This window comes from Gossypium hirsutum, chromosome A03 (assembly GCF_007990345.1).
Source record: "Gossypium hirsutum isolate 1008001.06 chromosome A03, Gossypium_hirsutum_v2.1, whole genome shotgun sequence".
Taxonomy (NCBI): Eukaryota; Viridiplantae; Streptophyta; class Magnoliopsida; order Malvales; family Malvaceae; genus Gossypium; species Gossypium hirsutum.
Window position 1 is genome coordinate 66,668,923 of NC_053426.1, and position 72,089 is coordinate 66,741,011.

Genomic DNA, 72,089 nt, shown 5'->3' on the forward strand with positions numbered 1-72,089 from the left:
CCCTTCTTCTTTACATTACTCCCCTATTTTCTTCACAACCATCCTCTTTCTTCATTTTTCATTCTCTTTTCTTTCCTTTTCTATTATTTCTTCCACCTCTTCTCCCTTTCCTCCTTTCTCCTTTCTTGTTCTCCTCCCCCTTCGACCACCATGCCGCACAACTCCGCCGACCCCACCACTCTCAGTTTTCTCTCTTGCACCTCTAACCTTTTTTTACTCATTTATTTTGTTTTATTTGTTGACTATTCTTACCTATATTTCTTTATCACTAGTGTATATCATTTTTATCTGACTAATTTATTACTATTAATACTTTACTGTCACTTGTGATTCTTGCTTAGTTTCAATTTTTATTGATTTTCTGCTTAAGAACGTTTTGGACATTTGCTATATGCTGCATAGTTTTTTCTTTTTCAGGTCATTTGCATTGATTGAGTTAATTCGTATCTTGCTTATACATATTTAGTACTCCAATAGTTAGTTCTCCACTAGTCATTACGATTCTACTTCTCTCGTCTGCTTGATTATGTTGCATTTAGATGTTTGTTCTTATTCATTTGGTTGCGATGTTGATACCAGTCATGTAATTACTTCCGCAGATACCATGATGAACACTAGAGGCAAGAAAGCTGTCATCCTCACCTCTAAAAAGCAAAAAGGAACGGCATCCTCCTTGGGTTCCACCACCGAGATATGACATTCATTCCTCTAATTTACACCAGGGCCCCAGGAGGAATTATTTTAGATCCTACGTGCCCGACCCCTTGGTGTGGGGCATTGTATTGATTGGCCCGCACTAGAGTAGGTCCACTTAGCTGATTTGGTTCGGGCGCTCCATACAACCGCACTGTGGAACTGCTTCTTTGATATCATCGAGCTGACATATTTGAAGTTCACATTGGAACTTGGCTCGACTTTCCAGTTATAGACAGTGATGGCGGAGTACGACGACCCAGGAATAGTTCAATTACGCCTTGGCGGTCTAGTACGTCAGTTGAGTGTCCCAGAATTTTGAGCTGCCTTGGGACTCTATACCGACGAGTTTATGGAGGCCGACAATTTCCCCCACCTCTACCTCCACATCCATCATTCACCTTCATCGTGTTGGATAGACCTCATGCCTGCTACAGTGATTTATTATCCTATTCGTTCCAAGGCATCAGCTCTAGCTCCAGCTCTGCGCTATCTCCACGCCCTTTTGGCACACACATTAAAGGGGAGGCGAGAGAGCACTGGCGTCGTCAACACTTACGACGCATACTTCCTGTGGAGCATGACGCAGGGGCATATTTTTTATCTCGCATACTTCATCGCCCTTGCCTTCCGTCATCAAACTGAGCGACACCGAAAGGGACTCATCAGCACCGAGCTATATGTGACTCGACTAGCCCGGTACTTTGGGCTTCTAAACACATCGGTGCAATCCTCATCACTAACATTCATCGGCTAGATGTCTCCACAGGGCATCCAAAGTATGCTGTATATGCGAATGATTGAGCGTCGTCGTGGGTTCGACCCTCCTCAGTACCGACTTGCAAGAGCTACCTATGAGGATGACGCCGAGGATATTCCTGACCACCACCGAGTCACCGGCCAGTTCATGCGGCTGCTTCATTAGCTGAAGTTTCTGATCACCTTCATTGCTTTGAGAAATATTGCACTTAGTGATTCGAGAGCATCGAGGCGACTCTACAACAAATTTGCCAACATTTTCACATATCGCCTCCAGCACCACCACCTCACGATCTAGCTATCGACAAGGACTTTTGAGTCCATTTAATTTTCAATTTGTTTTTCTTTTCATTTTTTTTATTTTAGCATTTCTTTTTGTCTTTATTTATCATTTTCTTAAAAGACTTTTATTAGTATAATTTGAATTTTCTTTTATCTTGTTATTTCATTTTTACTAATCGAAACAACCCTATCGCTATAAATCCCCTAAACATTACTGATGCCATTGCAGTTTTACAAGGTTCAGTCAATAGGTGCTACTCAGGAATAAACAAACAATCCTCCATGATTTCCATGTCCTGCTCGACCACTACCATAGCCACCACGACACCGACCACCACGATAACCTCTTCGCTGGGCACTGTGATTGTGGAACCCAACCTCTACCACCACCTTCACCTCTGTCTACATGTCACATACACATCACTTTTAATGTCTCTAAACCCATTTCTGCTCTTTCAAGGATTACATCCACAAATCTAGGGCAGTTTCGCTTCTCTCCCTCTCTTCTGATATTATGATTATATTACTATTATCTATCTTTGTACATTGAGGAAAATGTACATCTTAAGTGTGGGGAGGTTATTTATGTGATTATCAGAAAATCCCTGAATTTTTATCTTGTTCTCAAATAATTTTCTCTTATCATTATTAGAGTGAATTCGGATTGATTTGTGATTTTGACTGATATGTTTTGAATTAAATCATAGGTAACCGTGCATTGATTGTTTAAACTTTAAGACATTAGGGGATCAAGCATGACAAATTAAAATTTTTTGAGAATTAAAATTGTTAGGTTGTCTCCCTGAATTGAGGTATTATCTTAAAGTTTTGAATTTACAAGATTGACATCAAATGTCCATAATTTTTGTGAGATTTTGAGCCCTTTAGAGCATATATCTTTCTTGCTCACTGATTTTATTGGTTATGAGTGCGTCAAGATTGATTTGTTATTCTAGAACTTGCATCAATTATACATGTCGAGACCATATCTTGAATTTGATATACTAAAATGATAAAGGCACTTAAGTTTTAACCCATTTACCCCATAAAGAGCCTACCCACATAATTGACCCCTAGTGAACCCCTCTGAGCCTTAACTATTATTTCTTTATTTTCCCCTTAATACTAACCCACAACTTAACCCTTTTTGATTTATTGAGAATTTATTCTTTCTCATTGACTCCTTTTTATAGAGATTTGATTTGATTAGTTACCTAACAATGTTCGTTCATTCCAGTTGCTAAATTAGCTCTTATTATGCACTTTCCATTTAAATACTTGTTCTTATTCTTAAAAAAATGTATATTGATATTCATTCAAATTACATATTTTTCTAAAGAGCTTGGATAACTTAAAGTTGTTTTATTGAGAAAAAGCTCACATCATTAGTTTCAGATAGTTCGAATTCTAGTATTATTTATTTATTTATTCAGCAATTAGCTTCATTTGTCTAAGTTTGGTAATCTATTAAATTAATCTCGATTCTAACCCTCTTTGGCAGCCTTTATCCACACCTTTAACCCAAGCTCTATTACAACCCTATTAAAGACCTTCTGATTTGTGTACCATTTCATTATAGTGGTGGAGATTTTATTTTCATGCAAGCCTATGGTAATACCTTTTCATGTTTGACTATTGAGTGCTTAGTTATTGAACCTTAAACACTTTGAGTTATTCGAGTGAATCATTAGTGAGGATGTCAACCTTGTTAAATTAGAATTAAAGGTGATTACTTAAATAAAGGGGGATACCTATGATTTTATGATTGAAATGCTCAATTTGGATTGTTTGAAACTTTAATGTTCTTTTAGTTAAGCTCTTAACGTATGAGTACGTATGGATTATTTCGAACATTATTAATGAGAATTATAAGTTGACAAGAATTTATTTTAATTGTGAGTTGAGGATTTTGCTTCAGGACAAGCAAATGCTTAAGTGTGGAGATATTTCATAAAACATAATATATACATATTTTTATCTCATGCTTGGCATATTTTTGAACAATTTATCCTAAGATTCATTGAATTCGATGCTCCTAATCCTTTAAATGCATATTTTATACTTAAATGAGCACAGGGAGGCGGAAAGAGCAAGAAACGAGCCAAAAACGGACAAAATGGGCTGAATTCAGCGTGGCACATGGCTTAGGCACTTCCGACACACGAGTATACCACATGCCCGTGTGTCATGGCCATGTCGACGCTAAACCAAGTCAGAATTGCACACGGCCTGAGCACCTTCACACGAGCGTTACACACGGCTGTGTGCCTGTCGAGCCTAAGTCTAATTCTACTCGAAAAAGGCCAATTTTGGGCTAATTTAGTAATTACAAAGTCTATTTAAAGACCCTAGAAGAGGATTAAAAGGAACACAAAGAGTAGAATGTAGAAAACACTCAAGGTCAGCCATCGAAATCATCCCGAAAGCAGGATGTCCTTCAAGACTGAAGATCTCCATTCAATTTCTATCAAAGTTTTTAGGTTTCTTTATGTTTTATTGTCTTCCCAATTTTGAGATGTTTCCCTCTATTGTTATGAACTAAATTTCCTAAATACCTAAGGGAGATGAAACCTAAGACGAACCTTATTACTATTTGAATTATATGATAAATACTTGTTCTTATTCTTAATTATGAAATTAACCCTTGCTTTAATATTCCAGGATATTAATTCAGGTTTTTGATGTGCTTATTCAGTGGAGCAAAAGTCCCTATTTAAGAGTAGATCACCCATAATTAAGTGGAGTTGCATGTAATCCTAGAGATAGGATGACATAAATCTGCCGGATTAGAGTCAAATCTAATAAAGGAATCCATAGATCGAGTTAATGTGACAATAGGGGTTTTAATTAGAAAGAGATTTCAATTAATCAACCTAGAGTCAGTTGTTTTTAGTCTCGAGAGAGATATTAACATAAATTAGGGATTTTTACGGATTAAGTCGAGTGAATACATTGTCAAATTCAAGGGTAATAAGTGAAGCCTAGGTGGATTCTTCCTTGGGTATTGTCTTCTCCATTGGTTTTCTAGAAAGTATTTTCCAACTTAAATCTTTATTGTAATCTTAGGTAATTAGATAATTAGTTTTAAATAAAACATTCTCTTAATTTTTAGGCTAGATAGTAAAAGGATAGTAATTACTAGTACTTTTAGTCCTCGTGGATACGATATTTCCGATCTCACCATGACTATACTGCTGTTCTATAGGTGCGCTTGCCTTAGTCAAATTTTTAGTTAGTTTTACGGCCATCAATTCCATTTACAATTTTAACCTTTTAATTTTAATATAAAATCATTATAATCTAAGGTCATTACCATCCACCACTCATAACTTTGGTCTAATTGCGTTATAAATGCCTCCACTTATAAAGACAACAACAATTAAGCACTTTCACATTTAACCACCAACTTTTCGTTTTACGCGGTTAAGTCATTTTATTTAATCGGACTCTCAAATGATCAAATTAAATCACGAAAATTTCAAATATATTAATTCACACATAATAAACACAGAAAATAATTTTTAAATATTTTTCTGACTCAGATTCGTGATCTTGAAACCACTATTCTGATTAGGGTCTAAATCGGGCTGTTACAACGAGCTTGTTATTGATTATCATCTGGGAAAAGCAAATGTTGTTGCTGATGCTTTGAGTCAGAAATCATTGTTTGTATTGCGTGCAATGCATACTCATTTAGTTCTGTCTAATGATGGTTTAATATTAGCCGAATTGAAAGTGAGATCGTTATTTATTCAACATATTTACGAAGTTCAGAAAGTTGATAATGAGATTATAGCAAAACAAGATCAATGTGATTTGGATTCTGAATCTGAATATCGAATTGATAGTAATGATTGTTTGAGATTCTGAGATCATATTTGTGTTCCAAGAAATTCAAAGTTGATTCAGAAGATTTTGAACGAAGCTTATAGCAGTCGTTTATCAGTACATCCGGGTAGTACGAAAATGTATAATGATCTGAAACAACATTAATGGTGTTTTGGAATGAAAAGAGGTATCTTCGACTTTCTTCCAAAATGTTTGATCTGTTAGCAAGTTGAAGCTGAACATCAGGTGCCATCTGGTTTGTTACAATCGATTATGATTCCAGAGTGGAAATGGGATAGAATAACGATATATTTTGTTTCAGGTTTGCCCTATCTCCAAGAAAGAAAGATGCGATTTGGGTTGTGGTTGATCGATTAACGAAATCAGCTCATTTTGTTCATGTACGATTTGACTACTCACTTGATAAATTAGCTGAGTTATAGATTTCTGAAATTGTGAGATTGCACTAGGTGCCACGGTCTATTGTGTCAGATAGAGATCCGAGATTCACTTTGAGATTTTGGAAGAAACTGCAAGATGCTTTAGGTACAAAATTGTATTTTAGTACTGCTTTTCACCCGCAGACGGATGGTCAATCTGAGCGGATTATTCAGATGCTCAAGGATATGTTGAGATGTTGCATTCTAGAGTTTGAAGGTACGTGGGGACAGTATTTTGCATTGATTGAATTTGTTTATAATAATAGTTTTCAATCAAGCATTAAAATGGCACCGTACGAAGCCTTATATGGTAGAAAATGTCGTACACCTTTGTCTTGGACTGAGCTCAGCAAGAATAAGATTGACGAGAGTGATTTGATAAAAGAGATAGAATAGAAAGTAAAAACAATCCGAGATAGTCTAAAAGTAGCTTCCGATCGTCAAATATCATATGCAGATTTAAAACAAAAAGATATTGAATTTGAGATTGGCGACAAAGTGTTTTTGAAAGTATCTCCGTGGAAAAAAGTACTTCGGTTCGGTAGAAAGGTAAATTAAGTTCGAGGTTCATTGGATCATATGAAATCATAGAGCGTGTCGGGCCAGTTGCGTATAGATTGCTATTGTCATTTGAGCTAGAAAAGATCTACACTATATTTCATGTATTGATGCTTCGACGATATAGATCCGACCCATTGCATGTAGTTACTCCGTCCAAAATAGAAATTCAGTTTGATATGACTTATGAAGAAGATTCGATCCGTATCTTAGCTCGCAAGGTTAAACAACTACAAAATAAGAAAATTTCGTTAGTAAAATAATGTGGCATCGACACGGTGTTGAAGAGGCTACGTAGGAGTCCGAATATGCTATGAGACAGAAATATCCGAATATATTTAACGGTAAGATTTTTGGGGACAAAAAACCCTGAGTGGGGAAAGTTGTAACAGCCCAGTTTAAACCCTAGTCGAAATAGTGGTTTTGAGACCACAAATTAGAGTCAGAAAAATATTTTAATATTATTTTCCGTACTTATAATATGTGAATTGATGTCTGCGAAAATTCCGTGGTTTAATTTTATCGTTTGTGTGTCGAATTATGAAAAAGAACCTAATCGCGTAAAATGCAAAAGTTACATCCAAATTCTTGCACCAAACTTAAAATCCAAATACCAACCAATCCAAGCATTGAATTCAAGCAATTTATAACATTTAATCATGATATATTGTTACACGTATTCATGCTTAAATCTCACATTTTATAAGCATACTCATTTAATGTAATAGCCCGATTTCGACCCTAGTCGAAATAGTGATTTCAGGACCACAAATCTGAGTGAGAAAAATATTTTAATATTTTTTTTGCTTATAATATGTGAATTGATATATGTGAAAATTCAGTGATTTGATTTTATTGTTTGTGTATCAAATTATAAAAAAAGACCTAATCGCGTAAAATACAAAAGTTGTATTCTATATGTTAAAAGTGCCTATTTTCTATGGCTTTTTAATTGTGAGGTCCTTATGTTGTGAATAGACCATTTTAAGCTTGAATGGACCATTATGGGCATGTATTAATGAGTTTTCATGAATTAACATTACAATTAAAATTGGAAATTGATATTTATGTTAATATTAACAAAACAAAAGCCAAAATTCATGCATTATCTTCTTGGTTTGCAGAAATTGAAAGGAAAAGAAAGCATAAAAGCTTGTTTGGGTTCGACTATGGTTTTGGCTTAATTAAGGTATGTGTTTTTGATCGGTTTTTGATAATTTCTATGTTTTTGTAATTGTTGTCAAGTATTCTATCAAGCCCATGTCTTAATTTAAGAAATTGATGAAGATTTTCAGTTGAGCCATTGATGCTTTTGTGAGTTTTGTGTTGTTAATTGATGAAAAATGAAAGACATGTGTTAGATTAATATTTTTGTATTTGAATTCTTGATAAATTTGAGTAATTTGGGCTAAATTGTGAAAATGAGATTTTGAGGGACTAAAATGTGAAATAAATGAAAGATATGGGCATATATGGACTACATGAATATTCGTCCAAGTGTATGTATAAGGAAATTTTGTGTATTTTGTGATTTTATAAATGAAGGACTAAAGTGTCAAAATGTACAAATGTGAGGGCTAATTTGTAAAATTCCCTATTTATATGTTTTTGGATTGAATTGAATGATTTGGTGAATAAAGGAGTTAAATTTGAATGTGTATAGATCAAGAACCAAAGAAAACGAAATTAGATCGGGGAAAGTCAAAAGTAGTTGAATAGCCATTCGTTTCCATTCATTCCCGTACGAGGTAAGTCGATATACAAATAAATGTGTTTGAATTGAATTATTATTGCTTGTATCTTAATTAATAGTGATGAATGGCTATTGAGTTGAAAATGAGAAATCTAAGAAGGTTCTGATAATGTGACGACGTCCGAAAAGTCCAGTACAAACCATAGGAATAGTTAGGGTACATATGTAATGACATAGGATTCCGATGTGTGATTTCGAGTAAGACCACGCCTGGGACATTGGTATCGATTTGAGATTTACGTGTAAGATCATGTCTGGGACATCGATATCGTATTTGATTTCGTATAAGACCTTGTCTAGGATAGTGGCATCGATATTTGATTATGTAAGACCACATCTGGGATGTTGGCATTGTGCGAGCTTTCCGAGCTATCCGCGTATCCTATTTGATTTATTACGGTTCAACAGGCATTCCAAGAAACGAATGACTATGTGAATGTGTATCCAATTCAGGTACGTTTGAAATGTATATCATTTTTTGAGAATGAAAGGTAAGGATATGTACATTTGTGGACATATGATATATGTATGAATTATTATTATGAGAATGAGATGTGTTATATGCAAGTGAATTATGATCAAATGAGCTATATGAGACATATGCATATGTGATTGTATTTTTCCATGAGCTACATGAATGAATTGGTTTAGAATTGTGTTATGTGATAAGTTTATTTGTATATGGCTTACTATGCTTTTGAAAACTTACTTTGCGTGTTTTTCAATTGTTTTATATATTATCAAAGCTACCGGAAGCTCAGGGATTGTCGAGGATCATCACCACACTATCGAACTGTATTTTGGTACCTTTTGAAAATGTGAATATTGAAGTATTGCATGTATAGGCTAAAAGTATTTGAATATGATTTGTGAAGTGTATATCATGCCATGTGATATGGCTAGATTAAAGGTGCTATTTGGTTTGGTTTTTGGTATATAAGTTGTGTTAAGAAATGGTATGTTTTGAAGTGCATAATTGACCTAGTGAGAAATGGTCAATTTGGTAAGTTGGTTATTTGAATTAGTTATGGAAATGGTATGATTTTGATATGAAAAATGGATGTGAAAAATTGGGATAATGACTTGTATGAGTGAATGAGTTTGGTATGTGATTTTGGTATGTTTTGGTTTGGATGATAAGGATGATATTGGTTAATGATTATATGATATGAAGGATGTATGTTTTGTGATTGAAATTGGTTGAAATTATGGTGCAATTGTGCTTTGATTTTGGATTTGTAGGAATGACCATTACAGGTGGAAAAATTTGGCTTTGCAAATAGTCTATTTTTGTCCACACGGGCAGAGACATGGGTGTGTGTCTCAGCCGTGTGTGACACACGGTTATGTTACACAATCGTGTGTCCCCTGTGGTAGTCTTACAATTTAAAGTCAGTCTCAAGCATGGCCTAGACACACGAACGTGTCTGGTGGCCATGTGAGGCAGACAACCTTGACACATGTGCTTGTTTGGCCATTTCGACTGGTACACGGGCTAGACACACTGGCATGTGGTTAGTCGTGTGACCCAAGTCAGTTTCGACCACAGCCAAGGCACACGGGTATGTCTCCGGCCATGTAGTACAAGTTTGTATGTATGCCCTGTTTAGCCACGGCTTAGACACACGGGCGTGTTTAATGCTGTGTGAGGTACACGGCCTGATCACACAGACGTGTGACCTCTGTAACTTTGAAAATTTGTTAAGTTTCTAAGAAATTTTGTATGTGCTCGGTTTAGTCCCGGCCCTTTCCTAAAGCATGTTTAAGGTCTCTATGACCTAAGAAAGGGACTTTGAAATGATGTTTGACTATGATGCTATAATGTGTGGATAATATTTGTGAATTGATTATTAAATATTCCGATATGTCTGGTAATGCCTCATAACCCTAGTCTAGCAACGGATACGGGTTAGGGGTGTTACATTTAACCTTTCTCAATCAATCAATAATAAACACTTATTTTTATCTCCATAAAATAAACTTAAATACATATAAATAGACATTTACCAAAACATAATCATCACTAGCCATTCCAATGGCTAGATTACAATAATCATTTACATTCACATGCCAATATGATCAATATAACCTATACATGTCATTGTAACCATAATTGCTTTACCATATTGTATCGACGTGGGCCGATGGATAGTATGAGTGATCTCCGCCAAACTTTCAATCCAACGAGCTTTTGATTTACTATAAAATAGGTAAATAAAACTAAGTAACCATAAAATGCTTATTAAGTTCGTATAACATGGTACTTAACTTACCATTCATTCTATTTTAAGGTAACTATGTAAGACAAATTCATTCAATTTGACCTCAAGCCCTACACATTTCCTCATTGCCCATGCTAGTCATATATTCATAATAACATCAAAACATGTATGGGCTCAACAATAATCAAGTTTCCAAGCACATATGCTTTCCATAACATGTATTCATTTACATTACTATATCTCAAGTATATTTTCATATAACACATCTCGAATTTAGATTGTTTCATATCAAAACTTTACAGATTTTACTCAAAATGTCAATGTAACATGAATAGTAGTACACTCAAAGTGTACAAGTCTATAATCAAGGATGAACATATTCATCAAAAGAATCCCATGTACAAATATCATCATCTCATGTTTTCATATACCAATTGTCATGTAGCATCATTTTCATGGATTTCAGACAACTACGTGTAATAATTCATTTCTTATTCACGTCCTTGCATGCCAAGATTTTTACCCGTTGAATTTGTTCGGAACATCGATGGATACACATGTAGTACACCCACGGTGTACAAATTAGAATCTGTCAATTCATGTCCCGTGATACCTATAAGGTACTGTTTCTGAGAATACACTCTCGACCACACATATATACCACAGGATTACCAGTCTAGGCTCAATCCTTTTTATGATATATGCTTTAAGGAGCTTGATCTGGATTACCTGTCTGAGCTAAATCCAATCCATAACATATGCTCTAGAGGAATTATATCAGGATTACTTGTCCAGGCTAAATCCTTTCTATCAGGAGATCAATAGGATTACTCGTCCGAGCTAAATCCCATCAGCAACAAATGCAGGACCTCATTCATTTCAAGAAATCACATATCCATTGAATTTTCTATTTATTCAAACGAAATATAGCATCTTTCAAGCATTATCAAGCATGTGGTCAATCTCATTTATTTATGCATTTATGCAATTCAAATGTTCACATTCAACTCAAGCATAAAATTAACATTTTTATCATTCATCATTTGTCGGGCATTATAATTGATCGAGCACTTTCATTTTTCGGGCTTTAACGAGTATGTGATCATTTCACACATTTATAACATTTATACAATTCACTAACACAACATTTAATTCAAGCATAAAAACCTATACAATTTAGTTACACGAACTTACCTCGACAATGTTCATGTACATAAAGTCTACTAATCCAACATTTTTCTCTTTCCTTGTTCTAGCTCCGAATTGGGTCTATCCGGATCTATACGAGTAAATTTAACATCAATTACAATAGTTCACATTCAAGTGGACTTAATTTTCATCGTAGGTAAAAGTACCATTTTGGCCCAAACTTTTCCATAAATTCTCATTTCATCCCTAGGCTCGGAAAATAAATTTGTGCAATTTACTCCTATTCCAAGCCTAACCAAAATCCCATTACAAATGTAACACCCCAAACCCGGTCTAGACGTTATGACCGGATCCGACGTGCCACATCAAAAACGTTAAAAACATTTTTCCATTCTAAGTTCAGAAAATCGTACTTGATGTTCAAAGGATTAATTCATTAAGGGTTAAAGTGAATGGAAGCTGTGCACCAGGTAGGAAACTGGAAAAGAGGAGGTGAGTCCATTGAACTGCTTAAGTACCAAGCTCTTTCGGATCCAATCCTAGACATGCACACCGCCATTGCCACACTCTAACATCACGTATATTTTTAGGTTACCATTGTAATTATGTCTATTTTAGAATAAAACATATTAAAATTTGGAAAACGTTATCATAGCAAAAGCCTTGTTTGTAATCGTGTTACTTTGAAATCAGTTTATGTTTTTGGAAAACGAACCCTAGATCTAGCCTATTTTGATAGTTAATATAATTTAAGATCATCATGATAAGTTATAAATAAAAACCCAAAAAAATAATAATAAGCGGCCTTATTACATAACAAAACCCAAATCATCAAAGTAAAGAAAATTGAAGTCCAAATCACCAGAAGAAATCCATATTGCAGAACGAGTGGCCACTCCGAATCCCTCGTGGCTCCAACCCCACTATGGTTGGGGATTACCTACATGGATGAAAATAGGGGATGAGTTTGGGGAAACTCAGTGTGTAAAATTAACCCAACCATAGCCCATATCAGTTCAAATCACAGAAACAGAACAAATTGGCCTTAGCCCAAAACATAATACAGAATTAAGCCCATAGGCCCATAACAGATCAGATCAGATATTTCATGTACATGCAAAACCCAACACATAACCAACCACATACACCCCCTTACCAACCTTTCACCATGTGGGGAGACTACTCGACCCACCCAACCGCTACACGCCACAGAATTATGCAGCATGGCTGCCAGAACAAATAATGTGACAGAGTCACCAGATACAGATAATCGTGGCAGAACCACTAGAACAAATATATGTGGTAGAGCCACCAGATCAGATAATTGTGGCATAGCCACCAGGACGCTTCCTTCATAATATAACCCATGTCCCCATGCAACAAATATTCATTCATGGCATACATCATACAGATTTAAATCAACATGCTTTTCAGACAAAATTAACCCTAGGGGCATATTGGTCATTTACACCTAGGGGTATCATGGTAATTTTCCATACATAAGGGTATTGTAGTAATTTAGCTACTTTTAGGGTTTTCATGCATATCCTATCCATTTACGTACTATTAGAATACTTACCGCGCATACTTACCAAATTGAGCCCGTTGAAACATGAACCCGATTTTTGGCCCATTAAGCCCAAGTTATCAAAATGCACGAAATCGCACGTACTGCAGTTTATTACCTTCAGAATACCAATCATACAAACCCAACTATCTTACGAGCATTCGCACACTCGCAAATTCCCAAAATACAAACTTTCCGGCATTTTGGCTTTTCGGCTTTTGCCGATCTAGTCTATGAGAGGGTGTCAGTTACACACCTATTTTATGACGATTCGCTGACGAGATCCACGCACGAACTGCCTACAATTATAATACTACCACGTTAATCTTACTACCGAAATGAACTACATATTAACTTCTTACCATATTCGGCCAACAACACCTTAGGCCTTAGCGTTCCTACCTTTGCCGAAAATAGCGTCTCGATCCAGATCCGTTCGCTCCACTTGTCCAAGCCCTTGATCAACAGCCTCTTAATCACACTATTACCAAAATAATACTATTATCACAACCCCTTAGGGCTACAAGTCCAAAAAATGACAACCTCCCTAACCTTTTAGGAATTCCGGCTTTTCTTAAAATATGAAAGATAGACTAAGTTGGAAAGACTTACCACAGATTCTTTCAGTCAACATTCCCCTTAGTTCCTACTTGATTCTGATGCAGTTCTAAGCTCTCAAATGATAACAAAAGTCGAGCCTTCAGTGAACTCAGTATTCGGCTATGTCCCTAGGATAGTGTGGGAGTTTCGGCTTTTTGCAAAAGTGTAGAGAAAGATAAAATATGAGGGTTTTTACTTGTGGTATTGTCGACAGAAACCTGGGGTTTAGAGGTTGAGAGAATCGGCCAAAGATGATGAGAAAAATAAGAGATTTGGCTAGGGAAAAATCGGTACAAAAGGAGTCAAGTTTTCGGGATTTCGGGATTTGAGGCAATCGGCTATATTCTTAAAAATAATGGAAGGAAGGTGGTATAGAGTAGGGTGGCTGAAGGATTCGGCTAGGGGGAAAAGAAGAAGAAAAGAATAAGTGGATGGAGAGAAGAGAAAAAGAAAAGAAGAGGAGAATAGTCAGGAAATGGCACCACTTACCACTAATGCCGAATTTATACTGGAACTAACCCTAGCCGAAATTTGCCCCCCTTAAGCATCCCTTGGCCGGCCAAGTCTTGCTCTTCAAGAGTCCACCATTCGGCCAACACAGTTTACCCTAATTAGCTCCTAAATCCTCTCCCTGATCAGCTCCTAAATCCTCTCCCTTATCAGCTCCTAAATCTTCTCTAGACAGACTTTCACTTCAATTCCATTACTTACCTTTTCTGTACATAAAAATTAACATCATTAATTTGCTTACCTTGTGACTCGAACCTTAGCCCTCCTTGGTCATCCACACGCCACCTCTAAAGCCCCTAAGTGGCGTCACATTCCATCTTACCACAGGATTCCTTGTGTCCTCTTTTACCCAGTTAATACTTAAAAGCCCAGTTAACCAGAACCCTTTTTTCCCTATGGATTAAAATCACCTAAAATTACTAGATTTTAACCTAAGCTTGGGCCTTCTAGAGGCCCCCTATCATAATTAAACCTTCATCAAGCAGAAAGAACACAAAATTTTAAATTTTACCAATCATTCACAGAATTCCCGAAAATCGGGACGTTACAATTCTACCCTCCTTAAAGAAATTTCGTCTTCGAAATTTACCTGGTCCAAACAGATGAGGGTATTGCTGCTGCATCGCCTCTTTTGGCTCCCAAGTAGCTTCCTCTCTACCATGATTACGCCAAAGCACCTTCACTAAGGGGACAGATTTCCTTCTCAGAACCTTAACATCTCGATCCAATATTTGCACCGTCTCTTCCTCGAATGTCAAATCAGTTTGAACGTCAATTTCTGTGACTCGCACGAAATGAGCAGGATCAAAACGATAACGCCTTAACATGGAGACGTGAAAAACATCGTGAATCCTGTCTAGTTCTAGAGGCAATTCCAACTGATAAGCCACTGGCCCTACTCGCTTCAAAACCCGATAAGGCCCAATGAACCGCGGACTCAACTTGCCTTTCTTACCAAACCTCAATATCTTCTTCCAAGGAGAAACCTTTAAAAAGACCATATCCCCTACTGAGTACTCAATCTCCTTACGCTTCAAATCTGCATACGATTTTTTCTTATCAGATGCTTCTTTCAAACGGTCCCTAATTATTCTGACCTTAGCCTCAGTATCAGCCACCAATTCTGGTCCAAGAACTTGTCGCTCGCCTAGCTTCGTCCAACAACTAGGTGTACGACACCTTCGACCATACAGTGCTTCATACGGTGCCATTCGAATACTCGCCTGATAACTGTTATTGTACTCAAATTTTGCCAACGGTAAGTAGTCCTCCCAACTACCTCGAAAGTCAATCATGCATCCCCTTAACATGTCCTCCAGAATCTAAATGACCCTTTCCTACTGACCATCAGTTTGGGGATGGAAAGCCGTACTGAAGTTCAACTGCATCCCCAATGCCTCATGCAACTTTTTCCAAAACCGAGATGTGAATCTGGGATCCCGGTCAGAGATAATCGAAATTGGGACTTCATGAAGTCGCACAATCCCCGCCACATACAGTTTGGCTAACTTTTGAAGTGAAAAGTCGGTACGTACTGGTATGAAATGGGCCGATTTGGTCAACCTATCCACAATCACCCATACCGAGTCTTTCTTCGATGGTGTCAACAGCAACCCACTCACAAAGTCCATGGTTACCCTCTCCCACTTCCAAAGTGGTATCTTCACCGGCTGTAACAGTCCAGAAGGTAATTGATGCTCAGCTTTCACTTGTTGGCATGTCAGACATTTTTCTACAAACTCCATTACTTCTCGCTTAAGTCCAGGCCACCAGTACAATTCTCGCTAGTCGTGATACAACTTATTCCCTCCAGGATGCATGGCTCATAGTCCCCCATGAGCTTCCTTCAATATTGTCTGCCTTAGATCAAAGTCCTTTGGAACACAAATTCTTCCTCGGAAACACAGAACTCTATCACCATTTAAACTGAACTCAGAAGTTTCCCCTTCCTTAAGTTGTTGAAAACGAGCGACCAAAGACTCATCTTTCAACTGGTTTTCCTTAATCTGGTCCACCCAGGTTGGCCTTACTTGCAATTCAGCCAACAAACTTCCATCATCATACAAACTCAAACGAGCAAACATTGCTCTCAGATCAGATACGGTTCTACAACTCAAAGCATCGGCTACCACATTAGCCTTTCCTGGGTGATACTCGATTGAACAGTCATAATCCTTAAGCAACTCAATCCATCTCCTTTGCCTAAGGTTCAGCTCTTTCTGAGTCAACAAATACTTAAGACTCTTATGATCTGTGTATATAATACACCTTTCTCCGTACAAGTAATGTCTCCAAATCTTAAGTGCAAAGACTACTGCTACTAATTCAAAATCATGAGTAGGATAGTTCCCCTCGTGAGGCTTAAGCTGTCGTGACGCATATGCAACCACCTTACCCTCCTGCATTAACACGCAGCCCAAACCTACATGTGATGCGTCGCTGTACACAGTAAAATCCTTCCCAGACTCCAGCTGAATTAACACAGGTGCTTCAGTCAAAACTTTCTTCAACTTTTCAAAAGCTTCCTGCTGGGTCTCAGTCCATACAAATGGTACCCCTTTCCTTATGAGTTTAGTCAGAGGTGCAGCCAACACCGAAAAACCTTCCACAAACCTTCTGTAGTATCTTGCCAATCCTAGGAAACTCCATATCTCCGATACTGACCTAGGCGGCTTCCACTCCAAAACTGCTTCAATTTTTCGAGGATCCACCTTAATCCCCTCAGCAGAGACCACATGTCCTAAGAAAGTTACCTCCCTTAACCAGAATTCACACTTGCTGAACTTTGCATAAAGTTCATTCTCCCTTAACACTTGTAGCACTATACGGAGATGCTCATCATGCTTTGCTTCCGTTTTAGAATATACCAAAATATCGTCAATAAAGACGACTACGAATTGATCCAGAAATGGTTGAAACACCCGATTCATCAGATCCATAAATGTCGCAGGAGCGTTCGTCAGCCCAAGTGGCATAACCAGAAAATCGTAATAACCATACCGAGTCCTAAATGCCGTCTTATGGATATCTGTCTCCTTGACCGTTAACTGATGATATCCAGATCGAAGGTCGATCTTAGAAAATACAGAAGCCCCTCTAAGCTGGTCAAACAGCTCGTCAATCTTTGGCAGTGGATACTTATTCTTAATTGTCAGTTTGTTCAATTGGCGATAATCAATGCACATCCACATTGTACCATCCTTCTTCTTCACGAATAACACCGGTGCTCCCCATGGAGACACGCTTGGCCTAATAAAGCCCCTATCCAACAACTCTTGAATTTGTGCCTTTAGCACCACTAACTCCTTTAGTGCCATCCTATACGGTGCGATAGACACTGGCACCGTTCCAGGCAACAAGTCGATTCCAAACTCCACTTCTCAGTTTGGAGGTAATCCCGGAAGCTCCTCCGGAAAAACATCTTGAAACTCCTTTACGGTCCTAACCTATCCACTGTCAATCCCTTCTCTTCCGACTGGCTTACAAATGCCAAATAGGCCTCACAACCTTTTCGAATCCACTTTTCGGCCCTCAATGCCGACACCACATTAGACAAATAATCCCTTCGCCCACCTATCATCATAACCTCCTCACCCTCCGTGGTCCTTAACACCATTCGTTTTGCAGCACAATCCAAAGTCGCCCTATGCTTAACAAGCCAGTCCATTCCCCAAAATGAGGTCAAACTCTCCGAACGGTAACTCCATCAGATCTCCAGGAAAAACCTTGCCTTGAGTTTCTAAGGGTATATTCCTATACAGTTTGTTTACCCTAACCGAGTGACCCAAAGGACTTAACACAGATACCCCACTCACAATATTCTCAAAGTGCATACCCAACGACCCATATATGGCACATGAAACATAGGAATGAGTAGATCCAATATCCACTAAAGCAGTATATGGCATGCCAGAAACCAAGAACGTACTTTTTATGATGTCAGGTGCGTCGCCCTCCTCTCGACGACGAGCTACATACACCAAAGCTGGCTATCAAGCTTCAGCATTTCCGACACCCCTACCAGGTGCCCCTCGACCTTGGCCATTTCTGTTTCCACCCTTACCTTGTCCACGTCCTCTCGGTGGTTGTGGTCCACCTCTCATGGGTTGAACAACCCTCTGTACAGCAACCTGAGCCTGATCAGCTCTCTGTGGGCAATCCTTAACTCTATGCTCCAGAGATCCGCATCAGAAACAAGCATCGGAACGTTTCTTACACTCGCCCAAATGTACCTTACCATAGTCTCTACAGATTGGTGGTCTAACCATATTCATCGACACTGCTCGCACTGGTTCCTCTACTCTTGCTCTCTTAGTATTCTTATTAGCACCACCCGAGGGTCTTGAATCCCTCCAAAAACGGTTTTGATCCTTCTCCTGATTCTACTTTTCAGCCTGCTTAACCTCCTCTGCTATCTTTGCCTTCTCCACCAAGACCGCAAAGTCTCGCTTCCTCTGCGGAGCAATCAACACCCTCAGGTCATCCCTAAGACCATCCTCGAAGCGCACACTTCGCTCATATTCCGTAGCAACTATGCCCACGGCATACCGGCTCAACCTCAGAAACTCAGCCTCGTACTCGGCAACTGTCTTACCTCCTTGTACTAGATTCAAAATTTTCTTCCTGCGAGCGTCCACATAACTTGCCCCAACATACTTGCCTTTAAAGGTCGTCTTAAATAGTTCCCAAGTTACCCTTTCAGCTGGGGTTCCTTCTCTCACGGTGAGCCACCACTGGTAAGCCTCGTCCCGTAGCAACGATACGGCTCCCTTCAGTTTCTGCTCCACAGAGCAATCCAAGTCATCCATAATTCATTCTGTGGCCTCCAACCAATATTCTGCCACATTCAGGGAGATACCAGACACACCCCTAAAAATCTCCGCTCCGTTGGCCCGGAGTCATTCCGAAATGGACCCCCAAACTCCGTTGCCTGTACTTGCCCCGAAAACCCTTTCCAGAACATGAAGCATTGCCTGCGATAGGGCGTCATCCCCGACACTACGATCATGTGACTCTACTTCCGTTGCCGATGGTACCGGTGCATCTGCCGTCGGCATATGTCCTGAAGATGAAGATATCGCTCGAGCCCTTCCTCGGCCACGTCCACGGCCTCTTCCACGAGTGGATCTTGTACTCATATCGTATTATCTGTTTACGAATTTTATGCATTAACCCGGTATTCCAGTGATTATTACAGATGTTTTATGAATCAGACAGTATTTCAGAGATTGTTCTCGCAGAATCAAAGTCTAACTACAGTTTCAGTCTCTTATCAAATTTTCCTAGGGTTTTAGTATCATCCTATCTAGAGCATCCTAGCAGAGTTTCAGTACAGATAAATAATCCAGAAAAATATTCAGAGAAATTTGGAATGATACTTACAGGCTTGGGCCGGAGATTCGGAATGCCATCTTCAAAAGTCCAGATTTTAAAAACTGATTTTTTTTTTGAAAATCTTCGTTTTTGTAAACCCATTCCACAGCTGAGTTGTTGCAACTTCGCTCTAATACCACTAAATGTAACACCCCAAACCCGGCCTAGACGTTATGACCGGATCCGACTTGCCACATCAAAAACATTAAAAATATTTTTCCATTCTAAGTTCAGAAAATCGTACTTGATGTTCAAAGGATTAATTCATTAAGGGTTAAAGTGAATGGAAGCTGTGCACCAGGTAGGAAACCAGAAAAGAGGAGGTGAGTCCATCGAACTGCTTAAGTACCAAGCTCTTTCGGATCCAATCCTAGACATGCACACCGCCATTGCCACACTCTAACATCGCGTATATTTTTAGGTTACCATTGTAATTATGTCTATTTTATAATAAAACATATTAAAATTTGGAAAATGTTATCATAGCAGAAGCCTTGTTTGTAATCGTGTTACTTTGAAATCAGTTTATGTTTTTGGAAAACGAACCCTAGATCTAGCCCATTTTGATAGTTAATATAATTTAAGATCATCATGATAAGTTATAAATCAAAACCCAAAAAAATAATCATAAGCGGCCTTATTACATAACAAAACCCAAATCATCAAAGTAAAGAAAATTGAAATCCAAATCACCAGAAGAAATCCATATTGCAGAATGAGTGGCCACTCCGAATCCCTCGCGGCTCCAAGCCCACTATGGTTGGGGATTACCTACATGGATGAAAATAGGGGATGAGTTTGGGGAAACTCAGTGTGTAAAATTAACCCAACCATAGCCCATATCAGTTCAAACCACAGAAACAGAATAAATTGGCCTGAGCCCAAAACATAATACAGAATTAAGCCCATAGGCCCATAACAAATTAGATCAGATATTTCATGTACATGCAAAACCCAACACATAACCAACCACATACACCCCCTTACCAACCTTTCACCATGTGGGGAGACTACTCGACCCACCCAACCGCTACACGCCACAGAATTATGCAGCATGGCTGCCAGAACAAATAATGTGATAGAGTCACCAGATACAGATAATCGTGGCAGAACCACTAGAACAGATATATGTGGTAGAGCCACCAGATCAGATAATTGTGGCATAGCCACCAGGACGCTTCCTTCATAATATAACCCATGTCCCCATGCAACAAATATTCATGCATGGCATACATCATACAGATTTAAATCAACATGCTTTTCAGACAAAATTAACCCTAGGGGCATATTGGTCATTTACACCTAGGGGTATCATGGTAATTTTCCATACATAAGGGTATTGTAGTAATTTAGCTACTTTTAGGTTACGTTTGGTTGGAATTATTACAATACCCTATTCAATACATAAGGGCTGTAATTGAATAGAGCTGTAATGGAATAAAGTTGTAATAAGTAATTCAACTGTTTGGTTGAATGGAATGGAATAGAACTGTAATAGTATTCTTGTGTTTGGTTGAATGGAATGATGTTGTAATAGCATAAGGAAAAAAACTAAAATGACCAAAATACCCTTAGCAGAATTTTTTTTTAAATAGATGATTATTGTTATTGTTATTAAATTTTAATAAGATTATTATTGAAAATAATTTCATAAAAATAATAAATAGTTTAACCATATTTTAACATAATTATTATTAAATATAATTTAATAAAAAAATATAATTTAATAACATTCTTAATATAATTATTATTATATGAATTAAAAAATCAAAATATATAATACTATAAAAATATATATAATCTACTTTATTATTTTTAAACTGCAATACATATTTAATGTGTTAAAATATCATTACTGAAACAAATAATTTAATTATTCTATAATAAAAAAGTAATTAAATATTAGAAGTAATAAATAACTCATTGCTAAAAAAGTAATAAATAACTTGAAAATTATATTTCACATTCAAGCATAATATTCATATATTAACAAAAAGTTACATGATTTCATTAGTATATATGTCATAATCCATATGTTTTAAAATTTTACAACACCAAAAAGTTACATCATTGTAATGACATTCTATCATGTCATTATACCATCCAAATATTACAAACACAAAAAGTTATCAAAATATCAACACAACCATGATTTTTAATGGTCAGCAAGAAATCTTCTGACCCATTCCAATCGCACAGCAGAAGGTAAACTAAAAAAAATGAGCATTTGCGTTGGATGATCTGGAATTTTGCTCAATGCTCGATAGCGTTCATCCTCAGTTAAACCTTCCACTTCACATAATGTTGGATATAATTTCAGAGCACTTTCTTGAATGGTCATTTCTGACTTTTGTTGAATTACCACTTCGGATGCAATACTCTTACTGATTTCAAGGCCAACGGTCCGTATATTTTTCGCCAATAAAGCGGCAGCGTCATTAAATGAAGTAGAAAAATCACTTGCGTCAGAAATCTTTTTTTTCTTCTTTGAAAATGTAGAATCACCTTGGTTTCTAGCTAGTTGCGGTTCTAGTTGAGGTTGTGTAGCTGAAAGATCCATGTCATCTAAAGAAACATCAGCTTCGGATCCATGGAAATCGTTTCTTTCTTCATGAGAATTTGTAGCAGCTACATCTTCAACATTTATTTCTTCAATAATATCAGCAGCTGTTTGAGCATCTTTTCCAGTGGCTCGATCTTTTGCGTAAATGGCAGTAAGTTGGTCATAATAAGGGAAACTCCGATGTCTGAATTGAGTTGCTTCTTTATGACTCTATAAAAATTAGAAATTCATATTAGATATAAGTTTTGTTAAAATAAGATAATAAAGACTTGAAATAATTCTTACACTTATATATGAGTTCCAAACCGCATCTTCAGCAACAACAAGCTGCCTATGCTCATCCCAACCAAAGCCGCTATTGTTTTTTCCACTAAACATGTCATAAACGATTGACCAATCCCTTTTCAATGTCCTAATCCTCGATTCAAGATTAGGTTTAGCCTTCAACATGGCATTGGGTAAAACGTTTTCCATCATTTTTTCTAACTCATTTAAATAGCCGGCTTTGAATCCCGTATCCACATTAAAGGTTCCAGCATTATGCAAGTCGACCATACAAGCAACCAACGCAGCATCTTCTTCTGGAACCCATTTCCTTTTGGTTCCTCGAGAACTCTGGGAAGAAACACTTGATTGGGAAAAACCTGACATAACTATCTTAAGAAAAAACGCAAATAAAAATTAAGTTCAATATTATGCATCAAAAGGTCAACACTTTATAAAATTATAACACATGATGAATCAAAAGAAAATAAATTATCATTCAACAAGTCTAGTACAATACAAAAAAAAATACAATTCAAACACCACCAAAGTTTCATAAACTAGATATATGAAATAACATAAACAACTTAAACGTTTACTATTTTTACCCTAAACCTAACTAATTTCTAGATGCTTGCCATTCATCGAACATTTGGTTGGCTAGTTCCATCCTCCAAGTAGCCCATGCATCCGACGGATGAATATTTATAATATTCGGTTCATCGTCATCTATCACATTACTAGGTAATCCTTCTCCCAACTCTTCTTCAATAGGATCAAGACTCATATAGGTTCGAATAAAATTATAGAGCAAACAACATGCAATAATAATTCTATTGTGCACCCTTACAGGATAGAATGATGGACTCCTAAGTATTCCCCATCTAAGTTTTAATAGCCCAAAACATCTTTCAATAACATTACGCGCTGAAGCATGTTTCATATTGAAAAATTCTTCCGGAGTACTTGGCTGGTAACCCTGACGCCACTCATTCAAATGATATCTTTGTCCTCTAAAAGGCGCAAGAAATCCCTCACAATTTGTGTATCCAGCATCAACTAGATAATAACAACCTATAAAAAGAAACTATTTGTCATGGTTAATTTCCCAAAAAAGTATGATCTTAGAAATTAATTCAATTTCTTTTAATTTTTGCATTTTACCATGAGGAACTTTTAGTCCATGTCTCCTACTTATGGCATCTCGAAGAACTCGTCCATCAGCAACAGAACCTTCCCAACCAGGAAGAACATAAACAAATTGCATATCAGGTGTACAAACACCTAACATATTTGTTGCTATGTCACCTTTTCGTGTTCGATATCTAGGTTTATCAACTGTTGGAACCCTAATCTTGATGTGGGTTCCATCTAAAGCACCTAAGCAATTCTACATCACATGTATAAAATCTCGAGTTAGAATACTATATTTAATTCCAAATGTACTAAATTATATACGAGCTATATATAGAACTCACTTCAATACCTTAAACCATTTCCACCTTGGGTCTGTAGAATTAGCTGTAATTGGCTCTGCCTTTTTAAATAACACATCTTGTAAACGTATGACAGCATTTAAAACATTGTGAAATGATCTGCTAACGGTTTCCCCGGACCTATTAAAGTGATGCTTGATAACTCGATTTTTAAGGTGATGAGAAATAATATGTAAAAACATTGCCACTTGCTCATCAACAAGCATGTTCCTTGACGACTTCAATTCCCCTAAAGTTTGTAACATCTCACATAGTTTAAAAAGGTAGTTCTATTCATCCTAACTTGTTCAATACACGTCTCGTCACTAGCATATACAAGTCTTTTCACATAATCTCATTTTGCATAAAAATCTAAAATATAGGATCTAATCCTTGGTCTATAAGTATGCAGGCTATGAATGGCACCCAGTGCAACAAAGAACCAATTCGCAACTGTACACATTTGCAACCATATTGTAATAGCAAGACCAATTCTTTTACGCCTCTCATTTTGTACTATTAAAGGTAGACGAGCCATTACTGCAAGATATTAAAGTGTTACATATCTTCAAATCATAGTAAACGGGTCACATTTCTCCAATACTAATTTCAATAACAGTAAAACAAAATCAAAGAATTTAATTGCCAAAGAACTTACAGTGATTCAGTGAATACAAGATGCTCAACTCTGGGTGAGGCAGCAATCAAACAAGCCAAATAAGAAGAGGAAGCAATAACAAACTGTCAAAGAAAAAATGAGCAATACATATTAATAAATAGGATAAGTCTGTTTAAAAATATATTTGCTTATGTATAAGTAAATAATTTATCAAGCATTTACTAGTGTATAATAATAATATCATTTTCAAAGTTTTAAAGTTTGTTGCAATTGAAATTCGATCTTATTTTCAAAGAATTTCATGTTTATTTATATAAATACAATTATCCAAATAAATGTTTATTTAAATCACTCAATACTTATACTCCTTCACTTTATAATTGTTAAATCACTTTTAACATTTTACATGTAGTCATTGAAACGTTATAAATATTTTACATGTAGTCATTTGAGATTTATAAGCAATATTCTCTATGTATATTTATGGAATTGAAAATTTTATAATAATGATATAAGTAATAAGATAAAGTACATGAGTGTAAACTTTTGAATCATGAAATAAGATCATTATTTTTTAGATATTTTATAAATAATATTCCATAGCAAAGATATGAAATAATAAAGTACTAATAAATATATATATAACTGTTTCACATATATATATGTATAACTCAATTCACAATTTTTAATAAAAATACATTTTAATAAAATTATAATCTTTTGTTTTGTATTTTAATAAATTAACAAGTGTCTTAAAAAAGTATAACAAAATGTTAAAAAAAAGGATGCCTGACAATTTTTTAAAATTGTTTGTGGAATAAAAAAACATATTATTAGTATATCAAATACTACGTCATTATTTATTTGAGGAAAAAAGTATAATAAAAATACATGTAGGAATGTTAATTGAGGAAAAAAACAAAAGATTGATATGAAGGCATATATGCCAAAATAGTTCTTTCCCTTTCTTTTAAGGTGCAAATTGCAATTTGTTTTATATTTGCCCTTAGCCTTTACATCTATCTTTTATATTTGCCCTTGGCTTTTACATCTATCTCGTCATCTTGATGAAATATCTTAGGAATTCTCATTACTTACATCAATCCTCATAAATGGTAAAATAGATCTTTTATATAATGCCAAAGATCTTGCTTATCAATCTTCTTTCAAACTATCTTTGTTAGCAATATTATTTGATAGTTTATATTTAAAAAGTTGCATTATTCCTCCCAATAATTATGCAAATAATAGATTTATGCAAAACAATACCCAAAACAATACCCAATAATTATTGTACGAAACCTCTCTTGCCCAGCAGTATATGCAACTTGATCCTTTTTCTATCAAGCTCTATGGTCCTTATCTTGAAGTCAATTCTGCCAAAGAAAACACAACATTATTAAACCGTACTGTTCATTCTTAATATCTCAGAATTTATACAAATGATTACTTAAGGATTCAAAAAAGGTATCGAATGGATGTTATACCGATTTGCAACTCAATAGCAATATGAGAAGCATAAAACAATTCCTCAAGCTAACATGATGTTATACTGATCTACAACTCAATAGCACTTGGTACAAGGATTAAAAAGCATCGAAAAGTTCCCACCATGGATAGAAAGTTTTAAGCATGCAAATATTTTATTTTTAGTACAAGCAAGCAATTATTTTACGGGGACCAAACCATGTACCTCGTGCCAATCAGATTGAAACCGGCTAACCATGCAAATAGAACTTCCCGTAATATATGTGTGTAATATATTTTCCTTTCTGCTATTCTGGTCTTATTTTAATTATACTCTTTTATAGAAGTCAATAATATCCATATCCATCTCCATATGTCGCTCCCTTGCCCTCTTCTCTTAGCAATCTCGTTATTTAGGTGTTAGAATTTGGATCCTTGAGTCTTTCTCTAATAGGTACAAAAACAAAATTTTTGTTTTCCCTTTGATGTAGTCCAGAGTATCCCTTCCGAACAAATGCATTAGAGAAATGACAAGGTACTGAAATACTTGGAACTGAAAGAGCTATTAGCACTCGTAGTTTTCTAAACGTTTTCGAATTGTATGCTACATGTCTCATCTAGTCATGTCACAAATGCATTTTAATTTTATATATAAACAAAAAAAGCAACATTTAAAGTGATGATGATTCTGAGAAAGTAACATATTTTATATAATTCTCGCCGGTAACAAAAGAAGCAATTCAATCAATATGACATTTATGTTCTCCACATAGACATACGATAGTTCAACTTCAATTACAAAAAGGCAAAGATTTGACATCCGATCCCATCCTATCCTAGCAATACTAGCACTAAGCAAATCCCCAAACCAAATTCTCCATCCATATATGCACTCATAAAAGAATCTTACATATATATATATATATATACACGCATCTTAAGCCATTTTTAAAACAAAACTTATGAGCACATTATCTGTTCTTAATCATTGAATTATGTTTGTGTTTTTTGACTACTAGGGCAGATCTTAATTTCAACTCAACAAATAAAAATGTTGGACACGAGTTTCTTCCAAAATAGGAAAAAAAATTAATATAAATAATTTTTGTAAATTACCATGTATCTAACATTTCACACCAAAAAGTTGCAGATATAAAATAATGATAGGCAGCAGAATACAAGCAATAACAATATAGTCGTAACAAGATTAGTTTTGGCGCACCAAAATGGGTCCCTAGAGAAGAACATGTACCCTCGACATAGTTTGTTCACCCGCAGCATCCAAAATGGGAAAATTTTTGTTTTCCCTTTGATGTAGTCCAGAGTATCCCTTCCGAACAAATGCATTACAGAAATGACAAGGTAATGAAATACTTGGAACTGAAAGAGCTATTAGCACTCGTAGTTTTCTCTGCTTATTTAGTTTATTCTATTAGGTGGTAGTTTAGGCCATATACTAGCCACTTTTCTCGTGTCCAAAAGTTCAATTTTCATTTAATTCTATAGTTCTTTCAAACTGCCCCATCTGTCAATTTCTATCTTCTGCCATCTGCAGAGAAAAATTGGAAACTACCTGATTCTTGTTTCTTGTTTTAGTATCTTTTATTACACTTCGTTTGATCTTTGAATCTGTCTATGTTCATTCCTGTTTTGTGCTACAATAGAGTTCTAGATTTCTCCCATCTTTGAGTAGAATTTTTCTCTTTCAAATGAAAGCTAAATTATTCATGGTTATCATTACATCTTAAATATTTTTATGGGCTGCTTACTTCTCTTTTTTAGGGGCTTACAATCATTGCATTCAATGATAGACATCTGAATGCCAAGACCTTACGGGAAGTTCTTAGTCTTGGTCCAACTTTTGTAGTGATGAAGTTTACGGAAAGAACGTATTTTATATATATAATTTTTAGTACAAGCAAGCTAGAAAGTTATGCTGCTCCCGGAAAAGTTCAGTTGAAGTTACCAATACCTATATGAGAAGTTAATTAACAGTGTTTAATGGCTCATGTCTCCTATGTAAAGACTAAAGTAATTGTGCACAACCAATTAAACAGATTCTCCCTCAGTACTAATATAGCAGCTTCTAATGGCTATAAAATGTAATGCCAGTCAGTTAACCAAGGCATGTCCTATAAGTCTTGAGCGCACATTCAGGGTGTAGGAAGACTTTTAGAAGTTGAATTTTCACCATTTTATCTCTTTTCCCCCCCAAGCATCAGTTATTAATCATTACAAAGGAGCATGTTAACAGAGCAAAATATCCTAAAAAAAACAACTCAGTAAAAGTTTGAACGAGCAAAAGAACGAATCCTCATTTCTATCTTTGTCCTTCCAAATCTAATAACATATAAAAGAATCATTCTTCTAGAAAACAATGGACACAAATAAAATAAACACATTATGTTTACTTTAAGAAGTGTATATAGATTACCTTTCTACCTTCACTCAGTTTCTGCCTAACTATTTGCCCCAATGTTGGCTGAAAAAAGGAAAAAGAGATGTAATTTACAAACAAACTAGATAATAGAGAATAGCTTGATTAAGCAAAGTGTATTCTTGGGGATCTGGGATAGTTAAAGAAAAGGGGGTCTTAATTAAGACAAAGTAAAATTACCTTGTCAGCAAACTTCTTCACTCGATTCAGCACCGATTTAACATCTGGGTGTTGGATCGTTAGCCCTTTCCTCTCACACCGAAGTCAAAATTTCAAGCTGCGTTTTTGTTGAGAGGAAATTGAAATTGTTGACCTTGATTTCAATCGGAGCTTGAGGATACTGAGAATCGATGGAATTACGTGAAAAAGAGGGAGAAGGGTGAAACGAAATGGGAATAAGACTGAAAAGAGGGAGAAGGGTGGAGGAGAAGGGTGGAACGAAATAGGAACCAGACTGAAAAGAGGGAAAATGGTGGAACGAAAGAAGGAGAACAGATGTGAGAAAGGTAAACTTGAACAATTTTCACGCTAAATAGGTATTCCCTTGGGGGAGTGCTGAATTCTAAACGGTGATTTAGCCTTGAACAAGGCTGTAATGAATATGGATGTAATAGCCTATTCAGCCAACCAAACAATGGAATAAGGTTGGGCCACTGAATAAGGCTGTAATGGTTTTATATTACAGCCAACCAAACACGCTGTTAGGGTTTTCATGCATATCCTATCCATTTACGTACTATCAGAATACTTACCGCGCATACTTACCAAATTGAGCCCGTTGGCCCATGAACCCGATTTTTGGCCCATTAAGCCCAAGTTATCAAAATGCACGAAATCGCACGTACTGCAGTTTATTACCTTCAGAATACCAAACATAAAAACCCAACTATCTTACGAGCATTCGCACACTCGCAAATTCCCAAAATACCAACTTTCTGGCATTTCGGTTTTTCGGCTTTTGCCGATCTAGTCTATGAGAGGGTGTCAGTTACACACCTGTTTTATGACGATTCGCTGACGAGAACCACGCACGAACTGCCTACAATTATAATACTACCACGTTAATCTTACTACCGAAACGAACTACATATTAACTTCTTACCATATTCAGCCAACAACACCTTAGGCCTTAGCGTTCCTACCTTTGCCGAAAATAGCGTCTCGATCCAGATCTGTTCGCTCCACTTGTCCAAGCCCTTGATCAACAGCCTCTTAATCACACTATTACCAAAATAATACTATTATCACAACCCCTTAGGGCTACAAGTCCAAAAAACGACAACCTCCCTAACCTTTTAGGGATTCCGAATTTTCTTAAAATATGAAAGATAGACTAAGTTGGAAAGACTTACCATCGATTCTTTCAGTCAACGTTCCCCCTTAGTTCCTACTTGATTCTGGTGCAGTTCTAAGCCCTCAAATGATAACAAAAGTCGAGCCTTCAGTGATCTCAGTATTCGGCTATGTGCCTAGGATAGTGTGGGAGTTTCGGCTTTTTGCAAAAGTGTAGAGAAAGATAAAATATGAGGGTTTTTACTTGTGGTATTGTCGACAGAAACCTGGGGTTTAGAGGTTCAGAGAATCGGCCAAAGATGATGAGAAAAATAAGAGATTTGGCTAGGGAAGAATTGGTACAAAAGGAGTCAAGTTTTTGGGATTTCGGGATTTGAGGCAATCAGCTATAGTCTTAAAAATAATGGAAGGAAGGTGGTATAGAGTAGTGTGGCTGAAGGATTCGGCTATGGCGAAAAGAAGAAGAAAAGAATAAGTGGATGGAGAGAAGAGAAAAAGAAAAGAAGAGGAGAATAGTCAGGAAACAACACCACTTACCACTAATGCCGAATTTATACTGGCACTAACCCTAGCCGAAATTTGCCCCCCGTAAGCATCCCTTGGCCGACCAACTCTTGCTCTTCAAGAGTCCACCATTCGGCCAACACAGTTCACCCTAATCAGCTCCTAAATCCTCTCCCTGATCAGCTCCTAAATCCTCTCCCTTATCAGCTCCTAAATCTTCTCCAGACAGACTTTCACTTCAGTTCCACTGCTTTCCTTTTTTGTACATAAAAATTAATATCATTAATTTGCTTACCTTGTGACTCGAACCTTAGCCCTCCTTGGTCATCCACACGCCACCTCTAAAGCCCCTAAGTGGCGTCACATGCCATCTTACCACAGGCTTCCTTGTGTCCTCTTTTACCTAGTTAATACTTAAAAGCCCAGTTAACCAGAACCCCTTTTTCCCTATGGATTAAAATCACCTAAAATTACTGGATTTTAACCTAAGCTTGGGCCTTCTAGAGGCCCCCTATCATAATTAAACCTTCATCAAGCAGACTGAACACAAAATTTTAAATTTTACCAATCATTCACAGAATTCCCGAAAATTGGGGCGTTACAACAAAATTTGCAACACATGTATTTATAAAAATTCATCATTTTTCATCAAATTTCACAACTTTACATTTTAGTTCTTAAATAATGTTTTCATCAAAAATCACTTTGTAAAAGTTGTTTATCTAACAACAACCTTTCATTTTGTACCATAAATTTCTAATTTTCAGCATATTCATCCATGACCAAATTTCATACCTTGATAACTTTTTAAATTAAACCCCAAAATAGATAATTAGACTATCTAGGTTTCAAAAATATAAAAATTACTAAAAACAGGCCAAGGAAACTTACCCAATTTGTCCATGAAAGTTTCTTCTCTCTCTCTTAGGGTTTCCATGTATTTTTGGGGAAGAATATGGTAAAATAAGATGATATTTCTTTTTATCATCTTTAATTAATTAAATATTTTCACTTTCCAATTTAGTCCTTGCCCTTTCTCTAAATTTACATGGATCAGTCACCAAAAATCTACATAATTTTTATTAATGGTCTATTTACCATATAAGGAACTCAAATTTTGAATTCCATAGCTATTTAATCCTTATAGCTATTAGAATTTAGATTTTGTATTTTATGCGATTTAGTCATTTCCCTAATTAAACACATAATCGATAAAATTTTCGTATAGAAATTTTCACATGATATTTCTAACATAATACGGATCATATAATAAAATAAAAATTAATTTATTTTCGGCTCAGATTTGTAGTCCTGAAACCATTATTCCGATTTCACCGAAATGGGGCTATTCCACAATAAGACTCTTAGGCGAATAGCGGATGTTCTGATTGAGAAAAGGTCAAACTCGGGTCTATGTGATAGCGGTTGTAGTTATTAATGGGTTTCTTAATAAAGATAACCATTTTTACCCGAAAGGAGCATCATCTTTACTCCATCGCAACAGTCGCTACTCGTTTGAGAGTGCTCTTGCGTCTAAGGTGGTGCTGGCCTTCGTGTAAAAAGGAAGGTTAAAGATACCGATTGCGTGAAAAAAGAGAAAAAACTACGCCGATTATAGTAGGAAGCCCAACACTTTTTCATTATGGTTATACCATCAAAGTTTTGTATGATATTTATAAGGAAACATCTTCAGGTATGTACAAAGTTTGAGCTCGTGTGTAACACTCTATACCCGACTCGATCACCGGGTTTGGGTTGCGAATGACACAAACAACTAGAATAACTTAACAAAATCTCTGGATTGGTTTATTAAAATATTGACTCTATCAAATTACAATATTTAGCTTCAGCTATAATCCATATCATCCAAGAAATAAATTCTTACAAGTTTACGACTTTATCAAATCAAGCAGTATTTACGATATATCCGACTTAATCCCTGAGGTGTGGCCTATAAGGTATCCCCTCTATATACATGAATGACTTTACGCCCATCCTTCAATCTGGCGGTGTCTGGCTTGATCTATTCACACGATTCCCTAATCAAAACATTTACCCTGCTAACAAGCAGAAAATTCATAAGTTCAAATGAACTTAGTGAGGCTCTATGAAATGGCCCAACAAAAATATTTCATGTTCTTCAAGAATAAAAAAAAAATATGGCAGAAACTTCAAACTCCCTATGTGTCCTCTCGCATTCCGTAGATTTACTGATATGGTGAACACCTTGCCCTTTTCTGATGCTCACCGTTGGTGCACTTATCCACTAATTTAGACATAGATGCATCCTTCAATGATAATGATTCCCTATGGTCTTAGCCTTATTCTGTCTCATCCCAGATCCTTTTTTACTCTTAGCTAGCTTAACCCTCACTGTAACACCCCGAACCCGAGACCGTCACCGGAGTCGAACACGAGGTGTTAACAGACTTTTAAAAATTTTCCAGACACTGCAAATCTGCGTAATAGTCGCTTTAAAAATCATATCTTGAGTTTCACAACTCGAAAATCAGTTTCGTGATTTTTCCCTGAAACTAGACTCACATGCCCATCTACATATTTTTTTTTCTAGAATTTTTGGTCGGGCCAATTAGTACAGTTTATTAGTCAAAGTCTCCCATGTTACAGGGATCGACTACCCTGACCTTTGCGCATTACAACTTGGATATCTCCTTTTACAGGGCTCCAATACTAATGCCGTTTGTTTCTATAGAAACTAGACTCAGAGAGGAATCTATACATATATGGTATGACTCCTAATTATCTCTGGTTAATTTAAGGTAAATTTCAAAGTCGAAACAGGAGATCCAGAAACTGTTCTGGCCCTGTTTCACGAGAACTTTAATATCTCTTAATATACTGTTCATATAATTGTTTCGTTACTTTCATATGAAAATAGATTCATCAAGGTTCGATTACATAATTTATTCACTATTTAATTCCATTCCTACAAAATTTTGTGATTTTTCAAATCCACACCACTGCTGCTGTCAGCATCTGTTTTCAAGGTAAACTTTACCTATTTCGTGGTTACCATGGACCAACTAGGGTTTGTCATACATAGGTCCACATATGATCATATTTAGCCATTCCAATGGCTGATCATTTGCCCAACACTTCCATTCCAAACCATAGTCACATCGTGAAACCATATATACATACATAAACACAAATGGTCTAATGCCATACTCCACTTCTACGAGCCATTTTCGCATGGCTTTACACACATACATCGCAAAAAGTACTTAAACAACAGGGGGTAGTCCTATACATGCCATATTCAGAGTTCAACTAAAAGAGTACCAAAAGAGCTTTGATAGTGTGGATGACTTCGACTTCGCTGATCTCGAATCCGATAGCTAACGAACAAAATCTATAAAACAGAGAGCCAAAGCAACCGGGTAAGCATTTTAAGCTTAGTAAGTTTCAAGTAATGAAATCGGCTTTGACTAAAGTATTACATTCACATAGCTAACTAAGTCACTTTATTAACACACATTCTCATAATCATACTTACTTCACACTTCATCAACATATATACACAAGGTATCAACCTTTCTAAAAGCCGAAAATTCATTAGTCGATTTCACGAAGACTATTTAAAACTAATCGACTTTTCTGAAGCACATGCAAACATACCTTATCGTTCGGTTTAGTCGAGCGTATTAATAGAATTTATTACAGCACCAAGCGCTCACATTCAAACCCAAGTCTCTTCGGTATTTAACCGGATATAGCCGCAAACACATTTGCCTTCGGGTCTTAACCCGGACATATCAACTTGCATAATTGCCTTCGGGTCTTAGCCCGGATATATCAACTTGCATAATTGCCTTCGGGTCTTAGCCCGGATATATCAACTCGCATAATTGCCTTCGGGTCATAGCCCGGACATATCAACTCGCGTAATTGCCTTCGGGTCTTAGCCCGGATATATTCCAATGCTCATGCACACATATATCAATAATCATAACACATCCATATCATTTCTTCGTTACTAAGGCTCAAACACAAAACATTTATTAAACCTTTCAAATTTCGGCTCAATAGCCACACACAAAGAGCATGATTTCAATTGGCTTTATAATATAGTCTCTAAGCACATTCGACTATCCGTCATAGTATGACTAATCATTTCAATATAATTCAAGTAGGGTCATTACTCGAAGACTTACCTCAGATGTCGTCGAACGACTTCAATGGCTATTCAATTACTTTTCCTTCCCTTTATCGGATCTAGTTCCCCTTTGCTCTTGAGCTTAAGTTCAACAAAATTTAAAATAGTCATTAATCGACTATTCAAGTATTACTTTCAGAATAATATATATATTGATCCTACTTTCACACACATAGATTATAGTAAGCTTTATAATAATCAATAAATAATTCATTGGCAAATTTTCATTAATGTTTACAACAAAATCACATATTCACTACGAGCTGTTTTCCTGAGCAGTAGTTACTAAATTATTTATAACTGGAGCTACTAAACTCCAAATCACTTTCCGTTAATTTTCCCTGAATATAGACTCGTATATCTTCCATCCATAAAATTTTCAGAATTTTAGGCTTGGCCAATCAATACCAGATTTTTCTTAAAGTTTCCCCTGTTTCACTGTTTGACTATTCTGACCACTCTTCACTACGAATCCAATTTATCATTTTACAGAATTCAAAATGTGTTGTATTTGATCTCATTTGAAACTATACTCATTAAGGAGTCTAAGCATATAAATTTTATCTTATAATAATTTTTTTACAATTTATAATGATTTTCTAAAAACAGAACAGGGAATCCAGTAGTCATTTTGACTCAGCCCCACAATACTTCAAATATCTCAAGATCGGTAACTCTTTTGTTTTTATAGTTTCTTTTGTAAGAAAATAGACTCTTCAAGCTTTAATGACATAATTCACTCAGCTTCTAATTCAACTCCTACAAATTATGGCGATTTTCCAAAATCACCTTACTGCTGCTGTCCCCAAACAGATTATTACCAAATCAAATACTAACATTAGCATTTCACCTTAATAGCTAGCTTACCAAGCCTTAATTTAACATATAATTCACACATATCATATTCAGCTATATATACATTTATCATATATAACTAACATATATAACTAACATTTATTCCGAAATTTTAATATCTAATTGCTTATAACTTTCTTCGGATGTCGTCGACTAATTGATCGGCTACTGAACTACTTTCGATTTTCCCCAATCTAAATCCAATTTCTTGCTTTCTTGATCTTAACATATTCAAATAAATCTCGTTTTAACATATTTTCATTCAATTTAGTCTAATAACGCATAAATGGGTAAATTACATTTTTACCCCTAATATTTCGCACTTTCACAATTTAGTCTTTATTCCACAAAACACAAAATACACAAAATTTGGTCACACTCCTTAAGGGCCGAATCTTCCTAGTACCCATATAAGTCCATACATTTCATTTATTTCACCTTTGAGTCCTTCAAAAATTTATTTTTGTAATTTAGCCCTAACTACTCAAAATCACCAAAAACTTCAACACAAAACATATTAATCTTTAACATATCTTTCATTTTTCATCAACAACTATCAAAAAGCTCAAGCACTCATCAATGGCAAAACACAAAATCATCATCAATTCACAAAATTGAACCATGGGGTTTAAAGAACACAAAGCAATGATATCAAAAATGTGAAAATTATCAAAAACCAAACAAAAGACTAACCTTCCTTAGGTTTCAAATGACCGAATGCTACCCTCCTCTCTTCCTCTCTACAACCGGCCAAGATGAACAAGGTGATAACCTCCCTCCTTCTTTTTTTTTTCTTTTAGTATCCTTAATATTTCTTTTATCATTTCTTTTCTTTTACTTAAAATAATGTCCACTTCATGGAAATTTACCACATAGTCTAATATATGCTCCATCATGGCCGGCCACTATGTATAAAAAAGGGGTATTTGACATGCAAAGCCAATATTTTCACTCCTTGCTTAAATTGGTCCTTATAAATTACCCTATCACATTTTTAAAACTTTCTCACATAAGTCCTATGGACTAAATTCACATGCAATTGACTAAATCGAAGCTTGAAATTTTCCACACATTCATAATCACATATTTTAGACAATAATATCACATTCAAACATTTCGGTGACTCGGTTTAGCAGTCCCGAAACCACTTCCCGACTAGGGTCAGTTTTGGGCTGTCACAACTCTCCCCCACTTAAGAAATTTTCGTCCCCGAAAATCTTACCGGTGAATAGGTTTGGGTATCGTTCTTTCATCGAGCTTTCAGTTTCCCAAGTAGCTTCCTCGATCCCGTGTTTGAGCCATAACACCTTAACTAACAGAACCCTTCTGTTTCGCAACTCTTTCACTTCACGAGCTAGGATACGAATCGGTTCTTCTTCATAACTCAAGTCAGATTGAATTTCAACTTCCGAGGGATTAATCACATGTGACGGATCGGATCTATAACGTCGAAGCATCGAAACATGAAAAACGTTGTGAATCCTTTCAAGTTCAGGGGGTAAAATCAATCTATATGCCACTGGACCAATTCTTTCGGATATTTCATACGGCCCAATGAACCTCGGACTCAATTTGCCCTTACGGCCGAATCTGAGTACCTTTTTCCAAGGCGAAACTTTAAGAAACACTTTATCTCCAACCTGATATTCAATGTCTTTTCTTTTCAAATCCGCATACGACTTTTGACGATCTGTGGCTACCTTCAGACTTTCACGGATTACCTTTACTTTCTGCTCGGCATCTTTAATCAAATCAACTCCGAAAATTTTACTTTCACCGAGCTCGGTCCAAAACAATGGTGTACGGCATTTACGACCGTACAAAGCCTCGTAAGGTGCCATCTTAATACTTGATTGAAAACTATTGTTGTAAGCGAATTCAATCAAAGGTAAATACTGTTCCCATGAACTACTGAACTCGAGGATGCAACATCTCAACATATCCTCAAGTATCTGAATTATCCGCTCAGATTGACCATCGGTTGTGGATGAAAAGCGGTGCTAAAATGCAGCTTGGTACCCAAAGCTTCTTGCAATTTCTTCCAAAATCGCGAGGTGAATCTCGGATCTCTATCCGACACAATAGAAATCGGTACCCCGTGTAATCTCACAATCTGAGAAACATACAATTCAGCTAGTTTATCCAATGAAAAATCCGTACGCACGGGGATAAAGTGAGCCGACTTAGTTAGTCTATCGACAACCACCCAAATCGCATCTTTCTTACTTGCTGACAATGGCAGTCCGGACACAAGGTCCATTGTGACTCGATCCCATTTCCACTCGGGTATCATGATCGGCTGAAGTAGTCCTGAAGGCACTTGATGTTCCGCTTTCACTTGTTGACATATTAAACATCTCGAAACAAAGTCGGAGATGTCTCGTTTCATACCATGCCACCAAAACCGATGTTTCAAATCGTTGTACATTTTTGTACTCCCCGGGTGAATTGACATTCGGCTACAATGGGCTTCGTTCAGAATCATCGAAATGAGTTCCGAATTCCTTGGAACACATAAACGACTTCTGAACCTTAAACAATCATCACCATCAATTTGAAACTCCGATTCCTTGTTCGAAACACACTCAGCCCGTTTTGCAACCAATTCATCATCAACTTTCTGGGCTTCACGAATTTGATGAATCAATAATGGTTTGGCTTTTAATTCAGCTACTAACACATTGTCGGGTAGAACAGACAAGTGTACATTCATCGCTCGTAAAGCAAACAATGATTTTCGGCTTAAGGCGTCCGCAACCACATTAGCCTTTCCCGGGTGGTAATCAATGACAAGCTCGTAATCTTTCAACAACTCAAGCCAACGTCTTTGTCGCAGATTTAAGTCTCTCTGAGTCATCAAATATTTGAGACTTTTGTGATCCGAAAATACATGGCACTTTTCACCAAATAAGTAATGTCGCCATATTTTTAAAGCAAATACGATGGCAGCTAGTTCGAGATCATGGGTCGGATAATTTTTCTCATGTGGCTTTAATTGTCTCGACGCATAGGCCACCACTCGACCTTCTTGCATCAACACGCAACCCAACCCAAGTAGGGATGCGTCACTATAAATGACAAACTCCTTGCCTGATTCGGGTTGCACTAGAATTGGAGCTTCAGTCAAATGAGTTTTCAGTTGATCGAAACTTTTCTGACACTTCTCCGTCCATTCGAACTTAACATCCTTTTGAAGTAGCTTCGTCATTGGTGTGGCTATCATCGAGAAACCTTTGACAAATCGTCGGTAATAACCGGCGAGCCCCAAAAAGCTCCGAACCTCAGTAATATTTCTCGGAGGTTTCCAGTTAAGTATGGCTGAAATTTTGTTCGGGTCAACTCGAATACCCGATGCGGATACCACATGACCCAAGAAGCTAACCTCTCTTAACCAGAACTCACACTTACTGAACTTAGCATATAACTGCTTATCCCGTAAAATTTGCAACACTAGTCTCAGGTGCTCAGCATGTTCGGTCTCATCTCTTGAATAGACCAAGATGTCATCAATGAACACAACTACGAACCGATCCAAATATGGTCTGAAGATCCGATTCATCAAATCCATAAATACTGCAGGGGCATTAGTGAGCCCAAACGGCATCACTAAGAATTCGTAGTGACCGTACCTCGTTCTGAAAGCAGTTTTGGGTACGTCCGAATCTCGAATCCGCAACTGATAATAACCCGATCTCAAATCTATTTTTGAGAACACTGAGGCCCCCTTTAGTTGATCAAACAAATCATCAATACGCGGTAATGGATATTTATTCTTTATCGTCACTTTATTCAGTTGACGATAGTCAATGCACAACCTCATGGTTCCGTCCTTCTTTTTCACGAACAATACTGGTGCACCCCAAGGTGAGAAACTTGGCCGAGCGAAACCTCTATCCGTTAATTCTTGCAGCTGAGCTTTCAACTCTTTTAACTCAATTGGTGCCATACGATACGGAGCTATCGAAATCGGCGTAGTCCCAGGTACAAGCTCAATACCAAACTCTATCTACCGAACAGGTGGTAAACCCGGCAATTCTTCAGGAAAAACATCCGGGTATTCACAAACCACCGGCACAGATTCAGGTTTCCTTTCTAATTCTTGGTCATCCAGTACATACGCAAGGTATGCTTCGCACCCTTTTCTTACATATTTCTGGGCCAACATTGAGGATATTACAGCTGGCAACCCATCCAAGTCCGTAGACTCAACTCAGATTACTTCGTTATTTGCGCACCTCAAATCAATAGTCTTGCTTTTGCAATTCACAACCGCATCATGCACGGTCAACCAATCCAACCCGAGAATAACATCAAATTCATCAAACGGCAAAAGCATCAAGTCCGCCGGAAAACAGGAACCTCGAATTGCTAGGGGACATTTCTTACACACTTTGTCGACAAGCACGTAACGACCCAAGGGATTTGACACCTGAATTACAAACTCAGTAGACTCAATAGGTAAAGTCTTACTGGATGCTAAGGTTTCACATATGTAAGAATGAGTAGAACCGGGGTCAATCAAAGCAATTACATTAGTATCAAAGAGAGTAAAAGTACCGGTAATAACATCAGGCGAAGAAGCATCCTCGCGGGCACGTATAGCATATGCTCTAGCAGGTGCACGAGCCTCGGATCTGGTCGTAGCATCTCTAGATCCTCTCTGACCACCACTAGCATTGCCCGTATTTCTAGATGGTCTACCTCGAGCAGTGGTAGCACCCGGTTTCCCACTCTAATTTACATTCTGTTCAGACAGCCTCGGGCAATCTTTAATGAAGTGGTCCACTGATCCGCACTTGTAACAGGAGCGGTCGTGGAATCTACAACTCCCCGAATGCCATTTATCGCAATGTCGACATTCCGTTCTGTCTCGACGTTCATTCCCAACACTGGCGACCGAAGTGCCTCGTGTACCCACAGGGGGTCGATCACGATCTCGTCTAAAAAGGCCCGAAGTGCCTCTAGACCGGCCCACATCATCTCGAAATTTCTTCGATGCCTGTTGAAGAGACTTTCCCGAGGATCTTTTACGAAACTCCCCAGTTCCCACATCAACTTTTTGTTTTTCCTTTCTAAGCTCTTCGGCTTTACAAGCTCGCTCGACAAGTACTACGAACTCTCGTATTTCAAGAATGCCAACGAACATTTTTATATCTTCATTCAGCCCATCTTCGAAGCGTTTACACATGACAGCCTCGGACGAAACACATTCCCGAGCGTATCTACTAAGTCTAACAAATTTTCGCTCGTAATCAGTAACTCACATAGAACCTTGCTTAAGCTCAAGAAATTCCTTCCGTTTTTGATCAACAAATCTCTGACTGATATACTTTTTCCGAAACTCAGTTTGGAAAAACTCCCAAGTTACTTGCTCCCGGGGCACAACAGAAGTCAGAGTACTCCACCAATAGTAGGCAGAATCACGTAGCAAGGAGATAGCACACTTTAGGCATTCATCGGGTGTACAAGATAGCTCATCGAGTACCCGGATAGTGTTGTCCAACCAAAATTCAGCTTGCTCGGCATCGTCGCTATCCGTAGCTTTAAATTTAGTAGCCCCATGTTTTCGGATTTTGTCAACTGGGGGCTTATTTGACCTTATTTGGTCAGTTACCGGAGGTATTGTAGGTGCGGGGGTGGTGTTTGTCGGGAATGGAGGTTGTGGGACAGCCGTATTAGTTCGAATGTATTGGTTGAACCAATCATTCATCACGCTATAGAAAGCTTGTCTAGCTTCATCATTCGGGTTACTAGCATTAGGTTGAGAGTCCGCCGGTGCTGTCCCTTGTGCGGGAGCAGGCGCTACACTCTCAAGGTCATCAGCTACCGCTCGGTCGGGATCGGGATCCATTACTATAAATAAACACATTTGCAAATGTCAGAAATATCCACACTATCAAATAATCACATAAAATGGCATGTATAGCTAGACCCAACGCATTACGGTAGTCCTAGAATCGACTAAACCGTAGCTCTGATACCAATCAATTGTAACACCCCGAACCCGAGACCGTCACCGGAGTCGAACACTAGGTGTTAACAGACTTTTAAAAATTTTCCAGACACTGCCAATCTGCGTAATAGTCGCTTTAAAAATCATATCTTGAGTTTCACAACTCAAAAATCAGTTTCGTGATTTTTCCCTGAAACTAGACTCACATGCCCATCTACATATTTTTTTTCTAGAATTTTTGGTCGGACCAATTAGTACAGTTTATTATTCAAAGTCTCCCATGTTACAGGGATCGACTACCCTGACCTTTGCGCATTACGACTTGGATATCTCCTTGTACAGGGCTCCAATACTGATGCCGTTTGTTTCTATAGAAACTAGACTCAGAGAGGAATCTATACATATATGGTATGACTCCTAATTATCTCTGGTTAATTTAAGGTAAATTTTCAAAGTCGAAACAGGAGATCCAGAAACTGTTCTGGCCCTGTTTCACGAGAACTATAATATCTCTTAATATACTGTTCATATAATTGTTTCGTTACTTTCATATGAAAATAGATTCATCAAGGTTCGATTACATAATTTATTCACTATTTAATTCCATTCCTACAAATTTTTGTGATTTTTCAAATCCACACCACTGCTGCTGTCAGCATCTGTTTTCAAGGTAAACTTTACCTATTTCGTGGTTACCATGGACCAACTAGGGTTTTGTCATACATAGGTCCACATATGATCATATTTAGCCATTCCAATGGCTGATCATTTGCCCAACACTTCCATTCCAAACCATAGTCACATCGTGAAACCATATATACATACATAAACACAAATGGTCTAATGCCATACTCCACTTCTACGAGCCATTTTCGCATGGCTTTACACACATACATCACAAAAAGTACGTAAACAACAGGGGGTAGTCCTATACATGCCATAACCAGAGTTCAACTAAAAGAGTACCAAAAGAGCTTTGATAGTGTGGATGACTTCGACTTCGCTGATCCCGAATCCGATAGCTAACGAACAAAATCTATAAAACAGAGAGCCAAAGCAACCGGGTAAGCATTTTAAGCTTAGTAAGTTTCAAGTAATGAAATCGGCTTTGACTAAAGTATTACATTCACATAGCTAACTAAGTCACTTTATTAACACACATTCTCATAATCATACTTACTTCACACTTCATCAACATATATACACAAGGTATCAACCTTTCTAAAAGCCGAAAATTCATTAGTCGATTTCACGAAGACTATTTAAAACTAATCGACTTTTCTGAAGCACATGCAAACATACCTTATCGTTCGGTTTAGTCGAGCGTATTAATAGAATTTATTACAGCACCAAGCGCTCACATTCAAACCCAAGTCTCTTCGGTATTTAACCGGATATAGCCGCAAACACATTTGCCTTCGGGTCTTAACCCGGACATATCAACTTGCATAATTGCCTTCGGGTCTTAGCCCGGATATATCAACTTGCATAATTGCCTTCGGGTCTTAGCCCGGATATATCAACTCGCATAATTGCCTTCGGGTCATAGCCCGGACATATCAACTCGCGTAATTGCCTTCGGGTCTTAGCCCGGATATATTCCAATGCTCATGCACACATATATCAATAATCATAACACATCCATATCATTTCTTCGTTACTAAGGCTCAAACACAAAACATTTATTAAACCTTTCAAATTTCGGCTCAATAGCCACACACAAAGAGCATGATTTCAATTGGCTTTATAACATAGTCTCTAAGCACATTCGACTACCCGTCATAGTATGACTAATCATTTCAATATAATTCAAGTAGGGTCATTACTCGAAGACTTACCTCAGATGTCGTCGAACGACTTCAATGGCTATTCAATTACTTTTTCCTTCCCTTTATCGGATCTAGTTCCCCTTTGCTCTTGAGCTTAAGTTCAACAAAATTTAAAATAGTCATTAATCGACTATTCAAGTATTACTTTCAGAATAATATATATATTGATCCGACTTTCACACACATAGATTATAGTAAGCTTTATAATAATCAATAAATAATTCATTGGCAAATTTTCATTAATGTTTACAACAAAATCACATATTCACTACGAGCTGTTTTCCTGAGCAGTAGTTACTAAATTATTTATAACTGGAGCTACTAAACTCCAAATCACTTTCCGTTAATTTTCCCTGAATATAGACTCGTATATCTTCCATCCATAAAATTTTCAGAATTTTAGGCTTGGCCAATCAATACCAGTTTTTCTTAAAGTTTCCCCTGTTTCACTGTTTGACTATTCTGACCACTCTTCACTACGAATCCAATTTCTCATTTTACAGAATTCAAAATGTGTTGTATTTGATCTCATTTGAAACTAGACTCATTAAGGAGTCTAAGCATATAAATTTTATCTTATAATCATTTTTGTACAATTTATAATGATTTTCTAAAAATAGAACAGGGAATCCAGTAGTCATTTTGACTCAGCCCCACAATACTTCAAATATCTCAAGATCGGTAACTCTTTTGTTTTTATAGTTTCTTTTGTAAGAAAATAGACTCTTCAAGCTTTAATGACATAATTCACTCAGCTTCTAATTCAACTCCTACAAATTATGGCGATTTTCCAAAATCACCTTACTGCTGCTGTCCCCAAACAGATTATTACCAAATCAAATACTAACATTAGCATTTCACCTTAATAGCTAGCTTACCAAGCCTTAATTTAACATATAATTCACACATATCATATTCAGCTATATATACATTTATCATATTCAAATAAATCTCGTTTTAACATATTTTCATTCAATTTAGTCTAATAACGCATAAATGGGTAAATTACATTTTTACCCCTAATATTTCGCACTTTCACAATTTAGTCTTTATTCCACAAAACACAAAATACACAAAATTTGGTCACACTCCTTAAGGGCCGAATCTTCCTAGTACCCATATAAGTCCATACATTTCATTTATTTCACCTTTGAGTCCTTCAAAAATTTATTTTTGTAATTTAGCCCTAACTACTCAAAATCACCAAAAACTTCAACACAAAACATATTAATCTTTAACATATCTTTCATTTTTCATCAACAACTATCAAAAAGCTCAAGCACTCATCAATGGCAAAACACAAAATCATCATCAATTCACAAAATTGAACCATGGGGTTTAAAGAACACAAAGCAATGATATCAAAAATGTGAAAATTATCAAAAACCAAACAAAAGACTAACCTTCCTTAGGTTTCAAATGACCGAATGCTACCCTCCTCTCTTCCTCTCTACAACCGGCCAAGATGAACAAGGTGATAACCTCCCTCCTTCTTTTTTTTCCTTTTAGTATCCTTAATATTTCTTTTATCATTTCTTTTCTTTTACTTAAAATAATGTCCACTTCATGGAAATTTACCACATAGTCTAATATATGCTCCATCATGGCCGGCCACTATGTATAACAAAGGGGTATTTGACATGCAAAGCCAATATTTTCACTCCTTGCTTAAATTGGTCCTTATAAATTACCCTATCACATTTTTAAAACTTTCTCACATAAGTCCTATGGACTAAATTCACATGCAATTGACTAAATCGAAGCTTGAAATTTTCCACACATTCATAATCACATATTTTAGATAATAATATCACATTCAAACATTTCGGTGACTCGGTTTAGCAGTCCCGAAACCACTTCCCGACTAGGGTCAGTTTTGGGCTGTCACACTCACAATTAACTATACACTTGGATATATAGTTCGTTGACTACCACTAGTTGTCTTTCATTTATATTCACCTCAGTTTCAGATCCTTACTTTGATCTGTTCATCCAATACTAACCTAAACATAAGATTTTCCACATTATTCTATCAAATGCCTTCTCTTTATTTAGACTTATCATGGTTCATCTTTAAGGGAGGACACTTTCTCTTATCCTAATTCATAGTTCTAAATATGATAGTAAGCTGACTGAATAGACGCACTGATAAACCGTAATTTATACATATTTTTACCCCATGTTTAACGCATTTTATGGATGATTTCCATTAGAATTGGTGAATTCCATGCTCCTAATGCTTTAATTTCATGTTTTATACTTAGGAGAGTGAAAGGAACGAGAAACGGGCCAAAAATGGAGAAAATGGGCCAAAGTACAAAATCAACACGGCCTGGACCTCCTCACACGGGCAGACCATATGGCCGTGTCAATTTGGAAGGCTCGATCACGGCATGAGGTAATCACACACGGGCGTGTGACATGGGCGTGTCCCTACCGAGCCCAAGTTGAGTCCAATTCAGAAAAGGCTAATTTGAGGGCTCTTAGGCATTCCAAACCTATAAGTACACCCTAGAGGAGGAAGAAAGGAGGGAACACAGGGAGGGAGTAAGAAATTACTCCAAGGAAGCCAATTGATCCATCTCAGAAGCCGGATTCATCATCAAGACTGAAGATCTCTCCTCAATTTCCCTTTCAGGAGTTTTGGGTTTTCTTTATGTTTTGTATTCTTTATTATTCTGAGATGTTTTCTTATTTAGTTATGAACTAAAACCCCTAAATACCTAAAGGGAATGAAACCTAAGACGAATCTTGTTATTATTTTCTGAATTGTATGATTAATATTTAACTTGTTCTTAATTCTTGTTTTGGTATCCCAGGATACTGATTCAAGATAAGCTCTTATTTATAGGAGGAATAGACCTTGTCTAAGAGTACATTTTTCATAATTAAGCGGAGTTGTTTGTGCCCCTAGACATAAGGGGACAAGATTTTGCCGAATTAGGGTGAAACCTAATAAGGGGATCCATAGATCGAGTTAATGCAACCCTAGGGTGTTAATTAAAGAAAGGTCTCAATTATTCAATCTAGGGATTAGACGTTATTAGTCTTGAATAAGGATAATAACATAACTTAGGGATCTTTACGGAACAAGTTGAATGAGTAAATCGTCCGATTCGGAGCCAGAATAACAAGTAAAGTCTAGGTGGATTTTTCCTTAGGTATTATCTTAATTTAATTCATTTTTCCCAAAAGCAATTCCCCAAGTCTATTCTCTATGAGTTCTTAGTTTAGATAATTAGTTAGTTAAAACAAAACCTCTTTATTCCTAGGCTAGTTAATAAAAAGACAGTCATTACTAGTATTTTTAGTTCCTTTGGGTTTGACAATCCGGTCTTGCTAAAACTATACTACTATTCGATAGGTACACTTGCCTACATTGCGATACTAGTTAGTTTCAAGAACGTTTAATTATAAATATTTAAAACCGATCACGAAATCATGCGATCATGCGCCCTTTTTTGGCGAATTCGTAGCTCGTAATGTAGCCCTAAGATATTAGTTTTCCTTAGACTAATCTTAAGAGATACTCCAATTAATGGTTAATCCCCAGCAGACTAACTCTTCTGCTACTTCCTGATAAACTGTTCACACAAGGTAGCCCTTGGCAGACTTCCTTATCTAATAGGCCCTATGGATTATACTATGTTACATTGTCCTAGTCATACATCCTCATGCTCTATAGATATTTTTGTGGACTCTACCGGTCAAACTATTTGGGTGATCAGTGAACCTTGGCGGACTTACTTATCTCTGACTACAGATCTACCACAAATTGATGTGGCAAATTAGGCTTTTTTGACACACTTAAGGCACTTTTTCTTGAGCAACATAGAATTTTTAGCATAGGTTTTCGTTATTTTCATATTTTCAGATAATAAGTGAAAATCTCTCAATTTTGTCTAATTTTTTACCCAAATTGGCCACTAGTGCCATTTGGAGGCCTAACATGTGTTTGAGTGCTATTTGGACATGTTGAAGGTCGAAAACGGACAAGAACGACACCTAGGGGAAGGTTATCGTAATATCCAACCCTGGGATCACAATACCCTAAACAATATAAAAGACCAATGACTACCTTCAATGGCATCGTGATATCCCCTTGGTTATCATGATATCCACCTTCCAAAGAGGACCTTAAGTTCCAACACTACTCGAGATGTCGCAATATCCACTTTTTTGTAACATCCCGAATTAGGGCCTAGTCAGAATAGTGGTTTTGGAACCATAAATCTGAGATAGAAATAATTATTATATAATTCCTTTGAGGTCTATGATGTGAATGCATGCTTATATGAAAGTTTCTTGAAGAAATCCTATGCATAAAATGTCTAATTGCACTTTAGGGACCAAATTGAATAAAATGAAAAACTTGCATTTTAGGAGCTTTTAGCATGAAACTGCTTTAGATTACAAATTAGGAGGTCCTAATTAGCAATTTGACAAATTTCTATAATTTTGGACAAAAATGGGCATGCATAGGAAAAATTTGAAAGAAAGACCCTAAGAGCATTTTGGTCATTCAGTAATTAAAAAAATAAAAAGGGAAAATCAAAGCAAAAATGTTCTCATCTTCTTCAAGTGCTAGATGAATTTCTCAATAACTATAGCTAGGGTTTTTTTCAACATTTCAACCTTGATTGCAACTATTCCCTAGCCCTGTTTTTAATGTTATTTGTATTTTTGAAGTCCTTGAAACATGATCTATCCATTTCTAACTATATTTTGAGCTAGGGTTCAAGTATGAAATTTGACCCATGTGTAACATGCATGTATTTTGATGATTAATGGAGGAATATGAATGTTTAATGCATGATAAACATCTTTTACTCGGTGATTTTTAGTGAAAACACCTAAAAGGGGGACTTGTTTGTAAAAGTGTAAAAGAGGGTAGTAAAAATGTGAAATAAAGGAAAATGTAGGCTGATATGAGCATGGTATAGGTTCGGCTAGGCTTGGGTAACACTAAAAATACATGCATTTCATTTTACGAGCCTAGGGACTAAATCGTAAATGGGTAAAAAGGTAATTTTATAAAAGCATGAATTATGGATTGATTTGAATAATGTGATTAATAAACAAGTTAAATTTGGGATTATAGATTAAGAAAAAAGTGAACCGGGTCTTGATCGAGGAAAGAATAAAGTATCCGACGATTAGACTCGATTATCATCATTTTGCACAGAGGTAAGTACATGTGTAAATAATGTGACAATGTATTATATTTTGATGTGTTGACATTATGTGATAAATGTTTTATCAATATTATGCATGCTATGCCTAATGATAACTTTGTAAGTATGAATAATATTGGTCGTTATCCACGATGTTACGAGTAAGTACGATGGAGATGCTATGTGTATATGAGAAAGAATCCCGCTTGAACCTTAGGAACAGTTTAGGATACAAGTGACATGACACTAGGAGTTAAGAAATCCGAACTCATTGAGTTGGCCTGGGTTCGTGATATATATACGGGGCATCCGAGCTCGTTGAGTTATTCCAAGTTCATTACGGATGCGAGCATACGAGCTCGTTGAGTTGGCCTGAGTTCATAATGGATGTGATACATGTAATTAGGTTTCAGCAATGGTCTTGTGTGTCCTACCGATGTCTCGGTAATCTTTGAGTGGGTCGAATACCTGGCAGCTTGTGTGAGCAGCCCGTCTAGTTACACCTTGACCGATATGTTATGTGAGCAAGCTCATGAGTAGCTCCATTGCGAGTGTTACATGTTATGAGGTAGCTTTGGCTACATATATATATGTGGCACTTGTGCAAGTTTTTCGCGTATCCAATAGTATTCCAAATGTTCAACGAGTAATGGAATGGATGTGATAAAAGTCTCAAGGAGGGCATGTTACAGAGGTATGGTTATATGATATACTACGATGAGTACAGGTATGTACGTTAAACCCATGAATAATGCCTTAATAAATGATGATTTGTGATGAGAAAGTATATTTGTGCATATGACAAGTAAGTAAAAAAGGTTTAAATGATGAGTAATCCTTATGTATATGTTACTATGTCATTGCATATTATTTTCATGTGGACATACTAAGCTTTATGCTTACTCCCTTTCTTTCCATCCTTTGTAGTTCTGCCAAGCTAACTCGGGGATCGGAAGCTATCGAAGTATTCGATCACACTATCAAAAGATTATTAGGTATAGTGAATTTGCTATTTTGGAGTATGGCATGTATAGGGGACTTGGTCATTTTGTGATATGTGTAATGCTATTTGGCCAAATTGTGAAGGCCTATGATGTTGTTAATTCATTTTGTAATAGCCATGCGATATGGCTTATAATTGATTATTGGGTTGTAATGTCTAATTATTCATGCATGTATGAGTTAATGCCTTAATGATACGCTATGTGGTTCGTTGATGAATATGTGATAAGGAATAAATGAAGTGCTTGGAAATAAGAAATAATGTAATGGCTTCAGATGATTATAGTCATGAATGTGTAACTTGAGGTTATGGTAATAAATTTGATTAACAATGAAATTGGTGTGAAATGCTTCCCAATGGTGTGACTAATTGAATGTGTAATAGAACGACATTATGAAGGTGTGAAAGTGCCATGATGTTGAATATTTGAGCGTCTAAATATGTCATATTGCATGCTATGAAATGTATTTGAGTGTATGAATGATTAAGGGTGACAATTGTCTTGGAAAATAGCCTTTAAATGGTCCACATAGGTAGACACATGGGCATGTGTCTAGACCGTGTGTGACACACAGTCTGCCCAACGGGCGTGTTGAATGGCTGTGTGTCCCCTGTACCTGAATTTTGCAAGTCAGTATGCCTAGTAGTAAACATAAGGGCTAAGACACGGACGTGTGTCTTGGCCATGTGAGAGGCACGGCCTAGCCACATGGGTGTGTACTCTGGCCGTGTGAAGTCTGTACCATTTTATGAAAAATTCATTTATTTTTAATTGGCCACACGGTTTGGCCACACGGGTGTGTGATACAGCTGTGTGACCCTAAATTGGTGCTAACGTCATAGTCAGAGAGTTACACGGGTGGAAGACATGGGCGTGTCAAGAGCACACGGACGTGTCCCTTTTCTCACACCGGCGCGTGGCTATGTATGAAGGAAAATTTCCCAAACTTTTCTAAAATCCTCAATTTAGTCCCGAATCTTTTTCGATGGCCGTTTTGGGCCTCGTAGGCCCATATCAGGGACAAATTGTATATGTATGAATGAAGTGTTTTGAAGAAAAATTTTATAGCCCAATTTTTTTTTTGCATGAATGACTGTGTATGTGATCGATAACGCCTTGTATCCTATGCTGGCCTCAGGTGCGGGTAAGGAGGTGTTACGGTTTAGTCAGTTGTCGGACTACGTAGTATGTATTTGAGTCTAGCTATACATGCCATAAATATATTATGATAGTGTAATGACTCTTGACAATTTTAAAGTGTGTTTTCATATAGCAAATAGATCCCAATAGAGTAGTGGCAGATGATGTAGAAAGTAATATGCCTGCTCCTGTTGAAGAGGCGGTTCCAATTGAGAGTAGACCTAAAACTGTCAGTAGAGGAGAAGGTGGCAGAGAACCCTTTCTCCACATGATGAATGCATGATATACGGAGTTCGTTCGAATGAACCCGAACGTTCAACCTCCCCCACCTCCTCCAAATCCTCAACTTGTACCCTTGATGCCTTAAGGTGTAGATTTTATGAGATTCTCTAAAACACCAGTTCATAAAATTCGAAAGCAAAGTGTTGAGGAATTTAGGGAAAATGCCAATGATGACCCTAAGAGAGCGGAGTTCCGGTTAGAAAATTCAATACGTGTATTTGATGAATTATCCTGTACACCTGAGGAGTGCTTAAAATGTGCCATACTTTGTTGAAAGATGCAGTTTATCACTAGTAGAGAATGCTGATATCTGTGGTACCACCAAAGCGGGTTACTTCGGAATTCTTTCAAGAGGAATTTCAAAAGAAATACATTAGTGAACGGTTTATCGATCAGAAGCATAAAGAATTTCTGGATTTGAAACAGGGTTGTATGACAGTTAATGAATATGAGAGAGAATTTGTCAAACTTAGTAAGTAAGCTAGGGAATGTGTATCTTCTGAGGCTAAGATGTGCAGAAGATTTGAAGATAGACTTAATGATGACATTAAGAAGTTAGTAGGTATTCTTGAATTGAAAGAATTTATGGTACTCATTGAACGGGCTTGTAAAGCCGAAGAATTGGTCAAAGAAAAGAAGAAAGCCGAGTCTGAGGCTAGAGAGACAAGGAAGAGATATGTGAGTAAGTCATTGTCATCTTAGTCTAAGAAATCTAGAGAGATGTATTCCCGTTCATATGTGTCAATTGGACATTCATACGAGAACCATAGAAAGCAAAATTCAGGTTTTAGATCTCAGGCTACATCTATGGCAAGTGTGGGTAACGTTAAACCTTCCAAACCTAAGTGCCAACGATGCAATAGATGTCATTTTGTCACTTGTAGGGTGAGTGAAGGATCTTGTTTCAAGTGTGGTTCTTAAGACCACTATATTAAGGACTGCCTCGAGACAGTAAAGAAAGAAAGATTTAAGAATTCAAGATCGAGTGGTACAGCTTCTAAGGGAAAACCCTCGAGAAATGCCAGCATTGGGTTTAGTAGTAAGAGTGCGACAGGGGATACAGCAGTGAGGTCTGAAGCTAGAGCTCCGGCTAGAGCCTACGCCATACGTTCACATGAAGAAGCAACTTCTCTTAATGTCATCACTGGTAATTTTTCTCTCTATTGTTTGATATATATTGGCTTTACTCATTCATATATGTGTGTGAAATTGGTATCTAGTATGAATATGCCTGTCGAGTCTACAGAATTTATGATTAAGGTGTCAAACCCATTAGGAAAACATGTGATAGTTGATAAAGTATATAAGAAATGCCTTTTGACGGTTAGAGGTCATTGTTTTCCGTCCGACTTAAAGTTATTACCATTTGATGAATTTGATGTCATACTGGGTATGGATTGGTTGACACTACATGATGCTATAATGAATTGTAGACAGAAAGTTATTAAATTGAAATGTGAAAACAGTGAGATTCTTCGGGTTGAATCAGATGAGGCAGATAAGTTGCCAATGGTAATTTCTTCAATAACTGCTCAGAAATGTATGAGAAAATAGTATGAAGCTTATTTGGCATACATATTGAATACAAAGGAATCCGAATTGAAAATCAAATCAGTGCCAGTAGTATGTGAGTATGCGGATGCATTTCAGGATGTATTTCCAGGTTTGCCTCCAATTAGAGAAGTTAAATTCGATATTGAGCTAATGCCAAGGACAGCACCTATCTCTATTGCTCCGTATAGGATGGCCCTAACTAAGCTGAAAGAATTGAAGTCACAATTGTAAGAGTTGATTGACGAAGGTTTTCCGAGACCAAGCTTTCACCATGGGGGCTTCTGTATTATTCATGAAAAAGAAAGACAGTTCCATGAGATTATGCATTGACTAACGGTAACTCAATAAGGTGACGATAAAAAATAAGTATCCTCTACCAAGAATTGATGACTTGTTCGACCAATTGAAAGGAGGGACATGGTTCTTTAAGATAGACTTGAGGTCCAGATATTACCAATTATGAGTTAAGGAGTCAGGTGTGCCTAAGACTACTTTTAGAACGAGGTATGGCCACTACGAGTTTCTTGTTATGCCATTTGGATTAACGAATGCTCCTGTCGTGTTTATGGATTTAATGAACCAAATTTTTCGGCCATATTTGGATAAGTTTGTTGTAGTGTTCATCGATGATATTCTTATTTATTCTAAAGATGAGGCAGAACATGCCGAGCACTTGAGAATGGTATTGTAGACTTTAAGGGATAAATAGTTGTTTGCAAAGTTTAGTAAGAGTGAGCTTTGGTTTCGAGAGGTCAGATTCTTAGGCCACATTGTTTCAGGAGGTGGTATACGAGTTGATCTCAGTAAGATTTCTGCTATTGTTGAGTGGAAGCTGCCAAGGAATGTAATTGAATTTAGGAGCTTTTTGGGTTTGGCCGATGATTACAGACGGTTTGTGAAAGGGTTCTCTATAATAGCCACTCCTATGACGAGACTACTTCAAAAAGATGTCAAGTTTGAATGGTCGAAGAAATGTCAACAAAGCTTTGAGAAATTGAAAATGTTATTGACCGAGGCACCAGTGTTAGTACAATTAGAATCTGGGAAAGAATTTTTTATTTACAATGATGCGTCTTTGAGTGGACTAGGTTGTGTGCTTATGCAAGAAGGCAAGGTAGTAGCTTATGCTTCGAGGCAACTGAAGCCACATGAGAAAAATTATCCTACACATGATTTAGAATTAGCCGCCATTATATTTGCTTTGAATATTTGGCGACATTACCTATCCAGGGAGAAATGGCATGTCTATACTGACCATAAAATTCTTAAGTATCTGATGACCCAAAAGGACTTGAATTTGAGGCAACGAAGATGGTTGGAACTGTTAAAAGACTATGAGCTTGTAATTGATTATCACCCTGGTAAGGCAAATGTGGTCGTTGATGCCATGAGTAGAAAGTCTTTATTTGCTTTGAGAGCTATGAACACACGGCTGATCCTGTCTCCTGATGGTGCAATTCTAGTAGAGTTAAGAGCTAGACCGATTTTTTTCAATAGATTTATGATGCTCAAGAAGCTGATAAAGAGTTACAAGCTAAGAAAGCTCAGAGTGAGTCGAACAGTGAATCAAATTTTCAATAAGATTCTGATGGTTGTCTGAGATCCGTGGTAGAATTTGTGTTTCGAAGAATGCTGGTTTGATTCAGAATATTTTGCAAGAGGCTCATAATGGATGTATGTCAGTTCACCCGGATAGTACGAAAATGTACAATGATTTAAAGAAAATGTATTAGTGGAATGGTATGAAAAGAGATATATTCGAGTTTGTAACGAGATGCTTGATTTATCAACAAGTAAAGGCTGAAAACCAGGTACCTTCAGGTTTACTTCAGCCTATTTTAGTTCTCGAATGGAAATGGGACCGAATTACTATGGACTTTATGACAGGCTTACCGTTGACACCAAGAAAGAAAGATGTCGTATGGGTTGTGGTTGACAGATTGACTAAATTGGCTCATTTTATACCGGTACGTGTTGATTATTCACTTGATAAGTTAGTCGAATTATATATTTTCGAGATTGTGAGACTCCATGGAGTACCTTTCTCGATTATTTTGAATAGAGATCCGAGGTTCACCTCGCGGTTTTGGAAGAAGTTACAAGAAGCTTTGGGTACAAAGTTGAATTTTAGTACCGCTTTTCATCCACAAACTAATAGACAATTCGAGATAAGAATTCAGACACTTGAAGATATGCTCAGATGTTGTGCTCTTCAATTCCAAGGTAGTTGGGAAAAGTACTTACCTTTGGTTGAATTTGCCTACAACAACAGTTATCAGTCAAGTTTAAAAATGGCACCTTATGAAGCATTGTATGGACGTAAATGTCGTACACCTTTGTACTAGACTGAACTTAAGGAGAATAAGATTCATGGAATAGATTTCATTAAGGAAATTGAAGAAAAGGTGAAAGTAATTTGTGATTGTTTGAAAGCGGCCTCGAATAGAAAAAACTCGTGTGTGAATTTAAAAAGGAAAGAAATTGAGTATCAAGTTGGTGATAAGGTATTCTTGAAAGTATCTCCAAGGAAGAAGGTTTTGAGATTTGGCAAAAAGGGCAAGTTGAGTCCTCGTTTTATAGGACCGTATGAGATTATTGAAAGGATAGGGCCTGTTGCTTATTGGCTTTGCTGATTGAGTTAGAAAATATTCACGATGTGTTTCATGTGTCCATGCTGCTCCGATATAAATTCGATCCTTCTCATGTGATTACACCGAAAGAGGTTGAAATCAAACTGGATATGACTTATGGTGAGGAATCGGCTAAGATCATGGCTCGGGAAGTCAAGCAATTGAGAAACAAAAGTGTTGCTCTTGTGAAAGTTTTATGGAAAAGACATGGGTTTGAAGAGGCTACATGAGAGCCCGAGGAGGCTATGAGGAAACAACACCCAAACCTTTTTACTGGTAAGATTTTCAGGGACGAAAATCCCTAAAGAGGGGAGAGTTGTAACATCCTGAATTAGGGCCTAGTTGGAACAGTGGTTTTGAAACCACAAATCCAAGATAGAAATAATTATTATATGATTCCTACGAGGTCTATGATGTGAATGCATGCTTATGTGAAAGTTTCTTGAAGAAATTCTATGCATAAAATGTCTAATTGCATTTTAGGGACCAAATTGAATAAAATGAAAAACTTGCATTTTAGAAGGTTTTAGCATGAAATTGCTTTGGATTATAAATTAGGAGGTCCTAATTAGCAATTTGACAAATTTCTATAATTTTGGAGAAAAATGCGCATGCATAGGAAAAATTTGAAAGAAAGACCCTAAGGGCATTTTGGTAATTTAGTAATTAAAAGAATAAAAAGGGAAAATCAAAGCAAAAATGTGCTCATATTCTCAAAGTGCTAGCCAAATTTCTCAATAGCCATAGCTAGGGTTTTGTTCAACATTTCAAGCTTGATTGTAACTGTTCCCTAGCCCCGTTTTTATTATTATTATTTTTTTGCATTTTTGAAGTCCTTGAAGCATGATCTATCCATTTGTAGCTATATCTTGAGCTAAGGTTCAAGTATGAAATTTGACCCATGTGTGATATGCACGTATTTTGATGATTAATGGAGGAATATGAATGTTTGATGCATGATAAACATCTTTTACTCGGTGATTTTTAGTGGAAACACCTAAAAGGGGGACTTGTTTGTAAAAGTGTAAAAGTGGGTAGTAAAAATGTGAAATAAAGGAAAATGTAGGATGATATGAGCATGGTATAGGTTTGGCTAGGCTTGGGTAACAAAGAAAATGCATGGGTTTCATTTTACGAGCCTAGTGACTAAATCGTATAAGTGAAAAAATAAGGGTAAAAAGGTAATTTTATAAAAGCATGAATTATGGATTGATTTGAATAATGTGATTAATAAACAAGTTAAATTTGACATTATAGATCAAGAAAAATGTGAACCGGGTTTTGATCAAGGAAAGAATAAAGTATACGATGATTAGGCTCGATTATCATCATTTTGTACTGAGGTAAGTACATGTGTAAATAATGTGACAATATATTATATTTTGATGTGTTGACATTATGTGATAAATGTTTTATCAATATTATGTATGCTATGCCTAATGATAACTTTATAAGTATGAATAATATTGGTCGTTATCCACGACATTACGAGCAAGTACGACGGAGATGCTATGTGTATATGAGAAAGAATCTCGTTTGAACCTTAGGAATAATTTAGGATACAAGTGACATGTCACTAGGAATTAAGAAATCCAAACTCATTGTGTTGGTCAGGTTTGTGATATATGTATAAAGCATCCAAGCTCGTTGAGTTGGTCCGAGTTCATTATGGATGTGAACATCCGAGCTCGTTGAGTTGGTCCGAGTTCATAATGGATGTGATACATGTAAGTGGGCTCTAGGCAATGGTCTTGTGTGTCCTTCCGGTGGCTAGGTAATCCTTGAGTGAGTCGAATACCTGACAGCTTGTGTGAGCAGCCCGTGTAGTTACACCTTGACAGATAGCTTATATGAGCAAGCCCGTGAGTAGCTCCATTGTGAGCATTACATGTTATGAGGTAGCTTTGGCTACGTATATATATGTGGCACTTATGTGCAAGTTTTTTGTGTATCTAATAGTATTCCGAGTGTTCAATGGGTAATGCAATGGATGTGATGAAATTTTCAAGGAGGGCATGTTAAAGAGGTATGGTTATATGATATACTACGATGAGTATAGGTATGTATGCTAAACCCATAAATAATACCTTGATAAAGGATGATTTGTGATGAGAAAGTATATTTATGCATATGATAAGTAAGTAAAAAAGGTTTAAATGATGAGTAATCCTTATGTATATGTTACTATGTCATTGCATATTATTTTCATGTGGACTTACTAAGCTTTAATGCTTACCCTCTTTTTTTCCATCCTTTGTAGTTCTACCAAGCTAGCTCAGGGATCAAAAACTGTCGGAGTATTCGATCACAGTATCAAAAGATTATTAGGTATAGTGAATTTGCTATTTGGAGTATGGCATGTATAGGGGACTTGGTTATTTTGTGATATGTGTTATGCTATTTGGCCAAATTGTGAAGGCGTATGATGTTGTTAATTCATTTTGTAATAGCCATGTGATATGGCTCATAATTGATTATTGGGTTGTAATATCTAATTATTCATGCATGCATGTGTTAATGCGTTGATGATGTGCTATGTGGTTTGTTGATGAATATGTGATGAGGAGTAAATTAAGTACTTGGAAATAAGGAATGACTTAATGGCTTAAGATGACTATAGTCATGAATGTGTAACATGAGGCTATGGTAATAAATTTGATTATCCATGAAATTGGTGTGGAATGCTTCCCAATGGTGTGACTAATTGAATCTCTAATAGAATGACATTATGAAGGTGTGAAAGTGCCATGATGTTGAATATTTGAGCATCTAAATATGTCATGTTGCATGCTATGAAATGTGTTTGAGTGTATGAATGATTGAGGGTGACAATTGGGTTGGAAAATAGCCTTTAAATGGTCCACACGGGTAGACACACGGGCATGTGTCTAGACCATGTATGACACAGTGTCTGCCCCACGAGCGCGTTGAATGGCCGTGTAGGGTACACACCTAAATTTTGCAAGTCAGTATGCCCAGTAGTAAACACACGGGCTAAGACACGGGCATGTGTCTTGGCCGTGTGAGAGGCACGACCTACCCACATGGGCATGTACTCTGGTCATGTGAAGTCTACACCGTTTTTATGAAAAATTCATTTATTTTTAATTGACCACACGGTCTGGCCAGACGGGTATGTGATACGGTCGTGTGACCCTAAATTGGTGCTGACGTCATAGTCAGAGAGTTACACAGCCAGAAGACATTGGCGTGTCAAGAGCACACGGACGTGTCCCTTTTCTCACACGGGCGTGTGGCTATGTACTAGGGAAAATTTCCCAAAATTTTCTAAAATCCTCAATTTAGTCCCGAATCTTTTCCGGTGGCTGTTTTGGGCTTGGTAGGCCCATATCAGGGACAAATTGTATATGTATGAAAGAAGTGTTTTGAAGAAAAATTTTATAGCCCAATTTTTTTGCATGAATAACGGTATATGTGATCGGTAACGCCTCGTATCCTATCCTAGCCTTAGGTGTGGGTAAAGGGGTGTTACATTCTTTGTATTGTTATACCACCTTTGTTAGGGGGACAAACTTGGACAAAAAAGGCAACCTTTGTCTACTCGGCCCCCCAATCACACAAGACCCGTGTAGGGACAGTTTTGGCAATGAAAAGTCATTTGAATACACTTCAAAATAGCCAAAAATTGCTGAGAAGGAGAGACACACACATTAGCTTAGTTTAGGTTTAGTTTTCTTTAGGCTATTTTTAGTTTTGCTCTGCATTTTTTCTAGGGTTTTTATTTTTCTTTTGTTCTACCTTAGATTAGAGTTTATTTTTCTGCATTTACTTTTTATTCATATTGTTCTTTATGTTAGTTAACTTGGTTAACACTGTAGCTAAGGTTTATTTACATTTCTAGTCTATTACTTTGCCTTCAAGACTATCTAAGCTTTAGTTAATGAATTTCAATTTATTTATTTTAAAATTTTCAAATATTTTTCCTTTTATGTTTATTGATATAGATTTTTTGTTAAATGCTTTTGGTTTCATGCTATTTAAGTTTTCTTGCAAAAAAATGTCAACTTTTATATTTTTCTCAAGCTTTACTTTCATGACTGCCTTGTTTTTCATTGCTATGTTTATTTTTTTACATTGAACATGTGTAAGTAAACCTTTAAGGAGGCCAATTGATGGAGATGTGGATTAACTAAAATATTTGGACAAAAGACTAAATCGTAACAAACTGGGCTAATTCGAATAGAACTAAAAAATTGAGTGGTGACACTCCTAAGAGAATATGAAGATAAAGTGAGACCGGAAGGTAATCTTGTCACGCACGTGTTCGTTAGTCTTCGATTAACCGGTAAGATCAGGTGATCAGCTGAACCTAATCCGTCTAAGTTAGTAAAATTGATATCGGAAGATAAAATGGAGCCACTGATAATTTACGCAATTTATGTCCCTAGTCCAAGATTTTGTGAACCACATTGAAGTCAACTAACCCCCATGAGTTATTTGCTAGAGAGTCCCTCTAGTTTCCCTTTCTTGCAATTTAATGCTTAGGATGGAATACTAAATTTTCTTGCAAAACCATCTTTTATGGACTATCGTACTATAAAATCACATTAGAAGCCACTTAGACTTTACAGTGTTTGCTAACTATTGCTCAATCACCTTTTCCTTTAGGTTCGATCCTTGGAATACTTCGATGTTTCATTGAAACACTATAAATATTACAACTGACATGTATGCGTGCACTAAAACCAGGCTTTAAAAATAATTTCATAAGTTTGTTGTTTTAATGCGTATGTACGCAGCCAGTCAGCTACATTTTTACCTGCAAACCCTTAGGGTTAGGTTTCGTTTGATCATCCCATTATCACCCTTAATACTGGTTTACTAGCCAAACACCGATGGACTTATACTAGCTAATACTTAAAATATCTCGAAGGAAAATATTCCTCTTACTACTACTGTTACGTTTAGACTACTTATACTAGTTCCCTTCACTGACGAAATTTGAAGGTCTCTTTATTAACTTGTTTATCCTTGTTACATAGGCCCTTCTGCCAACCCTTACTTACCTTCGTGGTTTGGCGAATTCTCCGATTACTTTGTTTGCCCATGTTCCCAAATGTGTAACGATCAATTTGTCATATTAATCATTATATGATTTATTCAAAGAGTTCTGCTTCAATGTCATAGCAAACTTTCATTTTTGTCCATAACGGATACCAGTTCACAATTTGGATCATGCCATTACTTAACCATGGACTTGTGATTCTAAAGAACCAATAAACCCCTTTCGAGGTGCCGACCCAAAGGACATGTCGATAACCGCCGTATCAGTGTTGCTCCATAGAGGCGATAGACTGTCATACGATGTTGCTGTAGTGAGCCAGTCGATAACCATCATCGCGATGTTGCTTTATAAAGTCGATAGACCATCGTCATGGTTTTACTCTAGTGAGCCAATAGCTACCATTCCACGATACCGCTAAACTCTTTTGTATCCCGTTACCAATTCTCCCATTCCTCTATTCCGCCAATTATTCTTATCTTTATCTACCCTGTCAAAGTAAATTTCCTCCATACTTCATGTACAATATAAATGTGTATTCCATACAATTCATTGTACTAGTTAGTATAGCATATAGTACACCATTCATCTATTCATCAATTCAGAAACTTATAATAGTCAGCGAATAAACTTGCAAGAGTAAACACTCACAATATTGTGCATACACAACTTAGTCATCCTCCATGTTCATACATAACCATAGTCTTAGATGCAACTCAGAGTAGACACGAATATATTTCAAGAATACAATACAATATCATCAATCACCCAAAAGTAGAGTATAGAAACTCACCTTACTTTTTTCATCCTTGACAGCTTAGCTTGTCCAAATGCGGAAGTCTCCTTAGTGCTGGCAGTAAAGTATAACAACTATTTATCAATTATTAAATCAAAGGTATTCAAACCTTAAAACCTAGAATTTAGTTTACAGCAACTTATTAGGAGTCCTTGCCCTCCTTCTTTCTCTAATTTACAAGACTAGAAAGATAAGAAAGCTTATTAATTTTTCAATTTCTCTACTTCCGGACCTCAATTCTCACAACTTTTACTCCTTGCAAAGGTCTCCTACATTCTCTTCTTCTTTGGAACAACCGAATAAGTTGATGTAGATAAAGGAAATTGAAAACAGAATTGAGAAGAATTTTTTCTTGCAAGAATGTCCATTCTCTCTCAAATACATAACTCCATGCACAATCTCCAAACCTCTAATAGCCTATCACTGGTAATAATTATGTCTCCAACAATTGGATCCAATCAGTTTCATCTAAACCAAATAGGAATGGAAACCCAACTAATTGTTAAACAACCACTAAAATTTCTAATTTTCCCAATAGAGTATGTCAACTAATTATTTAATTCAATTTAACCCTAATTCATTTACCTTTAAGTTCTTAATGAAAATCGGGCGTGACATCGTGACCGTATAATGACAATCAACTAGCTCTGTAGTTATACTCCGATCCATGACTTCATAATGGCCGTCGACTAAGACCCCTGAATAGGCTTTCACTTGTGACCATATAAAACACCGTTACCCTAAAACTCGACTTCCACGGGATAGGTTTCTAAGGTAATGGTCCCATTTTGACATGATATATGAAATGTGTGTCTCGAAGCAATATCACATCAGTAATGACTCAAGAATACCTCAATCATGAATAAATAGTATCGACAAAAAGTTTGAACACTGAAGTTGGAAGAAAACTGAGAGAGAGAAATATTGTAAAGTGGAGGGATGATGACTAGGAGAGATGATGGGTTTAGGGATGATGGAGTATTTAAGGAGAGACACCCTTTCATAGGCTTAGGGGAGGGTGAGTTTGAAAAGAAAAATTCAACTCGTGGTTGAAAACGTATCGTAGAATAGGTGTCTTCATTGGATAAATGAAAGAGGTGCTATTAAACTACCGAAGTATTTAATATTGAGACAAAAGATAATGTTGCATTGTGAATGTCTTCCCCATTTCTTTAAATAAAAATTTGTAGTTTTTTTTTGTTCTAAATATTTAATTTGTTTCTAATTGAAATGAGTCAACGAATGAAATCTATAACTTATTATGACAACCAAATTTACAATACAGACATTGGAGTTGTATTTATAGGAGCTTGGATTGTGGACTTGGCTTTCAATCATACCATTCAATTGTGTGAGCTACGATCAAAAAATAGGAGAAAACTTGGGGATTCAAGCTGGTGAAGAATTTCGAGCTTGAAATGTAGTTATTTGGCATCACTAGACCCCTTTAAGTATGACCTATTTAATGTGAAAAGCAAGTTGAAGCTAGAGGCGGTCATATATTCGTATTGCTCAAATGGAAATGCTATAATTGAGTTATATGTCGAGGTTGATGGAGCTGGTCCATCTTTGACAAATGTTGTGGCTAATGGGGGAACCGAAGCAAAAGTAGAAAATCTTATGACACAATTGTGCAGTGGGTTGGCTATTTTGTTACAAAACACCCAATTTGATATCCCAAAATCATCTCTGGGAAGACATTCTTTGGTTTTAGGCACCAATTTCATCTGTGATGACCATTCTTTCCATCAATCGAGGTATCTCGATAACCTGAACCTCAACACCCAAGTCGGCATTCAGCTAGTGCATTCCATTTCAAATCTAAAGGTTTAATGACATAAGGCAGAAAAACATATATCGATATGGCATCAACCTATACTGGTTGGAAATCTGGTGTAGATCTTATCCGTAACATGTGGTATAGAAGAGCTAATGAAGTACACCATACATTTAGGTTTAGTGAGGGTACATCAAATCCTTTGGTTGAATATGACAACGAAGATGCAGTTAAGGAAGAAGATGTAGGTGCGGACAACGAGGCAAAGAATATTGTTCTTGGATTTGAATCCGAGCCTGATCTAGTTCGACAGTTCAGGCCGAATGGTTTGGAAGTAGAATTTTTTTGAGCCAAAGCAGGTTTCAACTTAGCCAGAACCTTTTATTTCTAACGATGATGGTTCGGACAATGCTCTAGATCCAGAATCGCGATTCAAGGAATATGACTCTCCACCCCACATGAATAATGTCGACCTCTTCACTGAGGGTGAGTTAGTGTTCCTGCATAGAAGACATGGCAATTCAAGTTCTTCATAAAATGTTGGGGTATTAGAAGTTGGCATGGATTATCCCTCAAAATATTCTTTTCTTATTGCACTGAAGTGGTATAGCTTCATGAGCAGCGTGAATTATCATGTCACAAAATCCTGTTCGGACAAATTCGAGAGAAAGTGCACAATGCGCGATGGGAGCTACCAATGAAAAATCATGGAATCTTTTTGGAAGAAGACGGGCTTGTGGATAATAAATAAGTATACAGATCCACATACTTATGCTGCAGCAAGTGCGCCATACGATCACCTGATATTTCCATGTAACCTGAAAATTGTCTTCGTATTTGCCAATAACGTAACATTGACACCTCCTTTGTAAATGTAAGTCAATATCATCCAAGGGTAGATTCTGGCATGATACCTGTCATAATTCTACCTATGTTGAAAGCAAGCATCAGGATTCTCATGTCAATGTTGATTGCCAACACCCGTATCTTGTATAATTACACACCATTGTATTAGATGGCATGGATTATAAAACAAAAGTCTATGAAGATGTTCCATCATGAGTGGAGTGGGTCATATAACAATTTGTGGAAATGATGTTAGGTATTGGAATAGTATGTACTAGGTTTTGTAACCAATCTAGAAATGCACTCAACGTACTTCCACGGTCGTTTGGTTTCTGGTAAAATAGTTTTCCATCAATTCTTTTGGAAATTCAATCAATGCAAGAAAGATTTCCAGCATAGCAAGCCATTGGTACAAATTGACAACATCTGGTTGCACAAGAGGTATGAGCATCAATTGTTGATGGTCATTGCCCAAGATGGTAATCAGAGGATTCTGTTGGCAGTTTGCAATAGCTCAAAGAGAAAAGGTAGATGATTGGGATTTCTTCATTAGTTTTTTGTGTCATCTTTGATAGGGGACCCTAAATCTTGTTCACAATTGAACGACATGGTAGCCATTGGGTGCACACATCATTAGTACTATATAAGACATGTCGACTTCAATTATCACTCAAAATTACCTTCAGAATGTGAGCAAGATCAACTCATTGACATGGGTATGTAGTTGCCACTATTTCCACAATCATGCTATATCATAATTTGTTCATTGTTTGCATTCATGGGTATACTTTTCTGGATAGGGTATGATCTCGTACATCATTTCCATGAAATGTTAGATAACTTGTGTGCCATCAATAGCCACGGTATAGTGTACGCCACTAACATACCATTCGAACAGTGGACACAATCATATGATAGGGGTTTACGATATGGGCACATGGCAATGATCCTAGCAGAATGCATCAATTTCATATTGAAGGGGATGCGTCATTTACTGAGAACCTCGATTGTGAAAGAAACATCCTTTAGCTTGACAGCCTTATTTCCAAAGCTGACTGAGGTATATGCTGGACAAATAGCAGGTGATCACGTTTGGTGAGAGATTCCAGGCACTTTGATTCTTATGTGCACATGCAATTGTTGCATTTAAAAATGCGCAAATACAATACAGCCTTATATTAATGATGTGTACAGACTAAAACACATGCACAATGTATGGAGAGCTAAATTTCAACTTGTCCTAGATGAGAGTTTGTGGTCGCTAGTGTCCAGTGCCCCGTTCGACTTGGCATCGAACATTTACTTGCATCGCCTCTCAAAACGTTGATCGAGATCTAATCGGATACACAATAATATGGATGTTTAGGAGAGGGAAAATAAACAGAGGTTATGCAGATATTATAGGAACCTAGGGCATACGAAGGCAACATGTCAACATTTGAGGGATGCTTTTAGGAAAACACCTCATTGACATATTTTATTGTACATAAATCGATTAAAATTCTTTTTTTTGTTTGGTCACATCACACTTTTTACTTTCAACTTTTCAGAGAAATTTTGTGATAGATAAAATTACCCTATTCATTTTTTTTTGTGAAATAGTGAATAAGGCTAAACCATGTGTAATAATATACCTTTAAATATTTATAAAATTATCATTAAATGTTTGATATAAAATATTATATATGGAAAATTTTGTACATTATGGATTAGAATTTAACAAAGTGTAATAATATACCTCTAAATATAATATAAAATATTATGCCTGCCTGTGGACGACATTGTCATTTTAACACGACCATGGCACACACCCATGTGGAACACCCGTGTACAACTTTGTGCTAAAATTTTAAGTACAGGGGACACACGGCCATGGCACACGCCCACGGGAGGGAACCGTGTGTCACACACGGCCTAGACACACGCCCGTGTGTCCAACCATATAGACTCTATTAGGCTATTTTCCAAGCCTTTAGTCACCCATTTCTACTACTTGTGCCTAGTGGTTACCAAGTTTGAGAGAAAACATAATTTTTACACTTGTAAATAATCTTAATGAAAATAGTTGTATGGAAACCTCATATCATTGGTTTAATACATAAATGGTTATTTCCCCTTTAGTGTTATGGGTTCCCTTATTACTTTAATCCATCCGAAACTGGCTCATTCATGTGACTCATTGCCAATTGATAGCAACCCATCATTTGCAATTAAAACCATGCATAAAATAGTAGGTCATAGCCTACTTAAATTAAGCCAATTTTCATGGCCATATACAAAGAGATAAACATATTTTTACATGCCTTCATTTGGCAAATCGAATGACACATATAACAAAATACTCAAAAAAATACTATACATGTCATTGAATAAAATAAATAGAGTCTTTATATCAAAGCTTGTTTAGTTGATCATGTGTTGACTCTCCAATTGTCTTCTAGTCCTTATAAGTCCTCGAGCTCTGTGAGACAGGGAAAAAGAGAGGGGTTAGCATTTTCATGCTTAGTAAGCTCGAATAACCAGAAAGTAAATTTACCGAGCAATTAGCATACATCCATATTTAAATTATGAAACCATTAATTATGAAACGGTTCCCTATCACATGAACTCAATCAATGAGTTAGTTACATATCAAAGCATCATGTAATTTATGTATATGAGCTCATCATTCATCACCTTATTGACATACATCATATTAATCCCGTTGAGTTTCTTGGAAATATCGATGGAATACCCATTATCCGTCAATTCTTACGAATGATCATTTCACATATATGCACTCTCATGAACCTTACATCTCATGGAAGAATTACCAGTCCAGGCCAAATCCCCCATATCATGAACTGATAAGATGATGTCGGGATTACTAGTCCAGGCTAAATCCCTTATAGCGACAAACACCCTTAATGAGCTCGGATTTGAATTACTAGTCTAGGCCAAATTCAAACCCTAATCGAATTAACCGTCCGGGCTAAATCCATAATTCTCACATATTCTTCAGGAGGCTTGATCATTCAAGGAACACCCGCCCGGGCTAGATCCTTTTCATACTTGAGATCATGGATTACTCGTTTGGGCTAAATCCTTACTGCAACACATTCAGGATCTCAGTTCACATGTCAATGGGGGTTTATCCATCGAATTCCCTTTTTCAACCTCAACCCAGACATTTTTCAGATGTTATCATCAAATATGCATTTCTATGATATTTCATACCAATAATAAATGCAATCATCGTGCATTCATAATTCATACAATTATACATATTAGGGGTTTACTTTAAGTTATCCGAACTTACTTGGTATTCGTTTCAGAGTTATGTTTCGGTTATTTCGAAACCTTGCGTTTACCACGATTGACCTCCGAAATTTGTTCCTTGGGGTCTATATCAACAAAATTAACTCATTAATACACTACATTATGCATTTCAAGTTTAATATCTACCCCAGTCCAAATGACCATTTTGCCCCTAACCTTTCACATTATTATGATTTAGTCCCTGGGCTTGTATAATGAAACATATGCACTTTCTATCTTACCCAAGTCTAGCTAAAAAATTTTCCTTCTTATTGTAGCGCACATTATCCATTACTTTCTCATTTCTACCACACATTTACATCTTTTTCAAAATAGTCCCTATAAGGGTTTTTCATGAAAATCAACTAGGAAAAGATGTTTAATACACGTTCATCTTTCATATTCCTCCATAATCCATCAAAATACAAGCAACTCATGCATGGGTAAATTTTTAAACATGAACCCTAGCATGAAATATGGGTAGAAATGGAGAGAGCAAGCTACCGGGATTTCAAAAATACATAGAGCATGAAAAACGGGGCATAAGAGCACTTACTATTGAGCTTGGAAACCCTAGCTATGGAGAACCCCAAATTTTTGGCTGGATGAAGGAGAAAATGGCTGATTTTGGCTTGATTTTTCCCATTTTAATTCATTAAAATGACAAATGACCAAAATGCCCTTATGCCCTTATGCCCTTTTTTTAAAATTTCATCCATGCAAGACCATTTTTGTCGAAAAATTTAGAATTTGGGAAAATTGCTCTCCAAGACCTTATAATTCATAATCTAAGGTAGCTTCATACAAATTGCTTCTAGAATCCAAGTTTTGCAATTTATTCAATTTAGTCCCTAATTTCTAATTGGACACCTTATACTTAGAATTTCTTTATGAAACTTTAACACATGCATATACTCATATTCTAAGCCTTATAATAATCATAAAATAAATATTTTGATGTCAGATTTGTGGTCCCAAAACCACTATTCTGAGTAGGCCCTATTTTGGGATGTTACAGTACAAGTTGGGGTGCCCACTACTTCTTTTCGTCGTCTTCATCTTCTATATCTTCTTCATTTTTAGCTCAACCCTTGTATTCATCTTCATTAACCCTCATCTTCAGCTCTATCTCCATCTCCTTCCATGGTTAAGTGGAGTGTCATCCTATCCTCCTATCATGTCTCCTCTATTCTATAAGCAGGTGGTTGTGACGATAAGCCACCTTGATAAAACAATGGCACGGTGGGTGTTTGCGACACTATCGATGAATAATCGTACGATGTGCATAATATCCAAGAATCATTTTTGTTTATGGATACGCCAGTATTTGTATCGGCATGTCACACCCTCATTTGGTGATTGGTATTGTTTGAGAGACTATGCTAGCGAAGACTGCCTAAGTCACGAGACTTAAACATAATAAGGTTGGTAACTTTATGGTGAAGTACTTCAATAAAATTCACTGAACCTACGGAGTCTTACCTCACGTATTGGTGGGTTCTTTGTTGTGGCAAAAACCTTATTAGACGAACTTTCCCGCTAATAAGTCTACCATGCATGTCTTTTTTTTTCAATGCTAATGTAAGTGTAGTAGTTAGTGGGACATGTTTTAATTCATCTAGCATCCTAGGGAGGAACGTGCTGACAAACAGGACACTTGGAGAGCCTCGTAGAATGTGATTAATTAGTGGAAGCATGTGAGAATGATTACCGATTAGAGTTAATTGTAAGTGGGATTTGGTTGTGAGTTGGGTATAAACAAGATAACCCTGTAATGGATGGGATATTTATATTTCACCTTCTCTGCTAGACTTTGTTATTACCAAAGAAAACCAAAAGAGTTAATCCTGAGAGCTTATTTCTTAAGTTGTTTGCAGGTAAAATCTTAAACCTTTCTTTAAGTTTTACCAGATGGAAAGAAGCTACTATAAGGATGGTTTAGTAGGGTTTTCATCTAGATATTGGATGGGAAAGAAACTTCCATCCAGAAATTGTTTGCATGTTTACAGAGTCATGTTATTTTATAAAGTTTTGGTTGTTTTTATGTTTAAAAAAGTCATTTTATTTTTCTAGCCAATGAAACGGGAGAAGGTCCCTATTCTAAAAGGAAAGAACCCGTAGAGTAGACAAAGCTCTAAGTAAAGAATCTTAGTAAATTCCTTCATTTATTTTGTCTAAGTTTAATCACTGTACAACCAAGTAAGTGGCTTTAACCTTTGGTCCTAATACTCATGTTAGAAGAGATGGTCTAAGGATTCGATCCATGCAAGGGTACAAATGGTTAAGCATACCTAGACGTCTAGTGTATACATGGTATAAATACTTATTCCTTGGTGAAAAAGCTTTGTTTCCAGATTGGTGTAAGAAGGTAATGGAGGGATGTTGTATATGATGATGAGTAAAGGACATAGAGTAATATATTTTGCATTTGGTATGGCACTCTAGTGCAAACCGTGACTGGTGAAAACTCAGTCTTGTGGGGGAACACTTGTGTGTTTCGAAAACAAAGCAAAATGTTAGGGGTACGGAGGTTATGACTAGCAAATAGCTCTGATGAGCGGTATAAAGATATAAGCAAAATGGTTCTTTGGAACTAGCATCAGAAGTTAGTAGAAGGGAGTAAGTAGGAAAAAAGGTGCATGTGTGTAAAATAAGGAGTGCACATTTCATGAAATGTAAACAGTATGTCTAATAGTTATAATGATAGTCCACAAAAGTGGCATACACGCAAAGAAGTTGTTCCCGTGTCCGTCATATGCGAGTTTCCAAAAAAAAATTGATAGTGTCTGCTAATAGGCTGAGTCTGATCGTGGGAGTATCCACCAATGAATACTTGAAATTAGAAATAGTCGTATCCGCCAGATATGGCGTATTATTTTGTTTTAATTCTAACATCTTAATGTTTGATGGTCTTTATTGTGGAATTTTATTTCCTGAGAACTCACTAAGTTCTAACGAACTTACCTAGTTTCTTCTTCTTATTTTTGGGTTCTTAGGTTGAACGTCATAATAGCAGGGGGATCATCCAAATTAGTGGCCTATTGGTAAGCCTTCTTTGTTTTTCTTGGTATGACACGTATTTCCTGAGGGTGTTAGGACTTCTCTTAGCTGCCACTAGTTGGAAATCATCAAACTATATTTTGGAACTGATATCTTGTAATTATGAACATATATTTGTAACCTCGTTGGCTTATTATTAAACATTGTTTATGGCAATACCTAATTAAAATGAGTTTTTAAAGTACTGATTGAGTGATAACTTAATAGGGAAATTTTATTTGAGGTTGTGGATATTTTCTAAGCATCCGCCAAAAGCTATTTACTTGTGTCTTTAATATTTTATAGTAGTGCAATACTATTTTTTTAATTCTCTTTCAACCTTATATGTTTTCAAGCATCAAGGCACTATTTTGGCATGTAACACCCTCAACCGACACAATCACCGGACCCGGGTGCAGGCATCACAAAATAATTGGTTTGATGTACAATAATAAAAACTCATTATTTTAAAATCAAATCATATTTTACCTATTTATAAAGTCGCCCTATAACAACTTGTTTTATAATGATATTAGAATAGTGGTTTCAGAACAACAAATTCGATGAGTAAATTTTTATCTTATTATTATTCTAATGTTTATGGGATGTTAGTAAGGTCGTATTAAAATTTTGTTAAGAAATTTTGATGTTTGCATGGTTAATTACGTGAAAAGGGCTAAAACATAAAAAGTGTAAAAGTAGAGGTCCATTACTTAAAAGGGCCAAATGGCTCTAAAATTTTAAAGTGAGTGGACTTAGATGGTAATTAGACCCTTTCTATAGTTAGTGGTTATTCATGGCAAGTTTTTATTGAAATATTTAAAGTTTTTAAAGGTAAAAATCGTAATTAGGTAAATAATGTTAAAACAAAAGAAAAGAAAATGGTATCATCTTCTTTAGTTTTGTTTTCCACAGAAATTAGGGATAGAAAACCCCATTTGAAGCTTGAAGGTTCGGTTAAGATTTTTTGCTTGCATAGTATGAATTTCAACCCTATTTTTAATGATTTCTATGTTTTTTAGGTCATTTTAGCTTAACCTAGTTAGCCTGGGGATCAATTTGTAAAACTATTAAACACTGAAGTTTATTCTATGAATGCATTTGAATGATTCTTGATGTTTAATGATAGATTATGAGTCGTTGTTAAAAAAAAGTTTTGTAAAGTGAATTTTGATGAAAATTGCATTTCGGGACTTGTTTATAAAAATAGTAAACGTTCATGTTAAAGTTATGAAATGATAATTGGTATGGGTTAGTTTTAGTCCCTAGAGAAATCGGTTAGCTTGAAAGAAGGATTAAAATGCTTAGATTTCAATTTCTGAGATTAAGGAGTAAATTGTAAAAAGTTAAAATATTTAGGGCACAATAGTAATTTTGCATAAATATGAAATGTGGACTAAATTGAATAATAGAAGTATTAAATGGATTGAAATTGTCTATTTAGATCAAGATAGACCACGTACGGATCTAGATCAGATAGTTCGACAATTTTTTTCACGCCTCTAGTTGTGGAGGTAAATTTGTATGAATGGTTACTGTATTCATGATATTCAAATGTGTGTAATTATGTATTTATAATGAAATTGAATGGTGTATATCAAAATTAATGTTATAACGGTTATCGAGTCTTGGTTGAACCTTAGAAAATCGTAGGATACAAATGACATGTCATTAGGGATTTCATGTTTCGGGTGCCGGTCTTGAATGTCCTACCAATGGTTGAGGTCCTATATTTGTTGCGTATACTCCACAGCTTGTGTGAGTAGTATTGTGCAGCTTACATTCTGACCCACAGCTCGTTTGAGTAGGTCCATTTCATATCTCGTGTGAGCAATGATGTAAAAGGAAAGGTTATGATTATATGTTTAAGCACACTTCGTGTGAGCTTTCCCAAGTATCTGATGATATTCTAGATGGTTCAACGGTTATGAAAAGGAAAGGAAATGGTAAGTATTCAAATGGAATGTATCATGTACTTATGAAAAGGAAATAGTAACCTAAATGAGATGAACAAATGTGTAAGTTACTTGTTATGGATGAATTCATTTGAACCATGTATGAATGCACTAACTTTTTATTTGGTGATGTTGTATAGGCATTGTGCCAAGCTTATGTTATTAGCTAGTGTTATAATTCTACTATTTTTCATTATGCAAATGTATTCGGTAAGTTGTGTTTATGTTATATGAACTTACTAAGTATTATGTGCTTACGTAGTTTCTTCCTAATGTTTTATAGATTATCAAAAGCTCGATAAGTTTGGAAGCTCGTCAGAGACCTATCACACTATCCATCATAAATAGCGGTAGTTTTTGAAAGTTTTGGCTAAGTTTATAATGGTATGTATAGGTTGAATT

General features: G+C 36.5%; 1 protein-coding gene across 1 annotated transcript; it reads right to left on the reverse strand.

The window, feature by feature from the left end:
• Positions 1–18,743: 18,743 nt before the first annotated feature.
• On the reverse strand, positions 18,744–26,140 carry LOC107887424 (uncharacterized protein At2g29880-like). The gene is made up of 5 exons (XM_041094918.1): positions 25,937–26,140; positions 24,695–24,777; positions 22,583–22,954; positions 22,097–22,507; positions 18,744–18,815 (listed from the first exon to the last, which is right to left on the reverse strand). Exons 3-5 carry the CDS (start codon positions 22,946–22,948, stop codon positions 18,744–18,746), a joined length of 849 nt encoding a protein of 282 aa, XP_040950852.1. The 5' UTR covers positions 22,949–22,954; positions 24,695–24,777; positions 25,937–26,140.
• Positions 26,141–72,089: the final 45,949 nt, after the last annotated feature.

Coding starts and splice junctions, on each gene's coding strand:
- LOC107887424 (XM_041094918.1), bottom strand. CDS start 22,948: ATGTCAGGTTTTTCCCAATCAAGTGTTTCTTCCCAGAGTTCTCGAGGA. Junction 22,508..22,582: donor TTTGGAACTCATATATAAGT/GTAAGAATTATT, acceptor TAATTTTTATAG/AGTCATAAAGAAGCAACTCA. Junction 18,816..22,096: donor AGAGTATTGCATCCGAAGTG/GTAATTCAACAA, acceptor ATTGCTCCGCAG/AGGAAGCGAGACTTTGCGGT.